Genomic DNA, 72,089 nt, shown 5'->3' with positions numbered 1-72,089 from the left:
CTTTCAAGATCTGCTTGACTTCAGTTTCATTCACAGTTCTTTATTCTTGTAATCGTGGAGTGCTCTGATGAGACAGCTCCTAACTCTTGTCAGGTTACTTAGGTTGCAGAGCATTAAAGATGGTCAAGTGCCCTCTCGGGCCCAGTCCAGTAGAAAGCTAAGAACTCTTTCATAAACGGAGAAATCGATTCTCAAAAGCGAGCATGGCTTGCTGTACAATCCTAGCATCTACACTATCATTTTCCTACTGGAAGTTCTTCTCAAAGCTCCATATTGCTCCTCTAGTTGCCATAGACATGTGAGTGCCGGTATCTACTCTGTCATAAGGCCCAAAGAGTATAGCCGCTTGCATAGCAGTCCAGACCAGAGCCTCTTTTATTCCAGACTCATTCAAAACTGGCAAACTCTGAGTTACTATCTGGTGTGTGGGTCAGAGCAGTACACTCAGGCATGGTGTTTGTTACCCTTAGCATCCAAATAAGTCCGGCCCATCAAATACTGTGCTTTCCTAATGATAAGGGTGTAAAGCACAACAACTTGTGTTTTATTTTCTTACAGGACATCACATCTCCCAGGTCACTGGACCCTTATAGTGTTTCCAAGATTATGGACATGACATAACAAGAATTTTCATGGAACGTTTTTCCCACCACTGGCATGCATGTATTTTACTAAATCATCTAAAATACCCATTCCTTTCTACTTACCTAGTCCAATCAGCATGTATCATTCATATAATGAACTCACATGCTCTCCTATAGAACACTGAAACAAACTTGGTCTCTAGTTTATTGACAAAAATCAAAATACTGACATAGCTCCAAGTTAAGACAAAGAAGGTATACTGTCTCTGGCAGATAAAAGTGAACTGCTCTGGGCTTCTTTTGCTATTCAGAATAGAAGGGGGGAAACCATGTCAATAGCTGATTAACAGCTATTGAATTCTTATCTGTAACATCTGTAGTTATAATATTAGTAATCCATTGTCATTATTCCAGAAGCATCTGTATTCTGCACAGACCAAACAAATGAATTAATGTTTACATGAAAGGAATCACAGCTTGTCTATTCAAGATTTTAATGGTAACATTGATCTTTATAGTCACCTTAGGATATTATATTAATTGTAGCTTATTATTTGGGGAAAGATATTCCAAGGACTTCCTGTTGGTTATTCCTGTTATAAATTCCTTTACTGCAAAGGTGAAGATGCCAAAGTGAGGAGGTTGTCAGTACCTAAGTAAGCCGATTTCAGCCATACTTTCAGGGATTAGCCCAATGTGGTTAGCAGACCTCCTAAGCTGACGATGACATGGACTCAGGTTAAAATTCCATCTCCTACCTGCATTCCAAAGTCTCCGTTCTATACAATGGACTTTTGGGGAATTTAAGGTTTTCAGCAATTTGCATCAGACCAAGGATAGTGAGAAATAATCCCTGAAAAGTTTGAGTATTTTACTGAGCCCTGTGGACTCACCCTTATAAGAGGCTGTAGACTCCTTTGATAAGGTCTAGATAACAGGTTTACTGTATATAATTGTGCCAGTGTTGTAGGTCCCTTCATCAATTCACAAGACCCTGTAAACTGGCTTAGGTTGGAAATTGGGGATGACAACATAGTTGTTGATCAAACAAAATATCTACTTATTTTTTTTCAGTTAAAGACATCATAATCAATTAGGTGCTACCCCAAATGTCTGTAGGTAAAAATCATTCTCACTGTTGTCAACCTTTATAGTAACCACACCTACTTTGTCTCTGGAAGTTAAGTGCTTCCACTTATCTGCTACTTCAGAATCCCATCATCTTCATTAAATGTAAAGAGTCCTTTACAATAACAGTATTCCCTACTGTTATCACCAAGTTGCAAAGGACAGCTACTGCAGAGCCTCCAAAAACACTCATCCTCCATTCATCATTGTTTTTTTCTCGATGCCTTAGTTATAAAAGTGTCTAATGGGCCCTTCTGAAAGAATATAAGGAAAGAGTGGGGAACAGGCCTACAATATTTGCATTCTCCTAAGCCTTTAGATCACATCCTCTGTGTTATACCACTGATGTTCTAACAACTCAACTTTATTGAATAGTAGGCTACTATTGATTCCAGTTTCAATCAATAAAGTAAATGGTAGACATTCCCATTGCTTAAGTTAGCACAATAAATTTCTGTTAATTTGTGAGAATATATCAGCCTATTCTTAACTGATAGAGTATACTTATAACCAATTCACACAATATTCTCCAAGGTTCAGTTATGTCATACAATTCTTTTGGCATTTAATCTGTCTCCTATGGGTTAGACTTTGCAATTGTTCCCCAGAGTAAATTAAGGATCTCTCTGATTATGGATTTGGAGACAATGTGGCATAGGGCTGGATCTTAAGAAAAATCAACATATCCTTTTGCAATGATTGGTAGGTAAAGTCATAAAGGTGTCTCTAAGCAAGGGAAAATCAGCCTCTTCTTCCAAAAGGAAAGAGGAGACTCAGTGGGATTTAGATTTATCCATACTCATCCAAATTTCTCTATCCCGATCCTCAGAGTCTAAATCAATGTGTCAATTTTCACAAAAGATTATCTATACTCATGCTGTAATTCAGCAGCCTGAAGAATCACACTTTGACTCTGGTTTCAAGATATATTGACATCATAATTACAAGAGATAATGTATTCTTTTAGGATAGTCATAATTATGATTTTTCAACTGTTTAAACCCAGGAATTTTAAGCTTCAGCTTTTAAATTCAGTTAAAATTTCCCCAGTCCTTTTAAAATTTTTTCCTATTATAAGAATTAATTACAATAGTCATTTGCTTTCCCAAAGACTTCCTCTCAATTGACATCTTATTCCCAGTAAAAAAATGAAAGTACACAAGTAATGATTTTGCTAATGTAAGTAATGAGCTACCACTATCAGTTACCAATGCCTTTAAAGCTAAATAGAACAGATTCACCTTTGAAAATTTGTTTTCCAGAACTCCTCTGGTATAAAATGCTTTATCAGTGAAACACTCTTGAAGGGATTAGGTGCTTAGAAAACCATTGGAAGAGTTAGAAGAGACAAAGCTAGGGAAAGCCACCATTTGTTTTCAAGTTCACTGCCAATTTGCAGAGAATTAAGATCCTACTTTTATAGTCCAAGCCAAGATCTCAAAAGACTGCCAGAGATGGTAAAGTCTGCTAAGTATTCTATTTGCTTTCTTTGTTTCTTAACCTCCTTGTAGTTATATGAAGCCATTAAAATATGAAATTATATGTGCAGCATTTCTGGGTTAGAACAGAGAAAATCTCACATGAAATTAAGTTTTAGTTTGTGCAGTTACAAAGATAGTGGAAAATTCCATCAACCTGGACCTCTAAATAACATGTAGAACAGTACTCTATGATGAACATGAGTGGGCAAAAGGAAAAAGAATCCTTGTTGTGCCACTTAAAATTTCAGGGTTAGTCTATTACTGAACAATGACCAATGTATGCTGACTAATCCAGATATTAGTGTTCACAGCTCCTACATCAACGGAAATAATGGATGCAAGGAGTCTGGAAGTTGGTGCAAAATTCCAGATATGCCAAATTAATGTATCTACCTATTGTTGCATGAGGACACATATCTGCCTGTGAGTCCTGCCTTCCAAATGAGTGCCTCTTATTTCTGGGAAATATAATGTCAAGGTCTGTAGTCCTTACTTATGGGGATAGCAGAGAAAGTAGCCAAGAATGATTCTGAGTAGAATCATTTGGTGGAAAACCAAAAAGAATAGTCAAAAAAAAACCCCACAAAATTTAAAGATATAAATGTGAAATGAAAATTACAGGCCAGTAAACCTCAACTTAAATGTTGTGATGCATATAAAAATAACATGTAATGACCAAGTATGATTTATTCTAAGAATTTAGGCTTATTTAATATTATAAAATAAGTTAATATAATCCAAAAGATTAAAAGAGAAAAACAAAACACAATCTCATTAGGTAAGGGAGTAAGCATCCTTTAAAATTTAGTTCAATTTGTGATATATGCAGTAAAAAACATCCAAAATCTCTTACCAAACAAGGAGTTCATAGGCACCATAATAATCTGAAAAGGATATATACCAAAAGAGCAATTATCATTCCCAGTGACAAAACATTAATTAGTATATGAGGATGTCTCTATGACCTAAGGTAGAGAAGGAAATGAAAAAGCACTATGTATAAAGGAAAGACTGTTGATAAGGGTTAGGACAGGGCTTAGTGAAAGAGCACGGGCCTTGTGTTCTGGCCCTGTGTTGGATCCCTAGCACCACAAAAACAAACCGGATTATTGAGAAACTTGGCTACATGAGCATTTTGACAAAAAAGAAAATGCAAGAAAAACAGAGAGTAGGAGAAAATAAAGAAATCTTATAGGTTAATTTTAAAAAAAGAAAAGAGAAAAAAAAAGAATAGTAGACCATTAGAACAATGGGCAAAAGGGACATGTATAAAAGAGGGAATCCAAATGTTCAATAAGCATAAAAGTCTCAACTTAATTTGGAATCATGGGATACAAACTCAAACAAAATGAGATACCAACACATACCCGTGAAAACAGTGGTGGTGAGAAAGTAGAATAACAGTCACCTCATAACTGCTGATGTGATGGTAAATTGGTATAGTCACTTCAGAAAACAACTTGGAATTTACCCAGTAAACTCCTGAGAGTATGTGCTAGAGAATATCTTGGCCATTTGCACCTGGAAAAAATGTGTGAGAATGTTCATCTCACTATTTCTAGTAATAACAAAAACTGAAATTAATTCAAATATTCATCATTAGCTTTTTAAATAGTTGTGGTGCATTTACATAAAAGAATGCCTCACAATGAAACCGAACTGCAGCTAGTACGAATCTCAAAGAAATATTAAGGAAAAAAAAATCACAGAAGGTATATACAGTCAAAGCTCATTTTTAAAATTTCTAAAACATACTAAAGCAAATATTGCTTATGAATGTTCTGTGTCTTAAACTCAGGAGTGGGTATCTGAGTGTCCATTTTATTTCTTTTTAAAAATATATTCATATACTCTTTTGTATGTATAATGTAGTTCACATTTTAATGTAAAATACTTTTATTTTTTAATTATTTTTACTAGTTGAAATAATGTTTCTTTAAATAATTGATAAAATTTTTGGAACTCTCACTACATATCTAAAATGATGCTAAACTTTTTATGTGGATTATCAATATAAAGCCTCTAAAGCAAGTGTCTGAAATATGAACAATTATTATATGCAAATGGAAGATCAGAAAAGTTAATAACATGCTCAATGCAACAAAATTAGTGAGGTTAATACAGCCCAAGTCAGAGTTAGTACAAAGTACCATGTTTAAAAGAGACATAGTCTTGAGGTGAGCCAGACTTGCATTCCGTTACCATTGGGAGTAAACCATATCAAAGCAGAAATGCACATATTGGCTATTGGCCTTTATATTAGTCCATTTTGTGTTTTTATAATCAAATTCCTGAGGAAGTCTAACTTTATAAATAAAAATAGTTTATTTAGCCACAGTTTTGCAGGCTCAGTAGCTTGGTGCTGGCATTCATTAGCTCAGCTTTGGTGAGGGCTCTCTTGGCTGTGTCACTTCATGGCAGGAGCATGTGTGTGACCAGATTACATTACAAAACAGGACACCGGAGAGGCTTGGGTTCAACAATCTCTCCTGAGGACATGCCCCTAATGAATTTAAGACCTTCCAGTAGGGTCCACTCCCTAAGGTCCACTACCTCCCATTGCTAAAATGAGGAGCAAGCTTCTGAAATGTAGACATTTGGGCGATGCAAAATTAAACCATGCTTAAACTTTAGCAGCTTTAGTCTCATCAGAAATATTGATCCAAGCTGTCTTTCATTGTGATGTCAAATATCACTCTGTGAAGTAAATAATTTAAAATCATTCCTGAATGTCATCATGTTAAATTTGAATTTTTATTCTTTTAGTTACTGTGCATTTTACATCGTTTTCTATTTTTCTACATTGATATTTGTTTTTATTATGTAAAGCACATGATTACAAAATGAAAATCATTAAACAAGGTTCTTCAGAGAAATCTATTTTGACAATTGTGAAATGTTTATTATAACATTTCTAATTAGTTATACAATGAATCAGATTAACAGATGAACTTTTGACAAATTGCCAGATCAGTTTTACACTGTTTCTTCATGACTTCAAATTGGGGATCTTCAGATTTCAAGTTAGGGAACGTAGTCATGTCTTCTTTACCATACATGTCTTTAAGCTTAAAAAGTTCTGTAACTCTTGCTGAAAGTCTGGGCCAGTATATCTGGGCCAGTTCCTTCACATGTCTGTTGCCTTGACTTGTAATCTCCAATCTTGCCCATGAAGAGTTTCTGTACAGGATCAAGTTCCTGTAAATGTGACTGCAGTAACACCAATGTTTCTCTGAAAATGGACAGAGACTGCTGTCCTAATGACAGAGGGGTACCTGAAAAGCCTCCGAGAACTCTTACTTCCAGTCCTGCTCCACCTTCCTGTTCTCTTCCCCAGAGAAGAAGCCATTTTATGGGTTTTTAGTTTATCCTTCCACTGTTTCCATTTGAATAAATATGTGTGTGTGTGTGTATATATATATATATATATATATATATATATATATACACACATATATATATTGTTCTTACTTTTTGTTTTGCCTTTTCACACAGAACGTAGCATACTATGCATAATTTATACAATGACTCATAGATACAGATATATATGGATATTGCAAGAGGAAAGCAGGTTTTTAAAGAAAAGCAAATTTGCTACTTGCTATCGAGGAGCTTCAAATTTAAGAAAGTTTGGAGATTCAGGCTGTAGTTCTTTCTCTACTTCTGGCTCTCTAGAGGATTACTGGAATGCTATCCTATCAAACTGGTCTCAGTTTCCCCAATTTCTCTTTTAAGAAGGAGACTAAAGGTCCCGAGGTCTTGCCGCAGTCTGACTTGAGGATGTCGGAGCACATCTAGCTTGAGTTAGATGAGAAGACAGGAGCAATGTTAGCAAGTGTCCCAAAGTTTTGATTAAAATGAGCTGATTTTCATTTTTCTCATTTTCAATGCCAACCCTCTAGAGGTAAGGGCTAAAGGAAAGCACTTTAACTGAATCAAGCATGACATTAGCAAAGAAATGAGAATGGACATTTTGTTTATGCTCATAACGGGTTCTATTTATAAAAGGCCATTGAATGCTGTATCTGCTGGGATCGTTAATGGTATTTTTAAAATTGACTAGAGGCACAAAGTACTAAAACAGTCTACTCTAAACACTTCAGGCAGGATGCACAGTAATAACCAGCATTGAGCTGAAGCAGAAGCAAACATTATAGTGACGCACAATAAGGAGAAAGCATAGTCTGTTTAGCTCAAGAAGATTCAAGTACTTGAGGACCAATGTTGATAATTTTTTAGGTACAATAAAAGTGGTCATTTGGAAAACAAAGTAAGTACACTTATTGAGTTGGTTCTCTCTAATAGGAATACATATTTTAATATTACTTCCAATAACTCTTATGCTAACAAAATAGTTCTATTTAAATCTCAAATCATCTGAAATTCTCTGGACAACTGAGTTACAGAGCTACCTCCCTTCAAGGGTTCTTATAATTGGTTTGGAGAAGTACATTAAATTATATAATAACTTCATGTTCTAAAATTACAAGTCTGTTCAACTTCCCCCACCCCCATAAAATTTCAATGTAATTAGAAAAAAACATTATTTTGAGCTACAAAGTGTCACCCAATGGCCTCAGGATCCAAGACTTTATAAACATCTTTAATCCATAAGTTATTTTTCCCATTTTCTGTCACTAAGAAATACATTCTTCTGAGAATTAATACCTAGAGAAAGCAAGTCCCTTCTTTTTGTTAGGAGAACATTAACTTGGGTACAAATAATCACTCTTCCACCAAAGGTCAGTTCTCCCATTTGGCTCTGTTTTCAGCTTAAGCTGAGTTATGGTTTCAGAGCAATTTTTTTTTTTTTTTGGTAAAATTTGATCTGATCAAGTTGAAGCCTAAGACATTTGACCTGTGTTGGGAACTGTGCTGGGGGAGGGATTAAGAGACTTGCAAGTTGAGGGTGATCCAAGAAATAGAATCCAAAGGTGAAACCAAAATGAAAACCCAGGCCAATTATGTGATTGAAGTGGCAATCCAAGTAGTAAGTTAAGAACACTGAGTTCTGAGTAGGATGGAGTAATTTGTAGTTGATCCAGTATTTCTTTCAAGAACAACTATAAACACTGGGTAAAATAAAAATTAGCCTGTGTAAAAGCATAAGATATTTGTTAAATCAAATTGGACAAGAATGGCTAAATTTCTCAAGAAGAAAGCATCAGAAATATGAGATGAATTTTTTTCTAGGGGTATTTGCAATTCTAAGAGACTGGCAATTTAAGATTTTCCTAGAATACACTTGGATAGAAAAATCAGCAAACTTTTAATTGCCTTGTGAGAATGTAAAGATTCAATTGAAGACTTAAGGACAATCACATAGCCTCTCAAGACATTTGCTGATTTCTGAAGTTGTGAGGGTAGGAGATTGAGAAGTTAAGGAGAAAAATATGAAGAACAAAGTAGCATGATTTTCATATAAAGATGGTTCTGAAGAAGTGGTGTGCACAGTAGGACTTATAAGTGAAGTAAAAAAACTGAAAATCACTGTTTCACAATGCCAATTAAATCATGCCAGAGGTTGGAAGTTCAATGAACACGCTAGGCATTCAACTGAAAATTCTGAGAAACAGCACATTGGGAATAGAAATAAGTCATCAGTCACACACAGCTCACTTCAGTCCCTGATTGTTTTAAGATGGTCAGGCCCTCTTTCCTCTTAGTACAGGGGAGGTGGTGACACTGTGGGAAAAATAGTCATTTAGAGTCTATATGATTCATGTATACAATTACCATCATTTAACATGATGTGAGTCAGAAACATATTACTGAATACCAAGAGGAAAAATGCGATAGAAATAGAATCACAGATGACCTATACATTTGGAGTTATCAAAGACTTTACAATAAGTGTGGGCTGGGGATGTAACTCAGCAGTAGAGCACTTGCTGAGCATATCCAAGGCCCTGGGTTCAATCCCCAATGCTGCAACAGCAACAACAACAAAAAACTATAATTGATATGCTCAAGAAAATAGAAAAAGTAGTTCTATAATGGAGAATTTCTCAGAAGACTGTAATTTCTTAAAGAAGAAATCAAAATGAGATTTTAGTATTTAAAAAATATAATATCTGAAATTATGAGTTTAAAAAAGATTAGACATAAAATAAGAACAGTATGATTGAACTATAAAAATGGTCAATAAGAAATATCCATCTGGGAGAATTCCAAGATGGCGGCTAGAGGTAGGAAGCAGAAAGCGACCCTCCTATAGTGAAATCTTGGAGAGACGCTGGAGACACACTTTGCAGGCATAATCACCGAGAAAAGGTATAACTTTGACCCCTCCGCATCTCCAGCCAGTGCAGAGAATCTCCACTTCATGTTAAACGGAGAAACGAGGAGGGCCCCCGGGGCCGCCAGTGGCCAGCGCCCATACGGCTTGGGAAGACGCGGACCAGGTGAGCTTTGCAGTACCACGGTAGCCCCACAGACAAGCCTGGGCCAGAGCAGCATAGCCCCCTGGACAGACTGACCTCCATCCAGGAAAAAAAAAAAAAAGAGAAACTGAGTAATAAGCAGTAAGAACAGTTAAGACACGCTGGCAAGAGGGTGGGGCGCCCTGAGCGCTAAAGATTGGGGGAAGGGAATCCTTCCCGGGACTGTAAATAAACAAGCCAGGCGGGCCGGAGAGCCTCTGGTGGGAGCAGGGCGCATGCCCAGCAACCAGGAGCGGGGAAGCTTGTGAGAGGAGGGAAGACCCACTTCCCACGTGAACTGTAAACAAACATGGCGGCCAGCAGGAGCAGCAGCACCGCCCAGTAAGCAGGAGCAGGAAAGCTTCTGAAAGTGGTGGTGGGAGGAAAACTGCACAGGAGAGGGGTAAGACCCACCTCCCACATAAACTGTAAATAAACACACAGGTCTGACAACGCGGGGGCAGTGTCACCTTTCCCAGTGCTTGGAAAGGGGAAAGCCTGTAGCAGAGGCTCCCGCACAGGAGAACTCTGAACAAACAAAGCCTGTGGGACCAGGTGAGTGCTAGCTCACCCCAGAGATCTGCATAAATAACACCGCCAGCTACAGGCTGAGAGCAGCAGGCAGGCAAGCCACAGTTGCAGATACCATTCTCACAACTGTCTCCAGACGCTTTTTTTTCTTTTTCTCCCTACCTTTGATGAGAGAACAACCGAATTACACCTGCAAGCCGAAAAACTTACTGAAACTGTATTGCATTTGAACTGGGGACACTTGGTGGGGCTTTGTGTGTGTGTGTGTGTGTGTATGTGTGTGTGTGTGTGTGTGTGTGTGTGTGTGTGTGTGTGTGTGTGTGTCTGTGTGAGTGTGTAGTTTTGTTCTACTTTATGCATCCCCTTTGATGAGACAACTACAGAACAACATCTGAGGCACCAACTCCAGGACTGGAGATTGAGACGGACACCCAAATTATTAAGACTGAAACTGCATTGCATATAAACTTGGAAGTTTTTTGGTTTTTTTCTTTTTTTTTAATTTTCTATTTTCCATTTTATTTTGATTCATTTTTTTATATAGATATTACTTTCATTTACTTATTTTTTATTTTTTTATCTTTCATTTTCAATCCTCTCTCTATCTCTCTAATGTCTGTTCAGCTTACTGTCAATTAGTACACTAACACTCCCTGTTTATACCTTTGAAACTCTCTTGTCTGATACCTTGTTCTGCTTTCTCCCTCTTGTCTGTATATTTGTTTTCCCCTTTTCTTTAACTTCTTGCTTTCCATCTCAGCTCACTCTTCCATTCTAAATATTACCATTGTTATTATTACAGGCTAGAAAATACTTACTAACACACAGTACAGGGACAGTAACAACACCAAGGACAATGACGGGAAGACAGAAAAAACAGGGAAACCAGTTTCCCCACAGCAAAAAATTAGTACAGGAACCAGAGGGGAATGAAGAGAACAGAAACTCAGATCCAGACTCCAACAAAATGAAGATAAACTATGCCAAAGGACCCAATGAAGCCCACAAGAATAATTTAAAAGAAGACATACTACAAGTACTCAATGAGAATTTTATAGAGATGATACTGGATAGGGTCAACCAAAATGTACAGGAGACACTCAAGAAATTCCAAGACAATAAAAATAGAGAATTTGAAAAAGCAAAAGAAGAAATAAAGGAAACCATAGAAGCACTGTATAAACACCAAAGTGAAAGAGAGAACACAATGAATAAATGGATAAATGAACTCAGGACAAAAATAGACAACAATAAAGAAGAAAACTGCCAGGATATGGAAAACCTCAGAAAAAAGAACGAAACAGACCTGCAAAACAAAATGGAAGGCCAATCCAGCAGAATAGAACAAACAGAAGACAGAATCTCAGAACTTGAAGATGAAATGGTAATTAAAGGAAAAACCAAAGAACTATTAATTAAACAACTCAAGACCTGTGAAAAGAAAATGCAAGAACTCACTGACTCCATCAAAAGACCAAACTTGAGAATCATGGGCATCGAAGAAGGAGAAGAGGTGCAAGCGAAGGGAATGCGTAATATATTCAACAAAATAATAACAGAAAATTTCCCAAGTCTAGAGAAAGATATTCCCATACAAATGCAAGAGGCTTCCAGGACACCAAACAGACCAGATCAAAATAGAACTACTCCACGACATATCATCATTAAAACAACAAGTTCAGAAACTAAGGAAAGAATATTGAAGGCTGTAAGAGAGAAAAAACAAGTAACATACAAAGGTAAACCCATCAAAATAACAGCAGACTTCTCAACAGAAACATTAAAAACAAGAAGAGCATGGGGTGAGATCTCCGGGCACTGAATGAAAATAACTTCAACCCCAGGATACTCTACCCAGCAAAGCTATCATTCAAAATAGATGGAGCAATAAAAGTCTTCCACGATAAGCAGAAACTGAAACAATATGTGACCACAAAGCCACCATTACAAAAGATTCTCAAGGGATCCTGCACACAGAAAGTGACACCCAACTTAACCATGAAAAGGCAGGCAGCACCAAACCACAGGAAAAGAAAAAGCAAGACAGTAGAGAGTAACATCAAGTTAGGTACACACAATCAAACCTTCAAACAACTAAGACAACTAAATGGCAGGAATCACCACATACCTATCAGTACTAATGCTTAATGTTAATGGACTTAATTCACCCATCAAAAGACACCGTTTCACAAAATGGATTAAAAAAGAAGATCCAACAATTTGTTGCTTACAGGAGACTCATCTCACTGACAGAAATAAGCATATGCTTAGGATGAAAGGCTGGAAGAAGATTTACCAAGCCAATGGCCCTCAAAAACAAGCAGGAGTAGCAATACTTATCTCTGACAAAGTAGACTTCAAACCTACATTGATCAAACGAGATAAAGAAGGACATTCCATACTAATAAAAGGGGAAATAGACCAAAAGGAAATAATAATCATCAATCTGTACGCACCCAATGTCAACGCACCCAATTTCATCAAACATACCCTGAAAGACCTAAAAGCATATATAAACGCCAACACAGTGGTTGTGGGAGACTTTAACACTCCATTATCATCAATAGATAGGTCATCCAAACAAAAACTCAATAAAGAAATCCAAGATCTAAAATATGCAATAGATCAAGTGGACCTAGTAGATGTCTACAGAACATTTCATCCAACCTCTACACAATATACATTCTTCTCAGCAGCCCATGGAACCTTCTCCAAAATAGATCATATCCTAGGGCACAAAGCAAGCCTCAGCAAATATAAGAAAATAGAAATAATACCGTGCATACTATCTGACCACAATGCACTAAAAGTAGAACTCAACAACAAAAGTAAAGACAAAAAACATGCAAACAGCTGGAAACTAAATAACTCATTACTTAATGAAGAATGGATCATCGATGCAATAAAAGAGGAAATTAAAAAGTTCCTGGAAGTCAATGAAAATGAAAACACAACCTACCGGAACCTATGGGACACAGCTAAGGCAGTCTTGAGAGGAAAGTTTATAGCCATGAGTGCATATATTAAAAAGATTGAAAGATCCCAAATCAATGACCTAATGATACATCTCAAACTCCTAGAAAAACAAGAACAAGCAAATCCCAAAACAAATAGAAGGAGAGAAATAATAAAAATAAGAGCTGAAATCAACGAAATAGAAACCAAAAAACCATACAAAGAATTAATGAAACAAAAAGTTGGTTCTTTGAAAAAATAAACAAGATCGATAGACCCCTGGCAAACCTGACTAAAATGAGGAGAGAAAAAACCCAAATTAGTAGAATCAGGAATGCAAAAGGGGAGATAACAACAAACACCATGGAAGTCCAGGAAATCATCAGAGACTACTTTGAGAACCTATATTCAAATAAATTTGAAAATCTAAAAGAAATGGACAGATTTCTAGATACATATGATCATCCAAAACTGAACCAAGAGGAAATTAATCACCTGAATAGACCTATAACACAAAATGAAATTGAAGCAGCAATCAAGAGTCTCCCCAAAAAGAAAATTCCAGGACCTGATGGATTCTCTGCTGAATTCTATCAGACCTTTAAAGAAGAACTGATACCAACCCTCCTTAAACTGTTCCATGAAATAGAAAGGGAAGGAAAACTGCCGAACACATTTTATGAAGCCAGTATTACATTTATCCCAAAACGAGGCAAAGACACCTCCAAAAAGGAGAACTATAGGCCAATCTCCTTACTGAACATTGATGCAAAAATCCTCAACAAAATAATGGCAAATCGAATTCAGCAACACATCAAAAAGATTATTCACCACGACCAGGTAGGCTTCATCCCAGGGATGCAGGGGTGGTTCAACATATGAAAATCAATAAACGTAATAAACCACATTAACAGAAGCAAAGACAAAAACCACTTGATCATCTCAATAGATGGAGAAAAAGCCTGTGATAAGATCCAACACCATTTCATGATAAAAGCTCTAAGAAAACTAGGAATAGAAGGAAAGTTCTTCAACATTATAAAAGCTATATATGACAAACCTACAGCCAGCATTATACTTAACGGAGAAAAACTGAAACCATTCCCTCTAAAATCAGGAACCAGACAAGGATGCCCACTATCTCCACTCCTATTCAACATAGTACTGGAATTCCTAGCCAGAGCAATTAGGCAAGAAGAAGGAATAAAAGGAATACAAATAGGTAAAGAAACTGTCAAAATATCCCTATTTGCAGACGACATGATCCTATACCTTAAAGACCCAAAAAACTCTACTCAGAAGCTTCTAGACACCATGAATAGCTATAGCAAGGTAGCAGGATATAAAACCAACATAGAAAAATCATTAGCATTTCTATACACTAACAATGAGCAAACGGAAAAAGAATGTATGAAAACAATTCCATTTACAATAGCCTCAAACAAAATCAAATACCTAGGTGTAAACCTAACAAAAGATGTGAAAGACCTCTACAAGGAAAACTATACACTTCTGAAGAAAGAGATTGAGGAAGACTACAGAAAGTGGAGAGATCCCCCATGCTCATGGATTGGTAGAATCAACATAGTAAAAATGTCGATACTCCCCAAAGTAATCTACATGTTTAATGCAATTCCCATCAAAATTCCAATGACATTCATTAAAGAGATTGAAAAATCTACTGTGAAATTTATATGGAAACACAGGAAGCCACGAATAGCCAAGGCAATACTCAGTCAAAAGAACAATGCAGGAGGTATCACAATACCTGACTTCAAACTATATTACAAAGCAATAACAATAAAAACAGCATGGTACTGGCACAAAAACAGACATGAAGACCAGTGGAACAGAATAGAGGATCCAGATATGAAGCCACACAAGTATAAGCAACTTATCTTTGACAAAGGAGCTAAAACTATACGATGGAGAAATAGCAGCCTCTTCAACAAAAACTGCTGGGAAAACTGGTTAGCAGTCTGCAAAAAACTGAAACTAGATCCATGTATATCACCCTATACCAAGATTAACTCAAAATGGATCAAGGATCTTAATATCAGACCCCAAACTCTTAAGTTGATACAAGAAAGAGTAGGAAATACTCTGGAGGTAGTAGGTATAGGTAAGAACTTCTCAATGAAACCCCAGCAGCACAGCAACTAAGAGATAGCATAGATAAATGGGACCTCATAAAACTAAAAAGCTTCTGTTCATCAAAAGAAATGGTCTCTAAACTGAAGAGAACACCCACAGAGTGGGAGAAAATATTTGCCAACTATACATCAGACAAAGGACTGATAACCAGAATATATAGGGAACTTAAAAAACTAATTTCTCCCCAAACTAATGAACCAATAAAGAAATGGGCACGTGAACTAAACAGAACTTTCTCAAAAGAAGAAATTCAAATGGCCAGAAAACACATGAAAAAATGCTCACCATCTCTAGCAATAAAGGAAATGCAAATTAAAACCACGCTAAGATTCCACCTCACCCCTGTTAGAATAGCCATCATCAGCAACACCACCAACAACAGGTGTTGGCGAGGATGCGGGGAAAAAGGAACCCTCTTACACTGTTGGTGGGAATGTAGACTAGTACAACCACTCTGGAAAAAAATTTGGAGGCTACTTAAAAAGCTGGACATCAATCTACCATTTGATCCAGCAATACCACTCTTGGGGATATACCCAAAAGACTGTTACTCCAGAGGCACCTGCACATCCATGTTTATTGCGGCACTATTCACAATAGCCAAGTTATGGAAACAGCCAAGATGCCCCAGCACTGACGAATGGATTAAGAAAATGTGGTATCTATACACAATGGAATTTTATGCAGCCATGAAGAAGAACGAAATGTTATCATTCGCTGGTAAATGGATGGAATTGGAGAACATCATTCTGAGTGAGGTTAGCCTGGCTCAAAAAACCAAAAATCGTATGTTCTCCCTCATATGTGGACATTAGATCAAGGGCAAACACAACAAGGGGATTGGACTATGAGCACATGATAAAAGCGAGAGCACACAAGGGAGGGGTGAGGATAGGTAAGACACCTAAAAAACTAGCTAGCATTTGTTGCCCTTAATGCAGAGAAACTAAAGCAGATACCTTAAAGCAACTGAGGCCAATAGGAGAAGGGGACCAGGAACTAGAGAAAAGGTGAGATCAAAAAGAATTAACCTAGAAGGTAACACACACGCACAGGAAATCAATGTGAGTCAATGCCCTGTATAGCTATCCTTATCTCAACCAGCAAAAACCCTTGCTCCTTCCTGTTATTGCTTATACTCTCTCTACAACAAAATTAGAAATAAGGGCAAAATAGTTTCTGCTGGGTATTGAGGGGGGAGGAGAGGGAGGGGGTGGAGTGGGTGGTAAGGGAGGGGGTGGGGGCAGGGGGGAGAAATGAACCAAGCCTTGTATGCACATATGAATAATAAAAGAAAAAGGAAAAAAAAAAAAGAAATATCCATCTGTTAAAGTGTGATGGTGCATGCCGGTGACCCCAGCATTTGGGACGAGGAGGCAGGAGGATCATAAGTTTGAGGCCAGCCTGGGCTATATACACAGAAAGGCCCTGTCTCAAAAAATAAACAAAAAGGAGATAAAAAGATAAAGAAAATATCTAAACTTTAGTGCAGAGAGATAGGAATGGAAAATATAGAAAAAGCATAAGAGATTTGTATAATGCAGTGAAAGAAAAGGTATGACACCTATGAATATAAAGATCCAGAAGGATAAAGACAATGAGACAGAAAATATTTGAAGACAAAATAGTCATAGAATCAGGAAACAGCTTTAAGCAGCACAAATATGAAGAAGACACATCATAATAAACCTGCTGGGAACTAAACACAAGAAAGTGAGTCAAAGACATGTATCAAAAGTCTGGAAACTGGGAAAAGGCTATAAACAGAAGAAAAAAAAAAGAGGATGAATTTCCTGCATTATCCACTGGGTGGTACACTTGTTAGAGTATTTCAGAGATGGAGGTGGGAAGTCTTAACCCGCTTGAAGTACCGAGGTGAAACCCCTTTGGACCATCAATACACATTTATTTTTAAATGAATGACAGGAGGGTGAAAAAAGGTCTTTTCAGGGTGTAGGTACCTATAGGAGGGGGTGGGTATAAGGAAAGGGTAAGTAAGGGTGAATATGGTGGATGTATTTTGTATTCATATATGAAAACGGAAGAATGAAACCTGTTGAAATTGTCATAAGAAGGCGGGGGGAAGTGAAAAGGGAGAACAGTGGAGGTAGTAAATCTAAGCTATGTTGTAAGCACATATGTAAATAATACAATTGTATCCCCTGTACAACTATTATATGCTAATAAAAAAGAATGAATTTAAGAAAGAATAAAGAGCTAGATTGACAGTATAACCTTGAGATTCACCTTTGTTCACTCACCTTGAGAAGCCTAAAAACAATGAAACAATCCTAAGCAATTTCCCACTAATTAAAAAACTTTTATTTTCTCTATTATGACCATAAACTGATGTGTATCATTTATTGGTTAACAAACTATAAGTTTCAGGAAGGATTTACTTCTTGCTGGGTATGCTGAATTTGTGAAGACTGCCACCCTGATTCCCTCTGACATGAGCCTAGCATCCAAGAAACCTGAGCAAAGAGGTAAGACCTATAGATTATATCAGTCTCATTTCCCCCTCTCCATTTACAAGAGCAAATCAGAAATTCTGGTAAGGAGAAGGCCAATAATTGCATACTTAATGGTTCTCTTAGGCATTTCTGGACTCCTGGTTAAGAACTGCTTCTTTCGATGTGTGCAACTGAATCACCCAGGGATCCCATTAAAATGCAGGCTTGAAATCAATAGATCTAGAGTGAGACCTGGGGTTCGCAATTTCTAACACACTTCTAGTGATACTGATTCACAGACCACTTTGAGAAGCAGGGTTTTATGTAGACCCTCAACCACCTAAAATTTGACCACAATGGCTATTAACTGTGAGCTGTGGTAAGAACGAGAGTCAGCAGCCAGTCTCTGGTGGCTCACACCTATGATCCTAGCTACTTGGGAGACTGATATTAGGAAGATAGCAGTTTCAGGCAAAAAGAAAAAAACTGGAAAAAAGCCAGCTGTGGTGGCATACCTGTCATACCAGGGATGGCAGGAAGCTTAAAGTAAGAGAATTGCCATCTAAACTGGACTCTGGGGAAAAAGCGAGGCCCTATCTTCAAAATAAGCACAGCAAACAGGGCTGGCTCAAGCAGTAGCCCACCTACCTTGAAAACAGGGATGCTGATTCAATACTCCAGTACTACCAAAAAAAAACCAAACAAAAGATATTTTAAGAGAATGAAAATCAGAAACATTCCTAAAACAAAAGAGTGCCCAGTTATTGCACTTTTTTTTTTCTTGTGGTACTGAGGCTTGAACCCAGGGCCTTCATCTTGAGCCATTCTGCCAGCCCTTTTTGTGATGGCTATTTTTGAGATATTGTCTCATAAACTATTTTCCCTGGCTGGCTTGGAACCACAATCCTCCTGAGTAGCTAGGATTACAGGCATGAGCCACCAGTGCCTGACAGTGATTGCACTTTTGAAGTGTTTACTAAAATGTCTTCTGAAAGTTAACTCCTGTAGCTGCAGAATATGTTAATACATGCTCCTATGAAAAAACAGTTCTAAAAGCATTCCTATAGCTTTGGTCTCTCTCTCTGTCTCTCTTATCACTGTGGACATTTGCATTTTCATGATTCCAGAATTGTCTGCTGTACAGAAAAATGGTTAGCTTTATAATTCATTTATTTAACAAAGTAATATTTTGAGGAGCCAGAGATCTGTGGAACAAACTTTGGGAAATGCAGTCGTATTATAGAACAGTAGTTCTCTTTTTAAAAAACTAGCATACATTAATAGCACAGGTGTTTCATTATGGTAATTCCATAGACACATATAGTGTACTTTAAATAAGTTCTCCTACTCTATTTTATTTCCTTAACCAGACTCACTATGTGCCTTTTCAGTTTTTGGTGGCTTTCATTATGCTATCTTCAAATATATATGTAACATACTTTGTTCCTTTTCACCCCTAGTAATCTCTCCTTCCACTGATCCCCCATAGTCCCTGTTTTATGCCCATTTCTTCTTCTTCTTCCTTCTTTTTTATTTTGATCTTATTCATTTTTACATTTACTTACGTGTGTATACATTATTTGTGCCACCTCCCCTCCCCATCTTATTCTTATTCTTATTTTAGTTCCAGTTTTCACATATGAGAAAAAACAATCACTATTTGGCCTTTGGAGCTTGGCTTATCTAGCTCACCATCATCCATTTTCTGATAAATGACATAATTTCATTCTTCCTTATGACTGAATAATGCTACATTGTGTATATGTACTGAATTTTCTTTACCCATTCATTGGTTGTTAGACATCTAGGCTGATTCTACACCTTGGCTATTGTGAATAGTGTTGCAATATACATAGGTATGCAAGTATCTCTATTGTATGTTGATTTATACTCCTTCAGATATATGCCCAAGAACAGTATAGGAGGGTCATAAATTAGGTCTATTTTTGAAGAATATACATACTGATTTCCAGAGACTGTACTAGTTTATATTCCCATCAACAGTGTATGAAGGGTCTTTTTTCCCTCATCCTCACCAGCATTTGCTGTGTGTTCTTGATGATAGCTGTTCTGAATGGGAGGGATGGAATGCTTTGCATTTCCTTTACAGCTAAGGGTGTTGAATATTTCTGCATGTGTTTACTAGCTATTTGTCCTTCTATCTGTTCAATTCACTAGCCCATTTGTTAATTGGATTATTAACTCTTTTGGTGATAAATATTTTGAGCTCTTTATAGATTCTAGGTATTAATCCCTTTTCTATTGAATAGCTGGCAAAGAGTTTCTCCCATTCTATAGGTTGTCCCTTGATTCTGGTCATTATTTCTTTTGTTGTGTGGAAAGAAGTGTTTTAGTTTTGATGAATCCAGTTTGTCAATTCTTGCTTTTATTTCCTGGGCAATTGGAGTTCTATTAAGAAAACAATTGCCTATGCCTATATCTTCCAGTATTTTCCTTGTTTTCCTCTAGTAGTTTCAAAGTTTCAGATCTTACATTAAGATCTTTGATCCACTCTTAATTAACTTTTGTACAAGGTGAGAGATGGGGATTAGTTTCAGTCTTCTTCATGTAGATACCCAGTTTTCTCAGTACCATTTGTTAAAGAGGTTGTATTTTCTCCAGTATATGTCTTTGACTTCTTTGCCAAGGTTCAGATATCTGTAGCTCTATGGATTTTTTCTGGGCCTCCTATTCTGCTCCATTGGTCTTTGTGTCTATTTTTTGTGTAAGTTCTATGCTGTTTTTGTTACTACGGCTCTGTAGTATAATTTGAAGTCTAGCACTATGATACTTCCAGTGTTGCTCTTCTTATTCAGGATTGCTTTTGCTTTTATATTTCCACATGAATTTTAGGGGTTTTTTTTATTTCTGTGAAGAATGACAATGGGGTATTGTTGGGATTTGCATTGAATCTGTAGACTGCTTTGGGTAGTGTAACCATTTTCACAATATTAATTTGGCCAACCCATGAACAAGAGAGGCCTTTCCATCTTCTTGCATCTTCTTCAATTTCTTACTGTAAGGTTTTGCAGTTTTCACTGTAGAATTCTTTCACCTCCCTAAACAAGTTCATTCCTAGGCATATTTTGGGGGGCTATTGTGAGTGGAGTCATTTTCCTGATTTCTTTCTCAGCCTGTTCATTGTTGGTATATAGAAAAGTTACTGATTTTTGTATGCTAATTTTATAGTCGGCTACATTGCTGAAAGTATTTATAAAATCTAGGAAATTTTTGGTAGAATCTTTAGGTTTTTTTTAAATATAGGATATCATCAGCAAGTAGGTATAATTTGACTTTTTCCTACCTTATTTGAATCCCTTTTGTTTCTTTCTCTTGCCTTATTGCTCTGGATAGGAATTCCAGACTATATTTGAATAAGAGTGGGGAAAATGGACTCCCTTGTCTCATTCCTGACTTTAGGGGACATGACTTCAGTTTTTCCCTATTTAGTATGATGTTGACTATGGTTTTGTCACATAAAGCCTTTATTATGTTGAAGTATGTTCCTTATATTCCTAGTTTCTTCATAGCTTTTGTCATGAAATGATGTTGAATTTTGTTAAAGGCTTTTTCTGTATCTACTGAGATGATCATTACTGATTTGCATAGGTGAGCCATACTTGCATACCTAGAATGAAAATAAATTGATCATGCTGTGTGATCTTTTTAATGAGTTGTAGAATTCAGTTTACAAGTATTTTATTGAGAATTTTTGCATCTATGTTCATCAAGGACATTGGTCTATAATTTTCTTTTTTCTTATTGTGTCTTTGTTATGTTTTTGTATAAGAATAAAATTGGCTTCATAGGATGAGTTTGGAAGTATTCCTTCACTTTCTATTTATGGGATAGTTTGAGCACATTGGTGTTCTCCTTTAAAGGTCTGGTAGAATTCAGCAGTGAATCCATTGGATCTTGTGTTCTTCTTTGTTGGGACACTATTACTGCTTCAATTCCATTGCTTATTATAGATGTTTATGTGGAATATCGTCTTGGTTCAATTTTGGTAGGTCAAATCTATCTATAAATGTATCCATTTTTTTCTAGATTTTTTCATTTTATTAGAATATACATTTTTGAAGAATATACATTTTTGATGTAGGTGCTAAAAGCTATAAAATTTCCTCTTAACACTGCCTTTAGTGTTTCCCAAAGGTTAGAGTAAGTTGTGTTTTCGTTTTCTAGGATTTTTTTTCCCTAATGGTTCTCTGGATTTCATTGGTATTTGTTGTGATATCCAGCTTTTTATCTCTAATTTTATTCATTTGGGTCTTTTCATGCCTTCTTTTGGTTAGTTTGATTGCAGGTTATTTATTTTTATAAGTAACCAACTTTTGTTTCATTGATTCTTTGTATTTTTAGTCTTCATTAATTTCTGCCCTAATCTTTATTATTTCTTTCCACCTAATAATTTGGGGTTGGTTTGTTCTTGTTTTTCTAGGAGCTTTTATTAAGTTATTTGAGATTTCTCTTTTTTTTTGATGTAGGTGCTAAAAGCTATAAAATTTCCTCTTAACACTGCCTTTAGTGTTTCCCAAAGGTTAGAGTAAGTTGTGTTTTCGTTTTCTAGGATTTTTTTTATTACTTCCTTATTTATTCAATGACCTACCAATTGTTCAACAATGTATTTGAATATTTTCTGTAGGTTTTTTCCTATTGATTTCTAGTTTCATTCCATTGTGGTCTAATAGAACACAAGAGGTTATTCAGTTGTCTTGTGTTTGTTAAAACTTGCTTTATGTCCTAAAAAATGATCTATTTTGGAGAAAGTTGCATGAGCTGCTGAGAAGAGTGTGCATTGAGTAGTTGCTAGATGAAATATTCTGTAGTTGTCTGTAAAGTCCATTTGGTCTATAGTGTTGATTAATTCTGAAGTTTCTGTATTGATCTTTTGTCTGGATGACCTATCTATTGGTGAAAGTGGGGTATAGAAGTGTCTATTTTTTGTGTTTGAGTCTATCTGTGTTTATAAGTCAAGCAGTGGTTGTTTAATGAAATTGGATGCACTGACATTTGGTGCACACAGCTTAATAATTATTATCTTCTCTTGATAGATTGCTCCTTTTATTAATATGATGTCACCTTATTTGCCTCTTCTGACTAATTTTAGTTTGAAGTCTGTTTCATCAGATATGAGTATATCTACTCCTGCCTGCTTGGGAGCCATTTTCTTGAAAACTCATTTTCAGTCCTTTCACCTTAAACCAATGTATGTCTTTGTCAATGAGATACATTTCTCATACAACAAATGGTTGTATCTTTTTAATGCAACCTATCATTCTATGTCTGTGGATTAACGTTCAGTGTTAATATTAAAGGTATGTAGGATTTTCTGCCAATTTTTTATGATGTTTGGTTCTTTCCTCATCCTCATTTGCTAATTTACTTATCTAGTGGAATTTATTCTTTCCTGCAGTTTCCTGGTTGTGTTTTGTCTTCCTCTTTTGTACATATAGTTCTTTAAGTATCTTCTGAAGTGTGTATTTAGTGGTCATTAATTCCTTTAAGGATAGCTTTTCTGGGTACAGTAATCTTGGTTGACAGTTATTTTCTTTTGGGGCTTGGAATGTATTATTCCATGCCCTCATTGCTTTTAGAGTTTCTGTTGAAAAATCTTCAACTATTCTGATGAGTTTGTCTTTGTATGTGACTTGTTCCCTCTCTCTTGCAGCTTTCAGTGTTCTTTCATTGTTCTGTACATTTAATGTTTCAACTACAATATGGTTAGGGGTATTTCTTTTCTGATCTTGCCTGTTTGTATTCTGAAAGCCTCCTTAACCTGGATGACTCTATCTTTATCAAGATGGGGGAAGTTTTCTGCTCTTATTTTATTGAATGTGTTATTAATGCCTTTGACTTATACCTTGTCTCCTCTTCTATACCTGTGTTTCATAGGTTTGGTCTTTTTATGTTATCCCAGAAGTCTTGCATATTCCATTTGATTTTTCTTAGTATTTTTCTTTTGGTCTGATTAACAGATTTAACTACTTTGTCTTCAATCCCTGATTGTCTATATTCAACTTCCTCTATTCTATTAGTCAGGCTTTCAATCGAGTTTTTAAATTTAGATTACTAACACCACACTCTAACCAACTGAGCTAACCAGCCAGCTGGTTAAATTTGAATTATTGAGCTTTACATTTCTAGGATTTCAATTTGATTTTTTTTCTGGATCTCTATATTTTTATTGAATCTGACTTTCATAACCTGCATCTCTGTCTTACTTCATTCAGCTGCTTATTTGAATTCTCTTTGCATTTATTTAATTATTTATTTGTATCCTCTTCGAATATTTAATTTTGCTGATCATTCTTCTCATTGTCCTTTTGAATTTATTGTTTGAGATTTCATCAACTTCACTATCATTCAAATTATTTGTTTTGGAATTGTTTACTACTAAAGGAAACATATTGCCTTGTTTTTTTTTTCATAATACTTATACTTCTATATTGGGATTTATGCACTTGAGGCCAAGTCATTGGTTAGAAGTTTAGTAGCCTTTCAGTTGAAATAGTTTCCATTTTCAAGCAGAACGGTGAAGTGGCCTGGGCAAGGTGCAATTTCTCATCACTGGATTTGGGGAGATGGCTAAGTAGCCCAGCAGTTGCCCAGCACAATCGGCCTGATCTCTATCACTACTCAGGTCATGATAAACTAGCTAGGGTCTCTTGTAGAAAGGTCAGTTGTCTGCTTTCACTATCAAAGCTTCCCTTCTTTATGTACTGGGAGCCACTGTTCGGTGCAGGGAGCTATATTTACAGGTGTGAGCAAGGCAGGTTCCCATTTTCTCTACATACACTCAGGGGCAGCCAAGCATCCAAGCCTCAGAGTGATCCCTGAATGAATCAGATGGTGTGAGGGGAGGAGCAAACAGAGCACTGAGTACTGAACTGGCTGAGGGGAGAGCTGAGGGGTCTAATTGCTCTGCCTGCTGGTCTCAAAATGTACAGATCCTATCTAGATGTTCATCTCCCTTTGTGAAGGAGGAGGCTATGGAAGTTTCATGATTCAGAGGATCTGGACTCTGAGCCTTCAGACCTGAGTCTCAGCAATCATATTAGGTACTGCAATTTCTGTGGGTGGGTCTCAGTGATTTCAGGCCCTGCCTGACAATTCACTTCTCTGGGAGTGGGGAGGGAGAGAAAAGGACTGTGGGTATCACATGATTCAGAGGTCTGGGCTTAGTGTTCTGATCCACCTAGCAGTCAACATACATAGCCAGTAGGTAGGCTCTGCAGGTCAAATACTAAGCCAGTCACAAGCTCAGCTTTGATACTTTATTTTTGACTTAGCCTCAGACAATGGAACTCCCTCTTAGTGTAGGGGTGGGGTGGTCGTGATCAGTGCACCCTTCATGATTACAGTTCCCTGCTGGTTGAACTTCTCTATGGGACCATGTCTGATCCTCTCCCTCTCCTTGACCATCTCTAGTACATCTCCCACCCATACACTATGGTAAAAAGTGTCCCAAGACTCCATTAATGTGAGTGTTTCTTGTTTTCAGGCCCCCAAAGTATCTCTCAGTCTCAAAAAAAAGGCCCCCTCTCAAGTAACTTGGTATAGCCCACTGAGATAAAGGAGCAACAGAATGTCCTGACTGAGCCTCAGCTTTAACACTGGAATATCACTGTCTCACCAAATTCCCACACTGGGTTTAAGATTTGCAGGAGGCACAAGCTTAATATTGCAGCTAGAATTGCCAGTCTGTCACCAGACCCATATGGCTGACCTTTGATGGTATCTTTAGCTTCCCCTATCCCTCCCAGGAAATCAGGCACAGGCTTAGAACTATTTCTGCTTTTCTCTGTTGCCTCAGTTTCTCCATGCTTCTCTACTGTCCTACCATCTCTTTCATGCATTTTCTCTCTTTTTCACTTCAGAGTATAGTCTCTCCTGTGGTACCTGCTATTCTCATTCATAGAGTCAAAATGGTGGACATTTCTAATCTGCCATCTTGCACAGTCTACAGCAATAGTTTTCAATGTTTGATGTGTATCAGAATTAGCTGGAGAAAATGTTCCAAAATGTAACCAGAATTCTAGCCCACAGACACAAATCCCGTAGTTGCAACATGTTCAGTCACTTCCCAAATAAAGAGACCAGAAGTGGTGAAGGACAGAAAGAGGTTATTCCATGGCACAGACACACCACAGGAAGAGGCCAAGTAAGTCTCTCAGCCCATCTTTGGGGTAAACACATGAGTTCTAAATTTAAATAGTCACAAGAATTGGGGCAATGTGTGAGAGGTATGCAAAATTATTAAACAGTCCTGGTCAAAGGTGTGGTCCAGTTGATAAGCATCTCAGGTTTGGTCAGACAGGGCCTGGTCATGATAAGAAAGTCATTATTGTCTGGAAGTAGTTTCTTGGGTTGTCAAAAGATGTTTATCCATTAGCCCTCTTCATATTTGGAATCCAAGGTGACTTCAAAAGACAGTGGTTTAAAGGAAAGGCAGATGTAAAATAGAGGCATACTTTATTTAGACCCAAGTGAAGAGCTACTGATTTTGGCAAAAGCAGTTTTTAAATACTTGTTATAATTCCCCCAATTATGTTTTAAAATTTCTTAACTTTGAGAGAATTAGAGTATTGGCCAATCTGGCTTTGTAGGTTTCCTGGCCAGGCATAAACTAGTATGTGAGGAACAGAATAAAGAGTTGTAAAGACTGAACTAGAGGAGTGAGGATTGCAGTTTGAAGCCAGCCCAGGCAAATAGTTTACAAGACCCTATCTCAAAAATACCCATTACAAAAAGGTCTGGTTGAGTGGTTCAAGGTGTAGGCCCTGAGTTCAAACCCCAATACTAAAAAAAAAAAAAGTTAGCAATCGGCAAAACAGTCTAGTTATTTCAATTGCATACAGAATTTTGGGATCATACTTATGATTGACAGCATTGTATTCAGACCATCAAGCTCTCTTTATTATCTTCTTAAAAATACATTTAAATTCTCAGTATAAACAATGACAATATATTGTCAATGACAGTTTACTTATATATATAAATTTAATTTTGTCTTTTAAGAATAGATGAAGTTTAAAAAATAAGGTAGAATTATTTTAGATGTATGCTTTATGTGACTAATGTCCAATGATTTTAATGGGTATGTCTAATTTCCTTAAAGATGATGATCATGATACAATGAGATCATGAACACAGCCTGAAAAAGCTATCATCACTAATAATTTCAATTTAGAGGATACCACCTTGGTAAAGTGTTCTCTTAAGCTTTGCATTTAGAAGGCTTATACACTTGTGGAACAAAAATACATTTAATATTCTAAGGAGCCAGCAAAATTTAGCATCATTATTACACAGAAGTCTTTTATACATTAATTAACTTCTATTATTTAAGCAAAATTTAGTCTTTAGCACTGTAAGATAATAAGGATATAATATTGACAAAAAGTTTTGGATTTCTTACAAGTTTGGGGACAATGCTAGTGATCACAAAGAGACTTATTTCCTGATGTACAAGTGCATGTCATATATACAAAATGTTCCTTTAGTCAAAGCAAATAAATGTACAGCAAGACTGCTGAAATGTCAGCCCCCCACACTGCCTTTGAATGGTACTGATTGCAAACAGCAGAAATTCCAAAAGTTTCATCAACTGTTTTATAAGTTGATGGTACAGATGCAATGCATAGTGTATAAAAGAGAGCACTTGTTGGCCACTTTGCATGTATTAAGCACAAATACTTTTAACTCTGTAAAGCTTTTGCATAACATTTAGACACACAGCTTCACACATATCTAGTTACAGGCATATATAGTGTTAAGTGTACTAGAACTACTAAAAATAATAGCTGCTTATAAAGTGGTCATTTAAAAGACTTTGATATAAACAGTAATTTAAATGAACTCTGGGAGGCTGCAAAAGTATTAGACCCATCAGCATAATATGGATACAATCACAGAGAAGCAGACCAAAGCAAGGAGAGGCCTTGATGGTTCAGAAAACTTGACTAGCTTCCTGCAATGTATCTGGTCATGAGACATTGTACACTTGTCCCTACTGTAGTGACTGGCTCATATGAATATTGCATCCTAACCCTCATCACAGAGAACATCAAGCTGTAGTTAATGAAATAAGTTTTCCAGTTTAATAAAACTAGTACATGGTGAAGCCTAATGGCTTTCTTTATATATGTTAAGTCTTTTTCAATTAGGAAAAGTTAATATATTCAAACAGTCATAGTAGTTTTTTGCTATTCACCTATTTTATAATTTTCTACTCTGTTTTCTTATATTTTGCCTTTTATTTCGGTACACAGGAAAGAATCTTGTCTTCTATTTTCAAATTCATAGGTAGGGAGTTAGTAGGGAAACTGGAAGACTTCATGGTTGTCCATATCGCCAAGGCATAGAACATCATCCTATCCATTTTCCAGATGAGAAAACTGGACCCACCGTCAGGGCAATGTAAGAAGTGAAGCAGTATGCTGGCCCCAGCTCTCTTCAACTGTACCATGACTGAGGAGTGTCAAATGGGTTGCTATCTGTGTGTCATGTCTGATTAGCTGGCATATTCATTTTCTATGGCTATTGTAACAAATCACCACAAACCCAGTGGCTTAAAACAGCACATATTTATTGTTTTACAATTTTTTGTTCCAAAGTTAAAAATAGGCTTGATTAAAACCAAGGAAGGATTCTGAGGGTATGTTTATGTTTATCAGGAGAGATAACTATGGTGAATTAGCATTGTTTACCATAGATTCAGATGAAGTAAATGCCTTGTATCTCCCACTCTACTACAGACGCAGGTTGAACAGAAAATTTCAAAATGCCCACTAATAAGAGGAGTGACAAGCCAGTCCACATGCCTCAGCTTTAGCTGGAAGGGCCCTCATGTTCCAGTGATCTGCCTGGTTCCATACCATGTAGTTCTTCTCTTCTCCTAGCTGTCCCAGTATTGGAGACACAAAAATAGGAACAGTACTTTAACAGTAGGACACAGCACAACAGGATAGGTGCAGATCTGAGCATCTCGCCCTCTAGATGTGGTGACGAAGCACACAAACAGTTGGCTGTGCAAGGTAAAGTGATGTTACTTCCCCAGACCACTCATCCTGTGCTTTCTTTCTCCATGACTGTACTCAGTCAGCCTAAAATGCTCTTCTGTCTTCTGCTATCCCCATCCTACTCATTCTTCAAACACTATTTCCTCTTTGATCCTCCCCAACTGGAAGAACATCCATTCTCATTGTACTTTCATTTTTTTAAATCAGAGCTGAGACCTCTGATGCTCACATATTCCAAAAATACTTATGTCAGGGAGTGCACCTGGCACTGGAGACATGCTAGGGATAAGAGATACAGGCTTGACTCCTTGTTCATGTAAACAATAGACTAGTGGGAGAGGCAGATAGGAGTCAAGTAATTACATTGTGAAATATCAAGGGGACTTGGGATTAGTCCTGTGGGGAAAGGGTACATGGATTCTGAGAGTTTTGAAGCTACTTTGATAGTTGATCTAAAATTTGAAGGCCAAGTAGAAGTTAACCAGGTAGAGAAGGAGACGGGCATCCCAGGCAAAAAGAGTAAAACCAGGTATTCCAGCTGCTCTGAAAGAAAGCCCATGACCAAGGAAAAGCAAATCAGAAGTGGGCTGCTGGAAGCTGCACAGGAGCAGATTTGAGCCAGAGTGTGCTTGGCAAGTTATGAGCACTGTTCTGCATTGCAATAACTGCCCACTCTCTTGTCCTTACCCCACTCTATAATCCTCTGCTTTTATGCTATGGAATCCCTTGCCTTAAAGTTTCAGGGTTCTCCCCACCAGTTTTAGGTTTACATGGGAAGTGTGAGCTATGGTGTCAAGTTACAGCTATACTTAGGATGGAAATAAAAGTGGTACATTGCTGAGACTAGCAAAGTGAAGTCTCTTCCTTGAACAAGGAATTAGTAATTGCAAAGAGGAGAGGTTGAGGTTAAACAACAAACAAAACAACCCATCTTTCTGTTTCTCTAAGATACACTCAACCGAAGTCACTATCACTCCACTCTTGTCATTCAATAAACTACCATCGTCAAATGTCCAAAAATGTGTGCACATTGTCCTCTGAACACTACCCACCTTTCACAACATCGACTCTCCTCATTCATAAAAATTCCAGAAAATGGGCTTAAATGCACACAATTATTGATTGCACACAGGTTCTCAATGTCCTAAAATTCAGGTGAATATTTTTATAAGTGAGGAGGGTCGATGCTGTGAAAGGTGGGTAGTGTTCAAAGGACAACGTTCTGGCCCTCATTCTGGCTCCTGGGCCCTAGAAACTTTTCAAACCTCTTAACTCCACTTTCATTTTAAAATGTGATAAAGTCATTTTCTTAGGTATTTTCCTAAGAAATGAAAAAGTTGAAGTATTACCAAAACTACCTTGAAAACACCTGGGGGAAGGCACAATGTTGAAGCCTGACATACCACACACTATCTTTCACTACTCCAGCATTGCCAATCTCTCCCCCACTGTTGGAAACGATTGCTGTTGACTCAAATGAACACCAGATGAAGCGGTTGGCTTGCACTCAGGACCCATGTTTGACAAAAGTGTGCTTTCTTTGGAAACACTGACACCTTACTCAGCAAAGTGAGAAGCTTCTGTTGTGAAGACAACAGTGCAGATGTACATCTCCCATTTCTCCAACTGCTGTTTCTCCACCTGCTAAGAGAAGCAAATTATATCCTCTCATTCCTACCTGACTCCAATGAATGTAGGAAGATAAGTGTGGGTATGTGTTATAGAAAACTTTATGAAGCCCAAGATACTGAAATAAAATCTCCAGAATCAATCTGCCAATTCAACACTAAATTTTATGTGGCATTTGCATTAATGTAGTATTCCTATACAGAATCACAAGGCTACAAGTGTTCTTAGAAGAATACCCTCCAATTGCCTACCCAATGTAGAATCCCTGAGATAGGGAACTCACTTTTTAACAAGGTGACCTCATCTGTGTCACACTTAGAAACTTTTCATTCAAGGCCAGGAGTCGTAGTGCATGGGGTGGCTTCAGCTGCTGGGGAAGTGAAGATTGGGAAGATCATGGTTTGAAGCCAGCCTGGGCAAAAAGTTAGCAAGACTCCATCTTAATCAATAAGCCTAATAGTGGTGCTCACCTGTGATTCCAGTTACAAAGGAGGCTGTAGATAGGAGGACTGCAGTCTAAAGTTGATCCTGGGCAAATGTAAGTCTCTACCTGAAAAATAAGTAACATGAAAAAGGCTGAGGGTATGGTTCCAATAGTAGAGCATCGGCTTGGCAAGCAGGAGGAAGAGTTCAAACCCAAGTACCAAGAAAAAAAAAATTCATTCAATGATAGATTTCTGCTTCTTTACAATTATCTCTGATTTCCATGTCTTTTATAGTCACAAAGTATTTTTCCCATGTAACACTTCAGAAATTTGAGGGCAGCTGTCATATTTTTCTCTTCTCACAGGAACAAAGTGTTCATTTACCATTCTAGGCACCTGCCACTACATATACAAATTTAGCAGTGTCCCCATTATAGAGTGGGCAGGACCTATTCTGACTGTAGATGAGATTCCTCTAAATAAAGTCTTTTCTGTCCTGGAATAAGAGCTTCAAATTCAGAGTAAATTCATCATAGGGATACAGGCTAAGTAGCTTTTTCTTAAATGGAAATCTCAGGTGTGCTTTTTACTGATACAGAGTATGAACAAAAACAAATCTACGTGAATTCCACAAAGAAGAAATTTAAAAGAAATTTTTAAAGCTCCCCGACAGTTAACATTTGAAATTTCTCTAGGCCTTGCATGCATACCATTCCTAGAATTTATTTTCCAGGTATCTAGACTGAGCAGACTCAAGATACTGAGGCATGTTTTCTAATGCCCACAGAAAATCAGGAATGTCATGCTGTTTCTCAGAAAACTATCTCCTGGTAAACCCATTAACCTTAACATAGTTAAGGAGACTAAGATCATCTCCCCAATAGTCTAACTGCTCCTGAATAAATGAAGTCCTCTAAATTTCATAATTCCATGGTTCTTAAAAGACCAATGGCTGAATGATTCTGCTAAGGATATACATCTCTCTGTATCTGAACTGTCAAATGACTAGGATATATAGCAGATATAGGCTAAGATATATACTATGAAATCTGCTCATAATTTTTGCTAAGAGTTGACAAGTTTAAAAAATACAATCTAGAAAAATTACTCATAGTAGTGGAGGAAGTTGGGAGAAAAGTGCCAAATGGGCTTTTAATGAGGATGTCTCAGTGTGAACATATGTAAAATGATTGCTGAGATATAGGCATTAGAATGAACAAAAATGATCAAGCTGAGTTTCTGAGAATGCTTATAAGTGTACCAGGTCATAGTGATTATTTATACAATGAACAGCTTATTCATGAAGGACCATTTTGCTCACTGTGAAGAGGTCAACGTACTCAGCAACCCCAACACATTTAAACTAGACAAAACATACCAACATGTTAGTCAGAAATATAGCTTTATTATTATAATATTTCATAATTTTAAAAACTTTTTAAATCCTGGGAACAGAATATTCCAACTTTTATACAACTGACTGGCCCTGCAGAATACTGGAAAACATTGTCTAAGCCATCTGAACTTTGCCTATAAGAATCAGTAATTAAGTCTGGGAAGAAAGAAAACAGACAGAAAGAACAGTTCAAATGAAGATTTCTTCCCTACATAACAGATAATAAAATTCTTTCTTCAGTTTAACCTTGAACATGTTTTCCCAGAAACTTTGGTGATTTCTTCAAAATGCGATTGCCTCAACTCTCAGGTTGATTGCTTATGGGGACAAATAAGATATTTTAAATAGGACATAAATGGAACATGGCACATGGCTCAGGCTATGACATGTAAGTGGAGTATCCCTCTGAGAGAGCCAGCTTCCATATTTCAACAGTAAACTTATTGTCTCAAAGGAAGTACAATATACATAACACATTTCCTTGTATGGGGGTCAGAATTTAGCTGAAACTTAAAAAGAGAATTTTAATTTAATAAATGAATCTCAAAACTCTATGTCTTATATAATACACAGAGAGTAGCTATAACATTACAGTGCTTTCCAAATACCACTGGGTACCACTGTCAAAAGAAGGCTGACATGCCCTCTAGGCATGTTAGATGAACATTTAAAAATGTGAGTTACTTGAAATAAAATGGAAAAAAGTATGGTTATGCCATCTTCAAAAACAAGTTGTTGTCATTGCACACACGTTACAGGACAAATAGCATGCAATACAACTAACAAGTCATGTTTTAAGATGGAAAAGCTAAAATGCAATGGTATAAGCATCAGTAATACAAGCATCAATAATGAATAACTTTGGAGGGGATTAATTATCCAAATAAACAGCAACATTACAATTTTTACAATGTTAGTCTAAACAGTGATATTCACAGCAATGTTTTTCCCACTTGATAGCTGCCTATAAAACACATGAATGGTCCACCCCTACAAGTCAAAAGTCAAAGTGAAGACTCAAAAATCAACATTTCCACCATGATAGGCTCAAAATATTTGAAAATTATGTTACACTTTTCAATTTACTGGCATTTTAAGTAACTACTTAATTACCTATTTTAATGTACTGCTAATCTGATGCTTTTGTAATAACAATCATAACTCTACTGTTAATTAGATTATACTTTAATTTTTTAAAATAAGTAAACTTATAATAGTTTTAAAACCACCCACCACAAACACACACTTTCCCCATGAGTATTTAAAAATAAATATACCTGACATATATATTTTATATGTTTACTATGTATGTATATATGTATATATTTGTGGACAAAATTATTCTTATTTCTAGAAGGACGTCACTACTTTCAAACTCTGCATGAGACCTGATTATACTGCTAAGTTTAAGGAAAAATATGTGAAAATTCATTCTAGGAGAAAATTTTAAAGCAGGAAATTCTTAAAAGATTGTTCTTTATGGGAACAAAAGCCATTTTGGGAGGACAGTGTCAGACTCTGGATCTTACATGCATTGTTTATTTCAGAAATTACTTTAGAATGCACTGTACAGTGAATACCCCAGAATCGTGGTTGAAAGGTAAGAAAGCAAATTTAGTCATAAAAGGGCATAGAAGCAGAAGGAGGCAAAGTGAGATGCTGTGTGGAAAAGCCAAGCCATTGAAGACAAGGTCATGCCCACAGTTAACAGAGAGCAAGTTGCTAACATTACCAGGGAAGCAGGTCTTAGAAGAGGGCTGAGCCACACCCGCATCATCACATCTAGGATGGTCCCTCTGCTGGGATTCCAAGCACTCAGACACTGCATCAATTATAGTACAGATCACTAGCATTTTACTTTCCTCCCCAACCACAGCCATAGAAGCAGCTACGTTGGCAGCACGGTCTTAGGGTGCAGACTACTAGGGTGTAACAAAATCTGAATAAACATGCATATAAGAAAACAAAACCTAAATCAAACAAACTGAAATGCAATCTGTCAAAATGAAGACCTGAGTCTGACTGAACAAGTCCCTTAAGCAACCCAAAGATTGAAACTTTAATTAACCAGAATCCTAAGGTGTGTGTGGGGGGAATTACTATTTGGGAGTTTTCCAAATGAACTGAAGGGAAGGTTAAACACACAGATATTTTTATTTCACTGCTGTCAACAGAACTTTACACTCCCCCTCCATGCCTCATGGTTTAGACAACAGTGGGCACAGACAAAACCCTGAGCCTGACATCCTGTGGCCCTGGTCCTGAGGATTAATGGCCACTGCATAGGAGCCCAGATGCCAGGACTACTGAACACTGAGCCAATTATTTTAAAAGTTGGAGATTTGTTTTACTAAACAATTAGGAGAAGACTACCGCAATTTTTTTCCTTTCTGTAATTTGCCTCTTGCATCTAAAGGAGGTTGTAATAAAACTGGTTCACTGAGCTTTCCCTTTGCTAAATTCTGGTTAAATGAATTGCTTTATGTGTTATGTTCTTTGCTTTTCTAACACATCTTAATATGGGATGGATCCAAAAGGACAATATTATTGGCCCCTAGAACAATGTTCCTCAAAGCCCAGTGACAATGTTCCTGAGCCACCCACTCTTTCAGATGATGTTCACAATCGCTGTTGGTTTCTTTTTAGCCATTTTGGGCCTGATGTTGCCTTTCCGGCTAAGTCCCAGGAGCTCGCCTTTCTTGGAAGGTCTGCAGAGTTCTCTTGAGGACTCGCCCTGTTCATGAATAGACTTGGCAGGCTGCATGCAGGCTCTGTCATCCCTGGCTTTCTTCAGGTAGCTCCTTCCCTTTACATGGAAATGGGCCTTGAGATCAGGGTGGCTACACACAGAATGTGGGTGCCCTCGGCTTCTGCAGAGATCAGGTGGGAGTGAAGAGGAGATGAGATGAGCAGAAAGACTTCTTTAAACCTTAAAAGAACAATCACTACTTATGGCAGAATCACTTTTACATCCCATCATGGTGAGCAAGCTTCCACAGAGACTAGTTGCAGATACTGGTATTTCTCATCCAAAACTTTCCTGCAACCCCTCCCCCCCATGAAATTATCATGTGACACTAAACTTCCAGGGAAATATTACCAGTCCCATTGCTAGTGATGAAACTGAGGCATGAAAATTTAAATGTTTACCTAGAACAATACACAAAGAGATAGGTCCTGAATCCACATCTCTTGACTCTAAGTAACTACGAGCAGACTCAGAAAAATCTACTGTGTAGATATTATAAAGTATATAATCTATATAAATAATGCAGTATACATATTACATTAGTAGTACTACAGTGCTATTATGGCTATACTATACCACAATAAGAAAAGTTATAGCAGATAATACTATAAAAATACTACTTTAGAATATCTGAAAGTTACATCAACATTTTATAGTCACACACACAGGCATATAAAATGCAACTGGGAAACACACAATACAAGTATTATCCAATGGCCCAAGTATTAAAAAAAATATACATACAGGCATCTGGGTTTCCTATTTGAGCAGATGTCTGTAAGCTGAAGGGAAACGAGTAAAAAAAAAACATTACTTCAATTGAAGGCAGGATTGGCTTTTAAAATCTTACTTTTATTTTTAAGAAATTGAATTTGCTTTAAGGAGATGAGTAACTGTGGTTCCAATGGCACCATCTATTACATCAGAGGACAAGAACACCTCAGCTTCTACTTACTCAGGGAGCCTCTGTGAGTAGTTGTTCTGTTTTCCAAGAAGTTTATATCAGCAGGTCTCAAAAATTTCAAGATGCCAAAGAGCTCCCCAATAGATCAATGTTTGAAGAAACTTTTTTTTTATGGTGGGCTGAGGTTTGAACTCAGGGCTTCACGCTTGCAGAGGAGGCATTCTACCACTCAAGCCACATGTTTTTAAAAGCTAGACTGATGTGCAATTATTTCTTGTGTGATCAGGCTATAGTTGTAGCTAATTTACTACAGCTATGACTGGTCACAAAGTCTCAACTAAGAGGAAATTGGCACAAAATGTTTATTGTCTAAAATACATCACTTCTAAAATGAGAACACAGAAAGACAAACCCCATAAATGTCCCTGAGGCTATCCATCATTGAGATTATTTCTACTCCAAATAGCTCATGTAATAAAATATCTGTACACACTTTGGTGGTTGGGCTTAGAATGCCTTCATTTGCAGAATAAATTGATAATTATCATTTGTGATCCAGATGTCACCATGCAGCTTATAGGCAAACCCAGTGTATTCCCAAGCCTTCAGCTCCTAACTTTCTTCATGTAGCTCTCACTAGATGGTCATGCCTCATTAGCAGGCAGATCAACCAAAGAAAAACAATAAAATGGGGAGAAAATGCCACAGTAGTATTTGGGTTAGTGTGGCCAAGACTCACTTGTGGGGGATTGGTTCTAGGTCCTGGAACTGCAGATACCAAAATGCATGCATGCTGAAGTCCCTTGTATAAAACTGCATGTAACCTATATACTTTAAACCATGGACATCCGCCCATATACTTTAAACCATGTTTAAATTACTTATAATACCTAGTAAAGTGTAAATGCCATGTAAAAAAGCTGTTTATACCATATTGTTTAGAGAACAATAACCAAAAAAAAGATCTGTACATGTGAGTACAAACTTAATTTTTTTCCGCAAATACTTCAATCTGCAGTTGGTTGAATTCATGGATGTGAAACCCACTTACAGAGAACCAACTGTATTTCTAAAATACAAGCATAGTGTTTCAGGTTGCTTCAGGCCTAGGGGAAATGGTCACCTTAGCTTTTCAACTTTCCCTTTCTGTAATTAACAGCACTGTATACCCACTTGTTTAGACCAAAATTTTGTATTCATTCTTGATTCCTCTTTTCCCTATACCCACCAAATCTGTAATTGTGCAGCAGGGCCATCAGGTCTTGTCAATTCTACCCCAGAAAACATCATATACTTATCCCTTCCCTCTCCTTCTTCCACTCTCTCCCAGCTGCCATCCCTCTCATCTCATATAATAATAGCTTCCTAACCACATATAATAATAGCCTCCTAGCCCACCTCATATAATAATAGCCACCTAGCCCACCTCATATAATAACAGCCTCATTCTGCACCCCTCCAGTCCTGAAAATCTTCCAACGACTTCCCTGTGCACTGGGAACAGTTTCAAACTCCTTATGTGACCCTAAAAGCCCAGCATAATGGAACCTTCCCAACTCTGACTTCACCTCTTACTACTTAAGCATGCTAAGCTTGCTTCCTCCTATGGCACATGCATTGCCATTTCCTTGCCTAGAACATTCTACCTCTAACTTTTCAAGAGCTGCATCTTGCTTGTTATCCAGGTCACAGCACAAATGCTGCCTCCTCAGCAGGACTTTTCCTGGACACCAATCCAGAGTCACTCTCTACCCTGAGCACCTCAAAGATATATTACTTTCTGTCTTTACAGTAGTTGCCACTATGTAAGAATGTCTTAATTTATGTACTTATTTTCTGTGTCCCCCTCTTCTCCAAGAGCAGGGACTTTGTTTTCCTTGCTCACGGCAGCTTCCTCAGCACCCAGTAGGCGCTGTGCCCTCAATAAATGTGTGTTAAATGAATTATTGCTAGTCCTGAATTAGCAACCCACAGGAAATAAATGCAACACTTAAAACAAGATTATCCAAGCTGTTCCATGACCTTCCATTCAAGCAGTTCTGCTAGCGATTTTGGCAGATGGGATATTAGGTCACTTTGTGTCTAATTCGACAGGATTTTCAGAGCATAAAGATAAAATATCTGAGTAAGCACACTGTATTTTTAGAAATCAGCCAGGTGAAAAAGAACAAAAATGCCCATGGGGACTAAGGGAAAGATACAGATGCCAAAACATTATTTTAGAAAAGGCACTAAATGTGAGGGTACAGGAAGGAAAATTTTCCATAGTACAGAAGAATGTAATGCTAGAAGTCACCTTTCGAAAGAAGCAACTCACTTTTCAATCTGGGAATTGCACTATTCTCTGGGGTGATAATAAGGAAGGAATGGAGGGAACCAAGATGGACACACAAAGGGTGTTTTTGCAGAGGGTGAAGCTGGACTGGGGATGTTTTTCCTGACTTTTCTGGAGAAGGAAACTCAGGTGTACAAGCAGGAGAGTTAGAGGGGGGAGTTGGGCAGAATGTCAGCTCATTTTGGGGGGACACCGGGGCAAGGAGCTATCCTGACTGACTCAAGAACCCCAGGGTGCTTTACACTTTCACTAAGCTAAGCCAACTAGGTTACCAAATATATGATTCAAATTTTTCCCTGTCAAAAAAAAAAAAATCCAAGTTATTCTTGGATACCTCAGAAGGCCAACTCAGCACTTTGGATCTACATTTATAGGTGGGTGTATCTTATCACAATGAAATAAACTACATAACAAAGGCGAAATGGTCTGTAGGATCTGTAGACTAAATTATACTGTAGCACATTAAAGTAAGGTTTAGAGGACTAAACATGGAAGGAAGGGAAACTACATTTGTCCAATCCTTTCAGAAATGAAACATTTCATTCTGGGTCTTTTCAGAGCAACATGTCCTCCCTCCAATAGTCAGAGAGTTCTAACTACAGCCTGACCATGCCCTACTCCCACACACCTCTCGTTTGTAAATTCCTTATTGCAATATTGCAATTTTTTTCCTTTTGTTTTGAGACAAGGTCTCACTGTGTATCCCAGGCTGGTGCTGGCCCCAAACACACAATCCTCCTGCATTATCTTCCAGAGTGCTGAGATCACAGGCGGGAGCCATCACATCCAGCTGCTTATTGCAATCTTAACTACATTTCATTTTCTTTGGATTAATCAACTATTCCTTAGGTATAGCAAGTCTGCCGAAGGCAGATCATGTCACGTTTGGAACATAGAAGAGATAAACATAAATATTTGTAAACTTCCCAACATATCTAAATATATTTATGTGCATATGTTATGTGAATATATCTTTATCCATGCGTATGTATGTGATGCACATATAATTTTGTATATGCATATCTGACTAAAAGAGCTGAGATGCCACTCCACATGTGATTCTGTGATGTAGTGTGATGAGAAGTAATTACCAGCTATGTGACTTGAAAAATAGTTGTTTTCAAGCTGGTAAAAAGAAATTGATCAGAGGAAGTGAGCAAAGAAATATGAAAAAAGAACTAAAGACTTCCTTTCTTCCTCCTCATCTCCCATTGTTTTCTCTCTTCAAGATTCCTCTTGACCTAGTGTAGGAGGATTTGATATATTTCTTAAGCTTTAGGTGACTTTTTAGCCTAAATACTGAAAATATGAATGCTACATTTCAATTCTAGAATTCCTAACCATCAGCATCAAGTGATGCTCAGATAATTTAAGAGGCCAAGAAGGCTTTAGAGAGTATTGAATCCAATCCCTTCACCTTTACAAACTTTCTTGGCTCTGGGTAAGAATGTTCTAGAAGCCAGGTCTTTATACTTCACATCTGGACTCTATGACCTCATGCAAGATGGAAGAAGAAGGCAGCAGAGAGCTTAGACACTGACCCTCCAGGAACAGCTAGTCAAGACCGAACATTCTGTAGCTAGTTATGACTGGAAAATTGTGAGATCTTCCAAGGAGGAGAGAGAGGGATCAACTGGGGGAGACTGGGGGAGTGATTATCTCTCTGCAGGTGCATTATGGGTAAAAGACCATAGGTAGCCACCCAGAAAATAATAATTAGGTCATACAAGAGGGCTGCTTTCAATACAGTGCTGAAGCCTTATGGATAGAACAGACTGACTCCTTTCTAGTTTACTACTGATATGAAAAGTGTTGGGGTTTGCATCACTCTACTCCTCTAAAGCCAAGTGGACATTTTCATAGTAAACAAAATGTTAGATTTCTTTTTTGCCTTCCCTCCTCTCTTCTTTCCTTCCTGTTGTGCCTCTCTACTGCCTTCTTTCTTTTATCCACTTGTCTTTCATCTCATTCCTTCTTCTGGACAATTAGTTTTTATCATGTTAACCATGTTTCCTTTTAATCTCAACTTCCAGAAGTTCAACTTAAACTTTTTAAAATTCAGCCAGTTTTGCTAATCTTTTGGTTTGCATAAATGTTTCCTATTTTTCTTTTCCTTATAATATAGACCATTGCAGGGAAAATAAAATAATCATTTTAATTTTCTGAGAAGGAGATAAGTATAAATCAAGTTCAATGAATAACAAAAATTTTTCAATTAAACCATTTTGGAAAATCAAAAACCCTTTCTTTGGCTTTCTTGTTTATACCACACTAAGAAAACTGTATATAGGGGAGATATGTCCATCCACCTGCCTTATCTCATATGTGATTAAACATCTCCTCACCCTCCAAAGAAATCAGAGAGTTTTAATTAAGCCAGTTATGCAAATCTGGATCTTTATCCACATCTAGGGTTATCCTCTAGGCTCTGGGAATCTTCTTAAACCCTTAACAGTTCTATGTAGAATGATACAGAGAAATCTTTTTATAGACCTACCACTTATGACTGTTCCTGTCTTTTTGAAAATCTACTTAAAGAGTATTTAACCTGTAGACACTATTAAACAGAATTTCCCTTTCTATTAAGGAAAAAAGTATATATAGTTAAATCTTGTTTTACCAAGAAGGGCCAAAGCATTGGTAAAATTCTTCTGAACAACTTCAAAACAGGTAAAGTTTTCAATCTACCTGAAAACTAAGATTGGAACTTGGATATTCAAACTCCATCATTTTACAAACATGAAAATATTTCTTCCAATTCAGCATGATGTGGAGGAGGAGGGGGAAGGGCTGGAAAGTATGCATCCAGGACTTAGCCTCTCTCCCTCAGTATCATTTCCTCAGCATAAGCCCAGCTAGAGCAGGGCTTTTGAATGATGCCTAAAGAGCCTCTGCCAGTGACCCAGCTCCCTTTCCCTCTATCCTCAACCCATTCTCACCGTACAAGGAACCTTACACTTGTGGCTGGACAGATGGGACTCACCACATGTTCACTGATGTCACGGCTGAAGGCGGAGGCCTGTTGACTTTGATAATATTCTAATTGCTTTTCTGCCAGTTCTACCCGCTGCAACAGATTCTCAATAAAGTCCTGGAGCCGAGCTTTACCCTGGACCTCCTTCTCAGCTGCTGCTTCCAGGAAATGGTTAAATGTAACAACTTCTCTGGAATGCAAAAAAATCAGAACAGGAAATATAGAAATGAGAAATTAATTCGCTCAACACATACTGATGGCTGCCTACTATATGTCAATTATCATCTGAGGCAAGGTGGCATGGCAATGACAAAAGAGGTAAGATTACATCTTGGTGGCTACATGTGGAAATTATATTTTGATAGAGGGAGATAGTCACTACAAAATTGAAACAGTGTGAGGCAACAAGGTAACAGAGAAAGGGAAAGGATGCATAATATTTAGGAAGCAAAGTCAGGTGTGACATTTTGGATGGGGAAATATTTGAGCAGAGGCCTGAAGAAAGTCCTGAAGAAAAAGCTATATGGATACCTGGGAAGAGCAAATCAGACAAACCAGGGACATGCAGATGGACCTGAGGTACAGCCAGGAGATAAGCCTGGAGGAAGGAACTAGGTTGGACCTTGTTGGTTACTGTGAGAATTCTAGATTTTATTACAAATGACACTGGACACTGGATATCTCTGAGAAAACTTTTGACTTAGATTTTAAAAGTCAGGCTGTTAGAGGAGAAAATTCTACAAAGAAGACAGGTATGAAGGCAAGAGGCCATGATGAGCACCAAAATAATGCATAAAATGAGTCATTTTGCCAATAGTATATTTCTGAGCTAAGAATGCAATAATGCAAAAAGGTACCTTGAAGCCAACCCAAGGTCCATTGGGAAAGCTATCTTAGCACTGACACAGGAGAAGCAATGGGCACATTTCCTTCCTTAAATAACTAAACAAATTCTTCAAACAATGCTCCTCTATCTACACAATTCTTTACAGACTCACAAATCCAGAATATTTATTAACTTTATTATCACTTTACACTTATTTTTAATGGAAGTATGAAAATAACATTTTCCTGAATCATAAACTATATAAGCTCTTTACAAAACGTAATGCAACACATTAACAGTATAAAGAAGGAAAAAGCTGAGATCCCATTATTTTGAAACCATGACCATTAACATTTGGTAGCCATTCTTATGAGCATCTTTTTTACACACACACACACACACACACACACACACACACACACACACACACACTTCCCTATTTTTCTGTCCTTACCCTAAACCATCAATTACCTTCTCCATATCTCTTTTCCAGGCCAACCACGAGGCACTTATCACTACCAAAAGATGTACCTTACCACAGTACTCTTCACCATATGGCTTTCACTCTCATCTCTCTTTCATCTCTTTTGTATGTTCTTCCATCCCTATTGGTTTAATGGATTCCATACTTTTACTACCTATCAGATATAGTATTTCCTTTATGTGTTTTCAAAATCTCTCTTGGGCACCAAGGACTAGCTTCTCACTGTTCTGGCTTCATTCAACTTATGTAGTCAAGACTAAATACTCTGATCACTATCCCATCAGCCTCTTTCAACACAAGTAATGGACACTAATTTTTGTGTATTTAACCTCATTCGGTCATCCTAGACAGTCAACTAAATTCACTGGCTGTTGAGTACCCTTTCAACTCTACTTAATCTCTTTTTCTCATGAAGCTTCATCATTTCTTAAGAGCAGACGTTTAGGGGAATCTAGTTCAAGAAGTCAGAGTTTTAAATATGATCTTTGTAAAATGGCTGGTAGTGGCTTCTAGCACCTTTATTCTATATGACTAGTCAGTATGCTCTTAATAACTAGTCATGGTATTTCTGTAGAAAATATACTATGTTACACTTGACAATACTGAAACATTACTGACACTTTCTACAGTCACATATCCCTGCCAAACCTTGGAAATTATATATTTATAAAAACAGAAAAAAGACGACTTTAATAATGATTCACTTGAAGCAATGCTTATGATACCATACACCTTTTTTCCAGTTTTCTATCCAGGATCAGACATAAGCCTTAATTGCCTAATAACTCCATTATCTTTGGTAGCTAAGAAATCTCTACCTAAGAGTCCTTTTGGAAAAGAGCTTTCTTTCATCATCAAATTTCAAGTGTGTTTTTATGTTTCCATATAAGCCCTCAACAGAAGATGTGTACTTTCCAATGTCTTTGACCTGGATATTCAGGCCAGAGACACAAGCCAATATTAAAACTCCACTATCATTTGTTTGGTTGGTCGGTTAGTTGTAGTGTGGGGGATCTAACCTAGGGCCTTGCATAAGGTAGGCAAGTACCTTACCACTGAGGTATATCCCCAGTGCAGTCATTTGCTTTGATCTGCCTTTTACGTGAGCCACCAACCTTAAGTAGCAGCAAAAGAGTAGAGAGTCCATCCAGGTGCTACACCCAGCCTTTACGTGGATCCTTTTGGTTTAGATCCTATGGATGGAGCACTATCATGCAGAACAAAACACTTAGAACACGGCCCAGGAAAATGGCTTCTGCATCTTCTTTCAGACATTAAGTTGTCAATTCATGTGGACTCATTGAAGAGATTTCCTAGGTGATATTTATGATAACTGAATCATGAAAGTTTCCAAATTGTACTTATAGAGGAAACACAAAAGGCCAGACATTATTTTCCCAATTCATTATGTCTTTATAATATTTACTGTATTTATCATAACAGAGATATTTCATATTTATGGGAAATATGAAACTGACCTATTAGAGAATCCAACTGGGCAAGGCTGAGTCAACAGGACAGGGGCTTTGTTTTTTGTTGTAAGCCTCCCCACTCAACATAGTGCTTTACACTGCAATTAATGTTGAGACAAGGGAAAAAAATCAACCATAATCCCAACAACCAGAGGTAACTATTATGAACATCCTGGTGTATTTCTTGCAGTCTTTCTTCCTATCTACTATTCCTAGACTCTCACATATGAGAAGACAGCAATATTTTTTTTTCATTTTTCTTTTATTATTCATATGTGCATACAAGGCTTGGTTCATTTCTCCCCCCTGCCCCCACCCCCTCCCTTACCACCCACTCCACCCCTTCCCGCTCCCCCCCTCAATACCCAGCAGAAACTATTTTGCCCTTATCTCTAATTTTGTTGTAGAGAGAGTATAAGCAATAATAGGAAGGAACAAGGGGTTTTGCTGGTTGAGATAAGGATAGCTATACAGGGCATTGACTCACATATTTGACAGCTTAATCTCACAGGCTTAATACTGTAAAAGAAACAGAATAAATCTGAATGCAACACTGCTTATAACTGCAGCTGTATTTTTAAATCACATAATGCTTTGCTGCATTATTATAACTGTTCCTAGTGTTATGCCATGTTGTAGAAGGAAAGGATCTTTTCTAACCTCCCTCATCCAATTAGCTTATGCCCTGAAGCTGAGACATTAATAACTTTTGTATTTTTCAACCAACCTGGCACTGATGTTAATTTAACTTCAGTTTATGAAAGTATCTTATCAACCAGAAATTTTAAAATAAGCCTGATGGTTTAGTATGATTTTCTTCTAAAAGAGAAGTTAAATTCACAAGACGAGGGTTAGAGAAATTCATTGTATTGCTATCTAAAAATAACTACAACGTATGGTTATTAGATGAACTCAGCATCAAAAGTGAGGGATTGTAAAACAGCAGCTCCTCCTTTCTTACCCTGTTGATCTGGATGAACCATCTCCAGAACAACTTCGCTATTTCCCCAAGGAATCTGGGCAACTTTCTGAATGGGAAAGAAAGAGGTTTAACTACATTGTATTTGTAACCTCTTTAATAATTATACTCCAAACAGTAAAACAGTTATTTAAAATACCAGACAGACCAATGTAAGAAGGCAGAATGTTCATTCGTATGGTTTCAGATCCCACATTGTAGTTAATCTTTAAGAAACTACCCACTGTTGCTTTTTGGCACAGAATCAAAATAGAACAGACACTGATGTCTGAAAGAATATTAAAATATCCCTCAATTTTCCTACTGTGTATCTCTGTGAGACTAGACTTTCTTCCTGTACTTAACCAAAACAGTGAATTTGTACCAGCTGAAATGTATAACTTCTAAAGACCTGCTGCTTTCTATGAAGTCAGTCATTAAAGTATTTGCAGTTCTTTTAAAACAGTACCACTCTTTTTTACTAAATTGCTTTTGGGAAAAGAGTTTTCATAAAAATATGCTATTTATATTAACATGTAGTGGATATATGTGATGGGAGAGGCATTAAAAGAAGCAAACACTAAAATACATAATTACTAAGCTGAGCTGACTATGACTAAGGAAAAGAATACTATGATGCTATCAGAGCAGTTAAGACTTCTGTGGCTTTATTTTTGGTTCTCACCTCTCCAACTCAGAATACAGTGTGAAGCTGCAGGCGAGATGAGAAGATAAGGACAAACCTGAGTGAAATTCCATCAGGGCTTGGGGACAGACCAATTTTGGGGAAATTAATTTTAACTGGTTCTAGGCCACTTCTGGCTGTGACTTTTTATTCACTTAAAGAGCGAAAAAAAGATCAAATACATTTAATTTCAAGATTTTATAGAAAATATGCTTACTTAAAGCATTAGTTAACTCCAAAGGAAAAAATGCCAATATAATATAATATAATAAGCTGACCTTGACGTTCATTATCCTGTAGAATAATTTGCAGACCTGCGAATCTGACAGAATCCCAGGATTCACAGGCATTCAGAAAGTACCACAGAAGAAGTTAATAACTTTTGTATTTCTCAACCAAGCTAGCCTTATTATGCTAACCTAATTTCAGTTTGTGAATGTATCACATCAACTAGAAAAAAAATACTGTTGAAATAAGCCTGAGAATTTAGTATGATTTTGTTTTATTTTTTTTTTTCTTTTATTATTCATATGTGCATACAAGGCTTGGGTCATTTCTCCCCCCTGCCCCCACCCCCTCCCTTACCACCCACTCTGCCCCCTCCCTCTCCCCCCACCCCCTCAATACTCAGCAGAAACTATTTTGCCCTTATTTCTAATTTTGTTGAAGAGAGAGTATAAGCAATAACAGGAAGGGACAAGGGTTTTTGCTGGTTGAGATAAGGATAGCTATACAGGGCATTGACTCACATTGATTTCCTGTGCATGTGTGTTACCTTCTAGGTTAATTCTTTTTGATCTCACCTTTTCTCTAGTTCCTGGTCCCCTTTTCCTATTGGCCTCAGTTGCTTTTAAGGTATCTGCTTTAGTTTTAAAAGAGGCATAAACACACAAGACGAGGGTTGGAGGAGTTCATCAAGTTGAAACTGGATCAGGTATTTTTACTAGAAACAGAAACAAGCCTTTTTTTTTAATGGAAATAAGCCCTTTCTAACTTTAATTATAAAACTTGTTCACTCATGTGCTCATTTATAGAATGACCATAATGTCTAAAACATAGATAATACTATTTTATTTCTTTGCAGATTGAACCCCCTCAATTACTTCTTCTGAAGTGAGTTAAAGGCAGGTTAAATTAAAGAAATCAAAGATACACTATCATGTGAACAATATAACCAGAAGCACATTTAAAACTGACAGAATTGTAGTATTCACCACAATTTTGGACACTGAATACCAATCCTATCATGCTACATTTCTCTATCCAAAAACTATTTCTTATGTCTCTTTGAATTCCCTTCAGCTCTGCACCTAGCCAGACTCTACTTTTGGACATGCTGCTCTCTCTACCAGGGTCTCTTCCCCTGCATTTCCCCTAGTTCCCATTATTTTTTTTTTATTCATTTATTCACATGTACCTAGTCCATTCTAATGACCCCTCTCACTTCAACACACTCCCAGGTATAGCTGAGATGATGGGCCCTGCTCTCCCACAGAACCTTGTGTCCTATCACCGTGCATAACACAGAGGACCAGTTCTGCCATTTACCCCATTCCATCATAGAGTTGGTAAGTTCAGGGACCCTGTTTGCTCCTTCCTTAGGTCACCCCAGTGGCTAACATAAGCCCAGAACACAACAGAGGTCCAATGAATTTCTAGTCAATGTAAAAAATATGTAAACACATCTGTAGTTGAAAATCATTAACCAAGAAAAAGATCCTTAAGGTTTCATTTTTCTTTTTTCCAGATAAGCCCCAGGACATAAAACATATGAGTAACCTACAGGTTCCTCCTACAAGAATGGGGGTAGGATCTAAAATTGATGCCTCTCTTCTAGTCTTAAAAATACTTTAACATTGGCTTCTCCTCCCAAAGGCAAAGCTCTACCAAGTTATTTAAATTTCATTTTATATTACTGATTTATGAGCTCTTCAGAGGTATATGAAATGATAAAAATATCTCCAGCTAAAAACAGCCTAGCTATTGATCACAGAGCACCGCAGACAGACTGTAATGTCAGCCACAAGGCAAATCTGAAGCAAGAGTCAGCACCTCCGACCACCACGAGCCTCACTGCAAACTCAAAGGCCAGAGTGGGCTCCTGTTCTGCCCAGGGCCATAGAGGCCAGAACCTGTCCAGCTCCATGTCTGGCACCATGGCCCATTTCTGCTTTTATGGGCCTTTTGCCTCACCTTTTTTTTTTTTTTTTCTTTTTTGCTCCTCATCAATAATTTTTTAGAAGAACTCTAATAAGAAAATCAAATTATTCTTATTGGTTCTAAATGGATCAATATTTCATTCTCTGGTGGGGTAGGGGGAGAAGGGGAGAAAGAGAGAAATAGAAATTTTTCCTGGGTTTCCAAATTTTATCAGAATAACATCACTAAGAAAACATGCTTAACATCTGGTTTATTCTATATTATTTCATACATATGTGTGAAACACAGCCTGGAACAAGAGGATCTCATTTATAAAGATGAGCCAACACTGTGGAGCCAATAGATCCTCTCTGTCCCACTGAACTCTGCATGTAACACAATGTTTTTTGGCCTGCTTCCTAGCCACAGATTAGTATGGACAGGTTGTCTACTCACTGCTTTAGTTGATCAAAAAAGTAGAATAACCTAAGTAAATGGGAAGAGAGTTTAGTTGTGCAATGCAACTTACCAAGTCAGTCTTGCCTTTAAAGGCCAACATTCCATAGCCAGCTCTGGAGAGAAACGTAAATGGACAATGCCAGTTCAGGCTGACCCTCCATGTCTTTTACCACACTTGCTGATCTGATGTCATTTCCTTTCTGGGCTATAAGCTCCATGAAGGCAGAAACTTCATTTGGTTTACCATTGTCTGACCAGAACCTAGAGCAGAACTTGGCACTCAGCAAGTTCTCAGTAAATATTTGTCTCCTGCAGGGCTCCAGGCTGGGAACAAAGGAGATGATGAAGGGAAAAGGGAAACAGATTCTATCTAGTGTAGCTCACCGAGCAGTCGATTAGAAATTAGAGATGGAATCACAAAGACACCTTTCACTGCAATCAAAGCTTGGCAGTGGCATATACCCCATACTGACTGGGCAAGGACATCTGGAGAGTCAAGTTAAAAGTCCTTGTTGGAAGTTAAAAGCCCTGGACTGGGTGTTCCGGAAGCTTAATATCATGACTATGCTTGTGAGGCCACCAATTCCCTGCTTCCAACACCTCTGATGTCAGCTGACATTTTCTTTAATCATATCAGAAAAATAAATGATGTCATTGTGGCAGCCCTCTCAAAATAGCAAAGAAGGAAGCGGATTCTAAAATGGGCCATGTTCGGTATTACATAAGCCTTGATGCTTTGGGCAAATATCACACTTTCAGAAGTCTGGTGAGGGCATGGGGAGCTAGGGGAAAAAGCACTCAGCAAGGAGACAGGGAAACTGGGCTTCAGTTTCAGCACTGCTACTAACTCTTTATCCTTAGGCAAGTCATTCCATAACTCTGGGCCTTATTTTCCGCCTCTATTAAATGAGTGTACCACCCTGAAGGAGACAGATGGTACCATGCAATTCTAAAATCTAAATCTAAATCCCACTCAGAAGCCATCTCTGATAGCCTACCCAGTTGCTCTTTCAACATCAGTCTTCCACCTGCCATTGCAATTTCTACCCTTCCCCCTCATTCCTTCAGTGTGGCCTCTCTAGGTAGGAATATCTGTTCTCCATTGTTTTATTAACTTGAAACTGTGGCTTGCATTTCAGCACTTGTTAAAGCTACCCTGCAGCTGAGTTGGTGGTACATGCCTGTAATTCCAGCACTAGGGAGGCTGAGATGGGAGGATCTTGAGTTTACAGCCAGCCTAGGTTATGTAGTGAGGTGGAAGCCAGCCTGGACTTAAGAGTAAGACCGTTTCAAGAAGAAAGGAAGAAACAAACAAAAACTTAGTCTGTGTTTGAACATGGGCATACTCATAAATATGCCTTATTCTTTCTATATAGAACATAAGCATCTGAAGGAAAAATGCCAAAGATTTCATGTTACCCAGGCACACCTAGCACATCAGAGGTGTTTCATCAGCACTGTCCAACCTTACTGGCAGAACTGTGTGTCAATAAATTTGGAATTACTTTTATTATACTCAGTTTCTCCAAACCCCAACAGAACAACTCAGCTACTATCTAAGTCCATTCTTGTTAAGGGATACCTTCCTGCATAGAGCCAGGATTGATTTACTTGATTACCGGGCAATGCTACCCAATAGCTCTGACTCCTCATCAATGAGTAAATAACCTGTTTCAACAGGACTTTTAAAGTTACATTGACTTCGTGAAGACAACGAGCAACTTTTTCTTGCACTTGCATTCCAGAAACCTAGAGACCTCTCAATGGGGGGGGGGGTGCAAGGAGACTCACTAATACGTAAGTGCAAAATACTGCCAATTCAAACAACCTCCTCTATTATGGAGTGTGTGTGTGTGTCTGTGTGTGTACATTTTTCATAAAATGAGTTGATTCAACCTATAGATGGCCTTAGGGCAGACAGTCCTAGAGTGTTTTTTCAGTTAGAAAGAATGGATTTTTAAAGTTTAGGGAAAAATCTTTAGGCAAGAGAGACTGATGTGAATGTTTAATACTAGCTGTTTGCATATTTTTAAACCAAATCTGCCCTCTGTGTTTCAAAGAGTTCCTAAGTTTAAGTCAATTTTGAACAGGACAGTAATTTTTTTGCTCTTACAAATGGGCCTCAAGAGCCCATTTGGTAAGGGAGCACAGCTTCTGGAATGTTCCTTAGCCAAATGGGGCCTTCCCTACCTGAAAGACCACCTCTCTGTGGAAGGCACCACCCTCTGAGGGAATGGTGAACTTGGATGGAGCCCAGCCAAGCAGACCCAGTCAAGTTAATCTGGTCTCAATACTTTGGCAAATAGACAGCTCACTTTGTACCACTGTTCAGATGTGGGGGGTGGGGAAAGGCAAGGCCAGACTCTGCAGGCACTGAGGGTATTGTCCATCGTCACTCTCAGATCAAGAGCCTCAGTGTCCTTTCTGGAAACAAGACTCTTTCAGTTCAATTTCATGCATAGAAAGAGTAATTATTTGAGGCTTGAATACAGAAATTGACAGGATGGATTCAAATGAAAGCTTTTAAAACATGAAGACTTTGTTTATTTTATGTTTAGAAATTTAAGGCAATTTTACTGCATTTTTATTTAAAATTATTTTTTCTTTTAATCAATATCACTTTTTTTTTGTTAGCCCAAAAATAACACATTCACCATCAATTCTAGCTGGGGGTGTAGCTCAGTAGTTGTGTGTGTACTCAGTACGTGTGAAGCCCTGGGTTTAATTCCCAGCACCAAAAATGAGTAAATAAATAAATAAATAAAAATCAACTTGTAACTTACCATTAGGCATACTCACAAAATGGCAAACAAATATGTACACATTTAACTTAGGCATTATGTTTGATACTGGAAAAATAGAACAAAAGTATGTATTCATTAACAGCAAACTAGTCAAATCAATCATGATGGATCTATACCATGGAACACCATGCCAACAGTCAAACAGAATGGCCTAATTCTGTGTCTAGTACACAAAAGATGCCTGATACATATTATGTTAAAACAAAACAGCTCCAAGTACAAGCTGTGAAATAATGTATGTATGGTTCCATGTGGAGAAACAAAGTAACTCTATGTGTGTGAATTACATAGGGCTATAGAACATAGTGCTGCCTCCCAATGTTGGGTAGAGTATGCTTGGAGAGGAAAGGTATTTTTAACAACGTAATTCTCTCTTGCTAAACCTATTGTGTTGAAAGACTATGCTTTCTCTTGGCCTTGGATTAATCATAAAAAATATCATTATTGATCCATGAATAGTCCACTCTCATAATTAAGTAACATTAAATAATAATTCCATAATCAAATAAAATAACTAGTTATTTTTCCAAAAGAAGCACTCTTAAACACACCACACCAAACAAAAGTTAGATCCTTGACTATAAACTACTTCTAGTAATATGACTGTCCCCTCCATCATCTTGACTTCCCACATTCCAGGCAGCCACCACCTTAAATCCCACAGTCACTATTACTTGTGTGATAAATAAAATATATTAAAAAAGAAATTGGAAAACTAATTTGATGGTTTTTTAAACTCCAGGCTTTTCTCTATACATAGAGCAAACCCATCCACCATTTTCCCAGAAGTGCTGTCTGTGTATGTTACCTTGGTGGCCATGATGGGTCAAAACACTAACTTCCTACTAGGAAACACCAGAGGATAAAAACAAAACAACAAGATAACATTTTTTCACTATAGATCATTTCCCTAGGAGCAAAGAAAACTGGTAGCAGATTCAAATTCATCCAAACTACATCAATTTAAAAAATGCCTGGTATGAACAAAAAGCATCTAGGATTCCCTTTGAGGTAGAATATAAACATTTAATGATAGTAAGTAAAGATCTCCTTAACTTCTCAGGAAGTTTTAATTTCTTCATTTTAAGAGACAACACAAGATAGAAAAGTGTCAGAAGGCAAAGAAATGATGAAATTAATCAATCTCTCTAATAGCACTCAAATTATTTGAAAACCTACCATTCAGGATGTTTTAGTCTGTCAATTCTTAAATCCTTTATTCTATGAATAGTGAGCCTCCATTTAAAATGGGAAATATGAATTGGTATGTATGCTTTTGCTAACTTGGGTTAAATTCAAGCTTGTTCATAAGGAAATGCTTCTCCAATTACTATGATTTTTCAAGTAATAGCTTCTATGATCACCTTGTGAAACCAGTGTCAACTCTTTATAAGCAGTTAAGACTTATCCTAGTCTTATGCATTCACTTTACAAAAGGATAATTCTCAAACTTAAATCACAGAAATATAGCTGTATCAGAAAATCTTTCCTTTGGGTTTCCTAGTATTTCTTTCTCCCAGTATAAATTATAATGGATTCTCAACTATTGACATTTCATTAACTTGGAGATATCCCAAAATGGCACCAAAATTATTTGTATTTGGAACATATTTTTATACTTGAGTAAGATAGCATCTCATGTTCCTGACTGCTATATAACACAGAGACTGTCAGGAAGAATGGTTCTCACAGCATCCCTTCTACCTCCCCCTTCAACTCACACTTGCACACCATTTGGTGCTGGGAATGGATCCTCCATGGAAAGGTTGTGTTATTTCTCTCTCTAAAAATATATCTGTGATTTATAGCTTCCAAAGTGACAAGGAGTTATATATTTTGACTTCAATGCTGATGAACTGCACCCTATACACAAAGTGTAAATAATACCAATGTCTCATGTCTCCTGGTTCAAACATGTCAAAGAAATGCAGGCAAGACACTTGCAAATAATACCAACCAAATTTTGCTTAACATCTCTTGCAACTTGGGAAGGGGGTCCCTATAGCAATGGGGTCAGCATCCAGTTTCAGCACCACTTACTCCTCTTTCCTAAGAAGCTCTTCCTCGGATTCTGTCAGGCGCTGCCTCAGTGCAGCAATCATTTCCACAGCCACGTCCACCTGTCTGTTCAGGGCCCGCTCTCGTCTCTGAACTGCCTGCTTTTTCTGAGTCAGCTGTACAAAAGCTGCCCGAACTTCCAACAGTTCAGCAGTTTTCTGGGCCAATTCTTTGGTGAGTTTATCGATTCTTTTCTCAATGGTCCTATCCACAGCCTCAACCATCCGGTTGAATTTTTCTCTGACATGTGCCTCAAAAGCAGCTTTGGTATCTGAGGTGGAAAGTCCAGGACTCGACCGGGGCCCATCCAGCGAGTCTGCCCGTATGTCCGTGGCAGTGTAGGTCTGCATATAGGACACGGGCCTCTCTGCCACCATCTCAAATGGCTTCCAGTCCTTGGAGTGTTCATGCGAAATGCTATACAAGTTAACATAACTCGGCTTCTGCCTTGCCACTTTGCCATGGCCCTGCAATTTTCCCTGTCTCAGGAGTTCTGAGGAAGTGACAAGGTCTGCATCTTTGAGAGATGGAAAGAGGCTGCATTTTGTCAAGAGGGTTCTTTCTTCATAGCTGTGACTGAATTCCAGATGGGCCCTCAAGGACGACAAGCTTCTAAATCTGGTATGGTCTCCACACCTCGGGCAGCGGAATGGCAGGCACACAGCAACATTCTCAAAGGACTCCTGCCAGGGATATCTGTTTTCCTCAAAAGCCTTCTGTTGCATTACTCTAAAAGTCCTGGAATAGGGAAAAATGGTAACATATATGTCTGTTTAAAAAAATGTTACTGAAACAATTGCTGCTCATCTCCACAAGGGCAGGGCCTTTTTGGTTTTAAGTTATTTTTGCATAAATTGTTATACACTGGGTTTTATGTTGAAATCAAAACCTATATAGCCCATAGGCCAAATCCAGCCACATCCTTTCATTTCTATATGACAGCTGCTTTTACACGACAATGTCAGAGGTTAGTATGGTAGTCGAAACAGATACACTATGGCTTGCAAAGTCAAAAAGATTTATTACTTGGTCTTTACAGATAACCTCTGCCAACCCCTGCCCAGGATTAAAAAAAAAAAAAAAGGTGGGTAATGAATCCAAGGTCAGTAGGAAAGATCCAGAAGTAGAAGTCAAGTTTCTTGCCCTCTTGAATTTAGTGTACTGCATGCAAAACTGTGCCCTTCTTGAATATAAAAATGAAGAAAACTCACAAGAATTATCAAATAGATCCTAAGAGAACAAGTTCAGCAATCTTTTCTCAAGTAAGGAGAAGGTTACCTAAGAACACCATTAGCTGAAAATTTTTCAACCTGAGATTTTTGCCTTTAACTTTTTCTTTAATTACTGGTGTGATGACATAAATCATAGTGTTATCATAACCATAATGGTCTCATAGTTGAGCTTTACTGAAATTTGGACACCCAAAAGTGTCAAATATCATTTGATGTAAGCAGGGCTAAGGTCAAGACTGTATTATAATAGAATGATCTGGATGAATCTGTCTTGTCTTTGATCATGTTTTTAAATGACAGCCTCTAAAGATGGCTAATGTTTGAGCCAGGTAGGCATCCTTCTAACTTTTAATAACAGGAAGTTCTTGTTTCCTTGTAGGAATTTATTACCTTTGCCCTAGCAACACATGACTGTTACAACCCAATTCTGCAAACACTGCATATCTATTCCCTCTAGAAATGGTTTCTACTCAAGTGTAACAAGCACTGGGTTCACAGTGAGGGAGTCCAGTTGGGGTCTTAGTGTCTATTGGGTTTTCAATCTCCCAGTTAGGCAAAGCTTCCAGGTTACTAAGCCTCTGGCCGCCACAGAAGGGAATCTCTTCCTGTGCTGCACCAGGATGTTTAACCGCTGGTTTTCTGGGGTTGGGGTGCAAACCCTGGCCCAGGGCAGGCCCACAGACTCCGGAAAAGAGGTGAAGAAAGGGAAGCCAGGATAGTACAGGGGCAATGGGAACCAGGTGGCATCTGCGGATGGGGAATTAGGAATCACACAATCCCAAGCACGCAGGCTTTTATGGGCCCAGCGGAAACCCCAGAGCACCGGGTTGACAGAGAAGCTCCAGGTTCATCTGCCAGAGCAGGGCAGGCTGGCAATGACCCTGCGTCAGGGTTCCTCGCTCTCCCCGCCCCGCCTTGTCCCCCTCCGCTGCTTGCCAGCCCCGGAGAGCCGGAGTGGACTCGGGCGCACCCGAGTTTCTGCAGGTGGGGCGGAGAAAGCCGGCGCTCCCAACTCTCCCACGGGGACAGGGACCCCGTCCCCAGCCCCGCCGGCCCCCTCCGCCGCGCCCCCTCGGGCCGGGCCGCGGGCGCCCACACCCAGCGGCTGCCACTTACCTGACTTGTTGCTGCTGCTGCAGCCGCCGCCGCCGGTGCTGATGCTGCGGGAGCCGAGCGGTTTTCAGCAGAGCCGTAAATCAGGCAGAACCGGGCCGCTCCCACCCCCACCCCCAGCATTCCCCCCCCCCCCACCCCACGCCGCACCCCGCGCCGGGACGAACGGCGTCCAGGGCGGAGCGTGGCGCGCGCGGGCCGGTGGGGCGGCGCCCTGGGACGGGAGGCGGGGGCTCGGGGGCGCAGCGGCTCCGGGCTGCCACCCTGTCCCCGGGTGCCACCCGCGCTCAGCCCTCCCGCAGCCGGGTGACGCGATCCGGCTCAGGATTCCTCTGACACCAAGAGGAGAGGTGCCGCGCCCCAGCCTAGCCCGCGCGGCGTCTTCTGCCAGGCCCTGGCGAGCTTCTCTGTACTTCACAGTTATGCGGACACGGAAAGGTAACTAACGGAGCCTGCTCTAGCAGTGTGTCCTGGAGCTAAGTGAACCCGCAGAACTACAGCTAGTGAAGTATAGCTCACAAGCAGTTAAAGCAACAAGAAGTACCACCCGCACTGCATCTCAGAGGGGCGCCCCCTCTCCTTGGAGAAGAGGTTTATCATCCCCAAGAGAGGTTTCTTCCCTTCGGAAGGACTCCGATGTCTCAGCTTGCTGGGTTTTATTATTTTTTTAAACCTGCTTTGGGATACTCCTTACTCCAACTCCTGACATATGAAACCAGCGAATCATTTACTGTTGGGTTTTCTTGTCATCTTGACCGCCAAGGAGTCTGTTCTCAGAGGCCAGTACTCATTGAAACTGATTTTGACTGCACATAGCTGGGTGATTATCTTAGTTGTTTGGGGGATTTGTTTGTTGACAAATGAGCCTTCACATCACTGTAATTAAGAGCTTACGCTCAGGAATCAGTCTTGATTCAAATCCTGCTTCTAGGAATTTTGTGTCTTGAATTCCTTATCAATAGATTGAGACAGTCAGGACATACCTGTTAACATGGTGGTGAGGATCAAATGAGGTGACAGACACCCTGACCAGATCTGTACTGATGAAATCAGCTTTTGTGCTATTTCATTTATTATTATTGTTAATTAAATAAGAGAGGAACCTGCATACCTGTAAAAATCAGAAAAGAAAACGTGAACTAATATATAGTAAGTTCCCCCAAAATGGATATAAGGAATTGTGGTGTGGTATATTCTCTTAAAAATATTTTATTTCAGGACAGGCACTGATGACTCATCCTATAATCCTAGCTATTTGGGAGTCAGAGATCAGGAGGATTGCAGTTCAAAGCAAGCCTGACCCTATCTCAACAGCAGAGACGTTGCACACCTGTCATCTGGCTACTGCAAGAAGCATAAATAGGAGGATCACAGATCAGGATGGTCAGGGAGAAAAGCAAGATCCTATCTCAAAAATAACCAGAGCAAAAGGGCTGGAGGCATGGCTCAAGTAGTGGAGTGGCTGCCTAGCAAGTTTAAAATTACCACTTTAACTCTTTCAAAAATCTATTCATTCCAACAACCCATTTAGTAAAACAATTTAAAGTTTGAAAGGTGTACCATAAGGTGAGCCAGATTATCTTGGTCATCTTGGGGGTAGCATACAAGATCACAGTGGCTGCTTTTATGGCAGAATGAAGCAAAAACATATTCTAGAGAGGAAAAGCTCTTGAGTTCAAACACCTCCCAATTCTTAGGCAGCTTCTTCACTTTTTTGGTTCTGAATTTCTCTCCCCATTAAATGAAATGATGGAGATTTTCTAGGGTCTTTTCTCCCATAAAATGACATAATATTATCAAATAATTATAGAGAGAGTCTGTGCACAGCAGAACCTAAGCATTGTGGGAGATTCAGCTTTGAACCACATACACTTAGGGTCTTACAGTTTATGCCAATCGTTCCCATAGCATCGCTAGCACACAGTTCCTCTTCTCCCTGTCCCCAGCAGTAAGAGCATCCCTTGGCAACTTGTTTGAAATATTAGCCTCATGCCAGGCCCATTGACTCAGAAACTCTGGAGGAGTGTCCCCAGTGATCTTAACACAACCTCAGGGTGATTCTGATGGATGGTTTGCACAGCGCTTTTTCATACATTGCTTCACATAGATTTGTCAGGTGTGGTGCCATGATCGTTACATTTCTCCTTGTCGGGCACTATGCTAAGTATTTTACTATCTCATTAAGTCTTTCAACACCTGTGAGGTAGAGAGGGGACCTTCCGTTCTCTGCTTCAGCCACACAGGCATCCTAGTTTCTTTCCAACTCTGAGGCTTCCGTACCTACCGGTACCTTCCCATCCTTCAGGGTTCGGTGTAAGCATCCTCCTGAGAAGTTAGTGCCCACTTACAACAGAATTTATCACAATATAATTAGTTGTCTGTTTACTATTTGTGTCCATTATTAAGTTCTAAGATACATGTAAGGTATTCCCAATACCTTACACAGTGATAGTTACATAGATAGTGCTCAAAAATATTTGTCAAAGAAATGCATAGGAGGAAACTGAGGCTCAAAGAAGTTATTTCCCCAAGATCACACCTAGAAAGCATTAAAGCCAGGACTCCAAACTAAGCACTTCACCATTATACTCATTGCCTTTCCTTTGACAAAGAAAATAGCCAAGAGATAAAGTGACTTGCCTCAAGTGATACAGGTAATAAACAATAGAAATGGAATTAGAATTCATTTCTTCTAACATTTCTGTTCTTCTATGCCACATTTTACAGTTTTATCCAGGAGTTTATACTATTGGGATAGGAATAAGACATATATAGGATAAATTAAGTTAGTAATAAAAATAAATTAAGTGGGGAGCATGTATAGGGTATGGCGTTATGCATACTACACAGTAGATGTTCAATAAATGTTTGCTGAGTGAATAATGATCATAGCTCCCTACCTGTAAAATCTTTACAATGTGTCTTATTCTACTAAGCATTTGCACACATATCCAGTGTTTCTCACCATGGTACCTGTGAAGCCTAAGGAGCCTGTCAAAGTCAGATGCCTGGCTTTAATCTGATAGATTGAAATCTGTGAATATGCACCTTGAAAATCTGCATTTTCTGAGTACCTATCTCTCCAAGTGACCCTCACGACCACTAAAGTTTGAGAAATACTTCATTGCTTCAAAAACTATCAACAACACACATTGGCTGCCCATTATATACAAGAAAAAGCGCCGCTCAAGATGTAATGAGCACCGTAAGCAACACAGACAGGAAGGAGCTGAAACTAATTCTGATTCCAAAGCCTGTGTTCTTTGCCACTGTGGAAGAAAGGGCAGGAAAGAAGAAATGAGAAAGGGTAGAATGGAAAGCAGGCGGGGAGGAAAGAAGAGAAGGAGGAAAGAGTGAAGGGATAGAGGAGGGAAAGAAGAGCAGATGCTTGTTATGAAGATAGATTTCACTGAGAAGAGCAAGATCCCTGCAGACTGGGATTGTCAGGTCCCTGCTGGAAGATCTAGGAATTGAATGGAAATTTAGGGGCTTGCTTTCCTCCGCTGATTGAATACCTTGAATGCAGTTCATTGTTCACTCATTGTAGCCATTTGTGAATCAGCAAGGCTGTCTGCATTTTTTTTTAACAAATCCATTTATTAAGCATGTTGATTATGTTTGCCAAAAAAAGAGCATCTTTACAGGGATGGAATGTGGCCCCTCTAAGATGTGAGTTACTACCCCAGATAAAGGGCCTACAAGGAAAGTGAGGGTCAGATTCCTGCCACTTTAGCCATGTCTATAGCTACCATCGGTGCACAGTCAGAATCCCCTGGGTTCCAGGACTAACAAGCAGCTGAAAGGTCAGAAACAGTCTGCTGGACTTAGACAAATCATTTCACACGCAGGATGCCAGGTAATTATGAAAATCCAGAGATAACCACCATTTCCCAAGGAGGTTGTGAGTGAACTTGCTCCACACTAACTAAAGTATTGACTAAGTACCAGATGAGTTCTCTGCTGCTGCCACTTTCCAACTCCCAAATGCAACTAACAGCATACAGGTATTCATTCTGTCTTTCAGAAACTATCATGGTCTGTCTACTATGTGCATTATAAATTACTTGCATCATTTAGCTTCAGAATCAGACATGTAGTTCTAATCTGCCTTTAAGGCTTCCCTCAAAATAGTGTACTAGAAAACTTTATCCATCCAATTTTGTTGGCATGGCAACCACCAAGCAACACCATGGAAAGTGCCTTAAACCCAACAGCAGTCTATTAGCCCAAGTGAATCTGCAGGGAGCAGGCCATCTATAAAGGCTAAAAATAGACAACTTACAGGAAGGTGAGAACCCTACCTAGGAAGAGCAGTATTACTTACTGCTCCCGGTGGGATGAGCCATGAGCCAGATGAGAGGATGGGCTGATTTTCCACTTTGTAGGCTTCTTCAACCTAGTGCCTGGACTAAGAAGGCAAAGACCCAAGGTCTAATAATGGTTTCACACTTAATTAGCTATATGAGCTTCAATTTAAACTGGGTAGATCTTTGGACTTAGATGTCCTCATTGTACAAGAAAAGAGTTTAAAAATGGACTATAGTGGACTTTACTGTGCCACAATCCTAGTTGCTAACTCAGAAAAAGCATTTGTTATTTCTTTGAGAGCATGGATGGATTGACTAGGGCAGAGAATAGCAGGCAGTCATGTTGGTGATGGAGCAGGGTGTTAACAAGCCATTTGGTAAAAATCATTAGACATTGTTTCTTTTTGTAACAGCTGGCATGTCCTTACCATGTGCCTACCTTAACAAGAGTAGGAGAAAGGTATTCTCTGTATTTCATAAGTGAGTAAATGGAGTTATAGTGTGGTAAATTGCTCATGTTTACAAAGCTATAAAATTATATAACTAGGATTTGAACCCAGACTACATGCTTGACATCATTCCATTGTGTGCCTGGTGCCTAGATTCTTACCTAGCCTCTGGAGGCTCTTGAAAACTAATTATTGGGTATACAATAAGTGACTGTTGTGCCAGAAAGTTCTCAGTGCCTTTTATTCAGCAGTCGTCAAGCCCTTTCCTTTCTTGGTTATTTATAACGTGAAGAGAAATCTCTGAGAAATCTTTCCTAAGCGAAATGATTGTGGGAGAGCTAGAAAGTGTGTTGCTATGGAATAAAAATATACAGAAAAAAATACAGTTAAAACATGGAGATTGTTAAGTAATGAGCTTGAATTATGCAATTATGTGAAGTATGAATTATGGAACTGACGCTCTGTCAAAATAGAGCCTGTTTTCCGAGGACCTAAAATATATAGGCAATTTTATTCTGCTATTTTAAGTGAAAATTACATTTTTTTTAGAAGCAGAGAAGAAAAAAGAGCATTTGCTATAGGCAAGAGAGAACTGAACTTGAAAATAAAATATACATAGGCTTTTCTGCTGTTTGTAAAGGAAATACAGTGAATATATTAAAACCTGGTTAAACCCATAACTCAACAATATATAATATGCGCCATTTTTTGACATTATACTCCAACATAGACATCTGAATGTTAAATTGGAGTCCTTTTTGCCCTTTGTTGGCTGCAGAAATAATTCTTCTGACTAGGAAGACAGAATAATGTCCTTTCTCACCCCTGTCACTATGGGACTTATTTTCTAGGTGGTACTGAGAGATATATTTTGTTAGGCAGCTCATGGCTAAGATTATAAAGTGAGTTAAAACATAGCTTCTTTAAAATGTTATTATAAGGTAAAAATCAGTAGTGTTCTTTAGTCTCTACCTCTAGTCTAATTCTACTCTAAAACTGAATTGTTAGATCATTGGAAATGTTTTATTGTAAACTGATGTACATATAAGTGTTCATATAATTACAAGTTCTAATGAGCTCTCATCACTAGATGCTCCTGTATAACCAGGAACAAGATCAAGAAAAAGAACAGTCTCCTCCTTCCCAAGACCTAATTCTATCAAATGCTTTTAGCAGTCTCCCCTAAGGTACTGCTATCTGACTTCTAACAGCAGGGACTAGACTTGGCTATGTGTATCGAATGTAGGCAGAGTTCTATTTTATGTGCTCTTTTGTTCAACAGTGTATCTGTGAGAGTCACCTATACCATACTTGTAGTTCCTTCTCATGGCTGTATAGTATTTTATTCTTTGAATACACTCCATTTATTTATGCATTCTATAAAAGAGGAATATTAGATAGCTTCTAGTTTGGCATTACTATGAAAAGCTGATACAAACATTCTTATGAGATACTGAATATACATTCAGGCAATATCCAGCTCCTGTTTAAAAACTGAATTCTGACCTATGACATCTATAAGAATCAGTCAAGAAAACAGTTGGCCCTAAATAACCAGAGCTTGATCATAAATGCCAGTATCCCTAATTTTTGGCCCTACTTTTAATTTAGGACTAAACATTGAAAGTCAATCAAATTGGATGCCTCCTTCCTCTATATAGTCCACCTCCAGCTCCCCACTGACCAATTGGTGCACACTTGGAAGCCTTCTCTTTGCTTCATTGTGAAGCCTTCCCACTCCTCTGCCTCCTTTGAGTCTTTGCCAAATACAAATTATGATAGCTGACTCCCTTGCTAGAGTGGTCTTTTAATAAATAGCCTTTGCTTGTTCTCATTTGTGTGATTTTCATTTATTTCCACATTAATTTATGTCTTTTGGTAAGCACTGTACACCTGTCTGTGATGTATCTACATAAGAGTAAAATTGCTGGGCCATACAATATGTACATGTTTTGTTTTAGTAGATACTGACTGATAGTATTCAAAAAGTGTTTAGCCAACCCCAAATTCTATACAGTCTCTCCAGTTCTTGGAAATTTCTGACTTTAATTTAGCATTCCAGTAGGCAGGAGAGGCAAATGTCTCACTGAGGTTTAATTTGCCTGTCTGATGACGAATGAAGTCAATGTACTTTTTCATATGTGTTGTGGATGTTTGGATATCCTCTAATAAAGTGTTCATTCAAAATCCTTTGTTTTTCTCTTGTTACTTGTCTTATTACTATTGACTAATAAAAGTGTAGATTTATTCTATATTTGAATTATTTATCAGATATACATACAGCGACTTTTCCTTTAGGGTTACTGCTTTTTATGTCATGTTTAAGACATCTTTACTTAGTCCAAAGTCATGAAGTTGGTCTTCCTATATTCTCCTCTAAAAGCTTTATTGTTTTATTTTTCACATTTATATCTGGAATTAATTCTGGGTGTAGATACAGTTTTTTTCACATACCCAATTAATTCAGCAGGACTTATTGAAAATACCATTTTTCACCAACTGCATTATTGCATTTGTCATGAATCAGGTGTCAATTCACACTTAGGTTCTTGGATCTAGTTCACTGGTTAGTTCATCTTCCTTCGTGCTAATATTATGAGGTCTTCATTGCTATAGCTAATTTATGGGTTTTGTTCTCAAGTAGAATGAATCTTCCAGCTTTGCTCTTCCTCTTTAATTGTCTTGGATATCTTTGGCCCTTTGAATTTCTGTATGAATTTTAGAATCAAACTGTCACTTCTTAAAAAAAATCCTGGTAGAATTTTGGTTAGGATAGTCTTGAATTTATAGATTAATATGGGAAGAGTGTATGTCTTTACAATTTTGAGCTTTCTAAATATTAAAAAATTTGCATCTAAGCTGGGTGCAGTGGCTTACATCTGTAATCTCATCCACTCCGGAGGCAGGGATTTGGGGGATTATAGTTTGAGGGCATCCCAGACGCAAAATTAGCTATACCTCATCTCAACGAAAATATGGGGCATAGTAGTGTGTGCCTATGATCTCAGTTTCATGGGTGGCATAGGTAGGAGGATCTAGGTCTCTGGTAACCCAGGCAAAAATCAAAGACCCTATGTGAAAAATAACCTAAAGGCAAAAAAGGACTGGAGTAGCAGCACAACAACTAAGAGATAGCATAGATAAATGGGACCTCATAAAACTAAAAAGCTTCTGTTCATCAAAAGAAATGGCCTCTAAACTGAAGAGAACACCCACAGAGTGGGAGAAAATATTTGCCAACTATACATCAGACAAAGGACTGATAACCAGAATATATAGGGAACTTAAAAAACTAAATTCTCCCAAAACTAATGAACCAATAAAGAAATGGGCAAGTGAACTAAACAGAACTTTCTCAAAAGAAGAAATTCAAATGGCCAAAAAACACATGAAAAAATGCTCACCATCTCTAGCCATAAAGGAAATGCAAATTAAAACCACACTAAGATTCCACCTCACCCCTATTAGAATAGCCATCATTAGCAACACCACCACCAACAGGTGTTGGCGAGGATACAGGGAAAAAGGAACCCTCTTACACTGTTGGTAGGAATGTAGACTAGTACAACCACTCTGGAAAAAATTTTGGAGGCTACTTAAAAAGCTCGGCTTTGATCTACCATTTGATCCAGCAGTACCACTCTTGGGGACATACCCAAAAGACTGTGATGTGACACAGGTTACTCCAGAGGTACCTGCACACCCATGTTTATTGCGGCACTATTCACAATAGCCAAGTTATGGAAACAGCCAAGATGCCCCACCACTACGAATGGATTAAGAAAATGTGGTATCTATACACAATGGAATTTTATGCAGCCGTGAAGAAGAACGAAATGTTATCATTTGCTGGTAGATGGATGGAATTGGAGAACATCATTCTGAGTGAGGTTAGCTTGGCCCAAAAGACCAAAAATCGTATGTTCTCCCTCATATGTGGACATTAGTTCAAGGGCAAACACAACAATGGGATTGGACTTTGAGTACATGATAAAAGCGAGAGCACACCAGGGAGGGGTGAGGATAGGTAAGACACCTAAAAAACTAGCTAGCATTTGTTGCCCTTAATGCAGAGAAACTAAAGCAGATACCTTAAAGCAACTGAGGCCAATAGGAAAAGGGGACCAGGAACTAGAGAAAAGGTGAGATCAAAAAGAACTAGCCTAGAAGGTAACACACTCGCACAGGAAATCAATGTGAGTCAACTCCCTGTATAGCTATCCTTATCTCAACCAGCAAAAACCCTTGTTCCTTCCTATTGTTGCTTGTGCTCTCTCTACAACAAAATTAGAGATAAGGGCAAAATAGTTTCTGCTGGGTATTGAGGGGGTGGGGGGACAGGGAGGGGGTGGAGTGGGTGGTAAGGGAGGGGATGGGGGCAGGGGGGAGAAATGACCCAAGCCTTGTATGCACATATGAATAATAAAAGAAAAAAAAAAAAAACTGGGCTTTCTATAAATAGTTTTTATACAAAAAAAAAAAAAAAGGACTGGAGTAATGGCTCAATTGGTAGAGTACTTAAGTGTAAGGCCCTGAGTTCAAGTCCAAATACTGCCAAAAATTATTTAGTTTTTCTCATATTTGTCAATTTTGGAGCAGTACAAATCTTTTGTTCAAATTAATCCTATGTAAATTTATATTTTGTATGTTATTACAAGTGGTATGTTTTAAATTTTAATTTTCTATTTGTAGATGAGATACAGAAATATAAGTAGTTTTAAAATAATGACCTTATATCTGAGAACATGGTAGATTCAATTATTAGCTCAAGTAGCATGATGTCTACAAATAATGATGGGTTGATTTCTTCCTTTCAAATCCTAATCTCTTTTTAAAAATATATTGTAATGGCTAGGCCCACCAGTAAAGTGCTGAATATAAGCAATAATAGCTGGTATCCATCTTATTTGCAATCTAGGGAGGAAGGTTTTCAACAGTTCACCATTGAATATGATGTTTACTATTGACTTTTTATAATAGTTATTTCAGAAAGTTGCTTTTTATTCCTAGTCTACCAAAATTTTTTTAAAAATATATAATGTTAAAAGAAAAAATATATATGTAATGTTAATGGGGGTGAGGATAGAAACAAATTTTGTCAAATTATTTCTCTGCACGTATCAAGATGTCCATGCTAACCTTTCTCTTTTAATGTTTATGTGTTTGTGTTAATTTTTAAGTGTTAAATGAAACTTGCATTCCTAGAATTAGCTCAATTTATATATCACTAGATTCAATTGTTTATTATTTTGCTAATTTTTTATATCTATGTTAATGAGAGATTGGTATGTGATTCTCTTTCTTAAGATGCTCTTGCCAGGTTTAGAATTTGGGTTGTATTAGTCTCATAAAAGGAGCATGAGGAAAACAGTTGTCTCTTCATCTTTTTTTCTAATAAAAGATTTTGTATATTGTTTGTGTTTTTTCTTCTTTAAATTTTTACAAGAATTCACCCATAAAGCCATGTGAGCCTAGAGTTTTCTTTGGGGAAGATTTTAAAATAGCATATTAAATACCTTTAATAGATATTGAGGTCTTAAGATTTCTTATTTCTTAATTTTGTTAAGTTGTACTTTTCTAGGAATTTTCCACTTTACCTAAATTATTAATTAATTGTTGTTAAATTATTTATATTATCATCATCCTTCTTATGTCTATTGTATCTCTATTAATGTTCTCTTTTTTATTCCTGATTGTAGGGATTTGTGCCATCTCTCCTTTGTCTAAACAGTGGACTTATCATTTTATTAATCTTCACAGATAACCAATTGTTGATATTAGTTATTATATGTTTGTTTTACTGTTCACTAATTTCTGCTTTTACATTTATTTTTCTTCCCTCTGCAGTTTTTAAATTTGCTTTTTAAAAACTGCTTGAGATTGAGTAACTTTAATCATTCTTTTCCAACATAATGTATTTAAAACAATATATTTTCTTTTATCCGCTGCTTTAGCTGAATTTTATAAGTTTTGAGATGTTGTATTTTCATTATAATTTAGTAAAAAAAGTCTAATTTACATTTTTATTTCATTATTTACTGATTTTATTTGAAAATTTATTATTTAATGACCCTACAGTTGGTATCACTCTGGTTATATTTTGTTACATTTTCATTGTTGATTTCCATGTTACTTTTGCTCTGGAAGGATAACACTCTGTGAATAATTATAATCTTTAATTTCTTGAGGCTTTCTTGGGATTTTGGTTAAAAACCCATTCACAACTGAAAAAGTGAGTTCTGTCATTGTTTAATGTAGCATCTATATAAACCTGTTAGGTCAATTTGTTCAATCATATTTTTTGCAGTTTTTCTAAATTACTGTATGAAGTATGCTAAAGTTTTCCATCATGAGGGTAGATTTGTCCATTATTTATTTTAATTCAGTCAGTTTTAAAATTTAATATTTATCTTAGTTCAGAATTCTATACTAAAATATCTCGATCTGGGAAATTTATAAACAACATATTTATTTCCCACAGATATGGAGGGTGGCAAGTCCAGTATCATTGTACTCACAGGTCTGGTGTCTGGTGAGGATCACTTCCTTATGTGGCCCTATGTGGCAAAGGGGTGAAGTAACTTTCTGGGGTCCCTTTTATAAGGGTATCAATACATTCACAGGGCTTGCCCTTGCAATCTTGTCAAAGGCCTTCCATAACATTTGTGATTAGGTTTCAACATATGAATTTTGAAGGGACACAAGTTTCCAGACTATCACAATATTTGAAGCCCTCCTACAGTGTTCATTCAAATTTGGATGTGATCACTTTTTCATAATCTTTGCCAACTTTTTGGTGTTTTTATATTTCAAGTATGATTCTTGTAAGAACAATATTGTTGCTTAATCCAACCTGACAGCCATAAGTCTTCACTTGGTGTATTTAGTTAATTTGCAGTTTATACAATTACTAACATACTTGAATTTGCATACATTATGTATTTATTTTTTATTAGAGGTATCTCTTTTATATCCCTATTTTGTATTTTTATTTTTTTCTTTAGAACTAGTCAAACCTTTAAAATTACTAATCGTGTATCCCATCTATATTCTTGTTATTATGTATCATTAACTGTTCATACTGTATTTCTCCTAGATGTACAATATATAACTTTAAGTTGTAATAAACAAATACAAATTGTTACTTTTACTATTACCTGCTTTTGTATTATTTTTTACTATTTCCTGCTTTTGTGTTATTCTAAATATAAACCTCAAATAGGACAATTATTTTGTACAATTAATACTCAAATACTTACCAATTTACCTTGCCTTTCTTGTGTTATTTATTCCCTGGTGCATTTTTATGTTTCTATTTGGAATTATTTTCCATCTGCCAAAAGATAATTCCCTACTTTACTTTTAGTGAAGAACTTTTATTTAAAATTTATTTAATTTTGTTTGTCTGAAATGGTGTATATTTCATTATTATGTTAAAAGACTCACTGAATGTAGCACTCTAGATTAACAATTGTTGTTTAGCTTTCTACAGATTTCACCAATTGCTTTCTAACTTTCATTGTGTAAGGACTGCTGTGGTATACCACCAAGACTCTCCTCAGGACCAAAGTAGTTACTCCTCCTCTCTCCAGGAGTATGACATGTTGAGAGCCCAAAGCTTGGCCCTTCCCTAAGAATCACCATTGGGTGAAGACAGTGGTTTGCTCAAGATTGTGGCATTCCTCTAGGAGAATCCATATCTCTAGTGACTACTTGACATGGATGTATGAAGTCTGTCTCAAGACAAGACACATCTGAAGAGCTCTTGCAGCTTCAGGGTTTCCCCAAGGGTTTGACTCAGGCTGCTATTGAAACTATATCACACTTCAACTTGTCCCTCTGCCCAATGCTGGTTTCTTCCTGCCCTTGGAAAGGAAGTATTGTTCCTTCTGGCAAGTCCAAATTCCTTTCTTGTATATAAATCTTCACCTGTGTTTCCCAGCCCCTAACAGTATCCTTAGGGGGCCTTATCCCTGGGTATTCATGACTGTGTAGTCCCCTCCGCATTGAATCAGAGTGGACATGGGAACACTTGACTTCTGCAGAAGTAAAGGGTGTATAACTTCTGAAGCTTGCTCATAAAAAGTGATACGTCTTCACCTTTTTCTCCTATGACAGGAGAAGCAAGACACCCAATAATGAGGACCCTCATACAGTCCCCACCCCTACAGAAGCCAGTATGAAGAGGGGAAAAAAACAAAACAAAACAGCATTATCTTGCCAGTTTTGTAAGGGAGTCTTTGGAAGTGGATTCCTAACTCCAGTCAAGCTTTCAGATGGTGGCAGTCCCAGCCAAATAGCTGACTACATCTCATGAGAGACCCTAAGCCAAAATGTACCAGTTGAGCTGCAAATAAATTCCCAATCAACAGAAACTATTAGACAGTAAATTGGTTTTTGTCCTAATCCAGTGGGCTTTAGGTGATCTTTCTTTTCTTTTTTGGACAGTAGTAGGTATATACAAACTTTCATAAGAAAATGGGGTGAAAAGCCTAAAAATATGATCATTTAGGAACAAGTTGGTGGGAAACACTGAAAGGAAGCTGAGATTATTAGTGAAACCTTATTGCCATTTGAGATAGTTAATAGAGTCTCTGTGGTATTCATTGAGGATATAAGATGAAAAAAATTTAAGTGATGATGTTATTGGAAGCTACAAAAAAAAGAGGACATCTATTATGGAGTGCTGGGGAACTTATCAATATTGTTGCCTGAGGTGGCATGGAAAATTTAAAATATGCCTACAAAACTGGAAGAAATTGTTAAGAGGATTTTAAGCCAGAGTGTTAAATGTGTTGTTTTGCTGCTCATAGGGAAATATAAGAGCACAGAGATAAGCTAAAGGAAGAACTGCAAAGGATAAAAAATCCAGGATGTGCTAACTTTGAAATTAAAATCGTTTCTTATTCCAAAACTTTACAGATGGCAAACAATGCTAAAATTAAGAAATAGCTTTCAGGCATATATCAATCTAGGGCACTCAGTGAAAACATGATCTAATGATGAACCAGATGGTTTGACTGTAAAATACTTTGCTAAGAATTTAGAAAAATCGAAAGCAATTCTTCAGGGAATTGTTCAGTGAGAGAAAAAGTCCTGTAAATTTTAAAGATGTGTTTCATAGATCCTCTCTGTTAAATGTTGAAGCTTCTAAGCATTTGGAAATGTTGCATTTCAACAGCCTCAGAATAAGCGTGAGATTGAGAAGGCATTTGTGAGTGTGGCTTTAGTTAATGAAGTGAACTCCAATAAGATAAGAAATTCACACAATTTTTTAAAGACTTATACTAATGTCAACAGTATATGGACTGAACAGACCAAGGTAGCACAAAATCATAAGAGGTCATTGAATCTCCAAATGTCTAGAGTCAGAAAGAAGGCTCAGATAAACTACTCAGCACCAAATATGGACTGCCATTTGTGGAAGAAGAAAAATGATTTAGAGATGGAACAAATAGCTCAGAGAGTGAACCAAGTGCCATAGAAATTATGTCTGGGCAGTAACAGGACTGAGTCTTAATAAATGAAATGGCAAAATGTGTCTATAGAGATGTCAGTATTTCCATACACCAGTGACTCCTGTATGCCTCTCATTTTCTTCTTTTTAAAATGAGAGGTTTAGTAGTGATTTCTTATGCCTGCCTTACCATTGTAACTTGGATAATTGGGGAGTACAAAACTATTCCCATTAATTCACAGGTATTCAGACCAAGAGAAACTATTTTAGAAACTATGTTTGAGGAACATGAACCAAGAGGCCTCACCTGTGCTAGCATCCCATGAAGGTTAAACAATTCAGGATGGGCTGGGCTTGAAATTAAAATAATTTCTTACCTCAAGACTTGTACATTGCAGATTCAGAGTTCAATAGTAGTGGTGTTGTAGTTTGGGGAAAATCAGTCCCTCTGGTTTGACTCCAATTCTTGGTTATGAATCTACATGACAAGCATTAGTTCCTAGATACCATGAAAAGGGAACTTCTGCTTTGGCCTTGACAAACAAACCAGACAAAATGTATAAACCCATCCTTTTCAGATATTGTATTATACTGTATTTTGTACTGTGTATTGTAGCCTGCATTGTACATAAGTTGTACAGGGCTGTGTTTCCTGAGGGAACATAAATAATGTAATCCTTAACATTTCCCAGCTTTCTGCCTAGAAGTATTTTGCAGACTGTGGAAAGGAGAAGAGAAACCTAAGTGGAATATACCACTATCACTGAATCCAGGAGACAAGAAATTACAGAGTTTGGGGAGACTAAGTCTGTTTGATTTCATAGAACAGAACTCCAGAGAGGACGTGACAAAGCACAAAAAGAATCTTGCAATTTTGCAGTTTCTTGTAAGACTTTAGGTGAATACTAAGTTAAATATATGTATGGTGAAACTCAACAAAAATGGGAAAATCTGGTTGCATAAGTTGAATGATCCTTAGAGTTTATGTAAGGCTGCAAGATATTTTTTGACTCCAATCTTTTAGAGTGAAAAAAATCCAATTGAACACCCAGGGAATTCACTAGAAACCTCAAAATTATCATGTCTTTGTAGTAGGGCTAAGCCAGCCCCAGAGCAAAGCCTATTGTAGGCAAGCAAAATTTTAAAATAAACATCAAAACGACCAATTTGACCAGCAAGTAATGTAGACAACTGTCAAAACAAATTTAAACTTACTTTAAAGAAAGACAAGAAAACTCACACACTTGACATTTCAGGATTCAGCATCCATTTAATACTTGTCACACACACACACACATACACACACACACATACACACAAAACCCAGAAAATTTTTTTATTGTTTTATTATTCATATGTGCATACAAGGCTTAGGTCATTTCTCCCCCCTGCCCCCACCCCCTCCCTTACCACCCACTCTGCCCCATCCCTCTCCCCCCACCCCCTCAATACCCAGCAGAAACTATTTTGCCCTTATCTCTAATTTTGTTGAGAGAGTATAGGAAATAATAGGAAGGAACAAGTGTTCCTGGTTCAGATAAGGATAGCTATACAGGGAGTTGACTCACATTAATTTCCTGTGCGTGTGTGTTGCCTTCTAGGTTAATTCTTTTTGATCTACCCTTTTCTCTAGTTCCTGGTACCCTTTTCCTATCGGCCTCAGATGCTTTTAAGGTATCTGCTTTAGTTTCTCTGCATTAAGGGCAACAAATGCTAACTAATTTTTTAGGTGTCTTACCTATCCTCACCCCTCCCTTGTGTGCTCTCGCTTTTATCATGTGCTCAAAGTCCAATCCCATTGTTGTGTTTGCCCTTGAACTAATGTCCACATATGAGGGAGAACATACGATTTTTGGTCTTTTGGGCCAGGCTAACCTCACTCAGAATGATGTTCTCCAATTCTATCCATTTACCAGCGAATGATAACATTTTGTTCTTCTTCATGGCTGCATAAAATTCCATTGTGTATAGATACCACATTTTCTTAATCCATTCATCAGTGGTGGGGCATCTTGGCTTTTTCCATAACTTGGCTATTGTGAATAGTGCCGCAATAAACATGGGTGTGCAGGTGCCTCTGGAGTAACCTGTGTCACAGTCTTTTGGGTATATCCCCAAGAGTGGTATTGCTGGATCAAATGGTAGATCAATGTTTAGCTTTTTAAGTAGCCTCCAAATTTTTTTCCAGAGTGGTTGTACTAGTTTCCCAGAAAATTTTGTATAGTCAAGAGGGTATTTAGCCAGTAGAAACAGATTTGAAAATAAAAGATTGTGGGATTAATAGGTTAAGGACATTAAAGACCTTTAAAATTGATGTTTAAAGACTTAAAATGCAACCATGATAGGGGAGAAACAAATTACAAAATGACTACATTTAACTCTTACACCTGAAGAATACAGTATGTGAAACAGGAACTCACTGCAGAAACTTATTAATTGATTAGACACCCACCCACTCCTTTTCCTGTCCCCCTTTTAGTGTCACCTTTACCAATTTCCCAC

General features: G+C 37.8%; 1 protein-coding gene and 1 pseudogene across 5 annotated transcripts; both read right to left on the bottom strand.

Annotated features, from left to right (window-relative positions):
• Positions 1 to 6,132: 6,132 nt before the first annotated feature.
• On the bottom strand, positions 6,133 to 6,564 carry LOC109698427 (ATP synthase peripheral stalk subunit F6, mitochondrial-like; annotated as a pseudogene).
• A 20,528-nt stretch (positions 6,565 to 27,092) lies between these two features.
• On the bottom strand, positions 27,093 to 55,505 carry Znf365 (zinc finger protein 365). Of its 5 annotated transcripts, none has more exons than XM_074078962.1 (5): positions 55,378 to 55,505; positions 53,012 to 53,767; positions 41,154 to 41,334; positions 30,832 to 30,911; positions 27,093 to 30,731 (listed from the first exon to the last, which is right to left on the bottom strand). In XM_074078962.1, the coding sequence occupies exons 2-5, from the start codon at positions 53,752 to 53,754 to the stop codon at positions 30,725 to 30,727; spliced, it is 1,011 nt and encodes a 336-aa protein (XP_073935063.1). In that variant the 5' UTR covers positions 53,755 to 53,767; positions 55,378 to 55,505; the 3' UTR covers positions 27,093 to 30,724. The 5 variants fall into 5 exon arrangements, with proteins under 5 accessions (XP_073935063.1, XP_073935065.1, XP_073935064.1 ...); XM_074078964.1 differs by having other exon boundaries at positions 27,914 to 28,612; XM_074078963.1 differs by having other exon boundaries at positions 30,710 to 30,728.
• Positions 55,506 to 72,089: the final 16,584 nt, after the last annotated feature.

This window comes from Castor canadensis, chromosome 7 (genome assembly GCF_047511655.1).
Source record: "Castor canadensis chromosome 7, mCasCan1.hap1v2, whole genome shotgun sequence".
Taxonomy (NCBI): Eukaryota; Metazoa; Chordata; class Mammalia; order Rodentia; family Castoridae; genus Castor; species Castor canadensis.
Note: the sequence above shows the minus strand (reverse complement) of the source record. Positions and strands in the feature narration are given on the sequence as shown.

Coding starts and splice junctions, on each gene's coding strand:
- Znf365 (XM_020182641.2), bottom strand. CDS start 53,754: ATGCAACAGAAGGCTTTTGAGGAAAACAGATATCCCTGGCAGGAGTCC. Junction 35,714..41,153: donor GTGACATCAGTGAACATGTG/GTGAGTCCCATC, acceptor GTTTCCCTTCAG/CTTACAGACATCTGCTCAAA. Junction 35,053..35,675: donor AATAGGAAACCCAGATGCCT/GTATGTATATTT, acceptor TGATCTCTGCAG/AAGCCGAGGGCACCCACATT.